A 72089-nucleotide genomic window follows, 5' to 3' on the forward strand; every position below is an offset into this window, starting at 1 on the left:
TCAATGTCCTAGTGCTCCAATGTTTGGGTTTCAAACATTGCCTAGGAATCTTGGTCTAAGAGCTATTTTCAGTCAGATACATAGCCTTTAAAAAAAGTCTTTGGAACCTTTTTTGTAGTCTATGGTTTTATATAACTTAGTTTTTTTTAAATAAGTTATAAATCCTGGAACTAGGGATGCTAGGGGTGCAGCACCCCCTGGCTTGAAGTGGTTTCCATAATATACAGGGCCAGCACAGCGGCTGCATGATCTAGATTATTCTTGGGCATGATATTTTTGGAGATTGTTCTAATTCATCATGAAAGAAATTTTCAGATTATGTGTTGTAACTTGATCTGTCACCACTAACATAAATGAGCTGATGCTAAACTATAGGGGTTAGAGATGAACATTTAAAAGTTTGTCAAGGAGGAAAGTAGTATTATAGACAAAGTATGTGCATAAATTCACAAATGAAGGGGGGAGGGATGAAATTAATGATGGCTCAAAAGTAGCTGAGATACCAACATTTTAACAAAAATCTTAAAAAGTCACAATATAGAGTGTAATTAAGGGATGGATGTTAGCAGCATGGATCTATAATAAATTGTGGGTTACAAATTGTTCAGATTGGTTTGGGTTTATGTGCACTGAAGGGTTTAAACAAATAGTTATGATAAATACAAAGGATTAAGTTGGAAGAATTTTGAGAGTGTAAACATCACTTCAATGAAATTCACAGATGATACTCAATTTTGTGAGACTCTGCCACCCTCAGAAATATTAAAGAGTAAGTAAACAGGGGCTAAGATTGCTTACCAGTGGGAAGAGAAGATACAGCCCAGCAGAACACAGCTATAAAATGGCTGCTTAAGGGAAGCAGCGCAGAATGATACAAGCAACATGTAAAGGAGCAGCAGCTCCTCAAAAGGTATTCTAGGAAAAAAGGTCCTAGAAAAGTGCAACCCTCCTGGGGAGATTTGGCAAGGTCAAGACATTCCCAGAGGAATCAGCATTTGTGTGTAAACAGCCTATATGGCCCTACCTGGTAACCTGACCCAAAACCCATTACAGGCAAAGGAAAGACTCACAAACAAGTGGGACTAGATGGTAAAATAAATTGTCACACTGAGATACTGTTATTCCCCCCCCCCCAAAATTGGAAAAAAATAGAAAAGTTTTAAGCTTAATTTAAACAATATTTGTGGTGTGACAACATATGTTTGTTTTTTCACAGCAGGGGAAATGCTCAGGTGGTCAGTCATTCTTCAGCACTGCTCTTGCAGCCTGAAACTCCTACAGCTGGGCTATCTGTGGGGATAATTATCCCCTGAATGTGTCTGGGGCAGCAGCAGCAGACCCCCTCCCCTTCCGAGCAGCCCTGTATCTACTGGTGTCACAGGGGGCTTGCTCCTGTCTTTGTAAAATGTCACCATTTGAAAGTGAATGGCAGATCATGATGAAATCTGCAGCAGGCATCTTCTGACCTAAGCCCCAGAGCTTCTACCCCCACCCCCTGAGCCTGTTTGTTTAAGGAAAAATGAATTTGAAAAGAAAAAAAAATGCTGCAGAAGCTCCCAGACCTGCTATTGGCTCTGCCAGATACACCTCTGCATTCCTATTGGCTGAGCAAAAAAAAAAAAAAAGTCAGCCCAGGGAGGTGAGGGAGGAGAAGAGTGAGCCACATTGCTTCCAGCTGGGAGGGGAGGAGGTAGAGGAGCAAGCAGTGATGCTGCCAGCTAGCTGTACTTAACTGGTGGCTGCTGCAGCCCTCCCCTAAGTGGTGCCCTTGCAGCTAGCGTCCCCCCCCCCCCAGTGCTCCTGGGCTGCACTCTATTTTTAGCACAGTAACTCAATCAGACTTAGCACAGGTAGCTGGAGCTAGAATTCACATCTCCCAGCTCATAGTGCAGACATACCCTACATCCTGCTGAAGTTTGACAGTTAATTAACTTTCCCCTCTGAATATCAGCAAAAATCATTTATATTCTCTTCCTCAGCTTCCCAATTTATAGTACAGCCACTGTAGTCTCACAGGATTAATTAGTTGAAGTGGGCAAAGTTAGAAGCATAATTATTGTGGAACTAGGTTTAGTACTGTTTTCTTTTAATTTATTTTAAAAAACACAGATGAACCAGATAAGAACATGCAATGGTCAGTCTAGTTCAGTATCCTGTCTGACAGTGGCCACAACCAGTTGCTTCAGATGAAGATAAGAAAGCCTACAGTGAGAGACTATGGAATAAACTGTTTATACAGGAAATTCCTTTTTAAGGTCATTCAGCTAGAGGTTGTCTTATACATTGAAGCACAAGAGCTTATATCCTTTCTTATTGTTTTCAAAAAAATCTTAATTGGTTTACAGAAAGCTTCCACTATATGCAGATGGATTCTACAGTTAAGAAGTTTGGGAAAATAAACTTAAAATTCACTATATCTGATAACTTGTTGCTTTATTTGGAGAATTAGCCCTTGAAAAAAATGCAGATGCTGGCAACTAAGCATGTATGCCATCACACGTATGCCTACCCATATAGATTGAGTAAGTCATGCTAGCTGGTATACATTACCCCAAAGATCTCTTTTTTAAAATACATCTCCAGGAATGTTTAGGGGATATCACAGTTAGAACATACCACCTTCCCAGAATACACCACCTCCCCAGTAATAAGAAAAGAAAAGCATAGCAGATTCCAAGTGGAAGAGACAAAGGTGCAGCTAGCCAATGCAAGTTCCAAAATTGTCATTTTAGCACCACAGCTGCTTGGCTCTTCTAAATTTAAATGGAAAACCCCAGAATGGCATGCAGGATGAAAAGTTCCTATAAGAGGGAAACCTGCACTGGAGAGAGTTAGTCGATACCAAGAATTCACCACATGCTCCTGGGGAAGGAGCTGGTTTAGTGTTGTGTCTATCATGATTGTATCACATTTGCATTTCCCTGAGAAGAAAACATTTCTCCAACTGTTTGTAAAACTGAACTGAAAAAAAGAAAGGATGTCACACAACTTTCCACAAAAACTCACATTAAATTTGAACACTTTCTGCTCTCTGAACTATCTTTAGAAAGATATAGAGGAGATGAATCTCCTAAGTTATTTATAGTTCAATTTCTTCCTTTCCTACAAACATACCCTTTAAACCAACAATGCCAGGAACATAAACCCAAACATGATCTTTCTTAATCCTAACATGATCTTTTTTTAATTTAAAGTGTCTGCTAAAGGAAGGGCTCAGGATTTCTGACTGAAGCTTCAACATGAGAAAACAGATATTGTGTTAGAAACATATGGTTAGCTTCACCCATGACTGAAATTCTTTGCTTTCATTGTTCTTTGTCAGAACCTTAACATTCTTTTCAAGTTGTGTGTGCATGTGTATGCAGATTTCTTTTTTTCCTTCCCTTTCTAACCAAAAGGATTCATTTTAACAGAAGAAAAGAAAGATCAAACTACAGCCTGTCCAAACATTATCCTACTTCTCAGTGTGGACTATATATAATTGAAAAATGGCATACAGGATGATTCTGAGGGTTATTAATAGATAAAGAGCTTTTCCCTACTGGCTCAAAAGCTAAACTTCTACTCCAGATTAGCAACCAAGAGTTGTTACCATTTAACAGATGTCAAATGGACTACATAAAGTTGGCACCAACTCATTTCCTGGTAGACTAGTGTCCATATCACCAGAGCTGGCAAGAACTGACATTTTAATACAAAACCCAAGGACTGAATAGATGTTAATTGAATTAATTACCCTGAAACTCCTAAATATGAGGCTTTTCCCCTCTCTTCCTTCCCAGAAGCACACCCTTGCATCACTGGAAGCCTCAGCTGCTTTATGGTTTTCCCGTTGGTATTCCCGTTCGTGAGGCTCAGCCATTGTCTTCACTGTCTAGTAACCTAGCAGGCACAGCTGTCAGTTCCCCTTTCCAGACTCAATACATCAAGCTTGCTGGAGTTTTCCTCTCAGCCTAGGAAAAAAAGATTTAAATCCTTCCTGGTCCAGTGAGACATAGGGGATACACACCATATTACAGGAAGCAAACTGGTTAAGTAACTAGGGCCTGAAAGTGGGTGGAGGGGGAAGCATTTTCAATTAGGCCAATTCTTAACTGAAGCCTAAATCTAATTGAAAAGGAAAGAAAAATACTTGCCATACTCTCAAGGAAATCAGAGTTCATTGCAGTTACCAGGGGGTGGGGCACAGCATTAGTTTATTAAAACTAAAGAGTCCTTAAGTTCAACTTCTATAGAATCTATTGTAACCTGACCTCTAGACATATTTAAAGAAGGAAATGCTTAACTATGTTCTGGAATCTTTCTGTGCTTGAACCTCTTGAGAGAGAGGTTATTTAAAAAAAAAGTGAAGTGGGGATTTAAATTGAAATCTGATGGGGGCCTCTAGCTTGGTTCTAAGGGCCTGAGTATGCTGACATATTCTGACCAAATTGCTGGGGTAAAACTTGTTATCTGGTGTGACAGAAAGTGATTGGTATAGATCCAAGTCTACATAGCATTCAAACTAACAGGCAAAATACTTGATATATTTATCTGACCACTTGAGCCACAACAGCTTTCATTCACTAGCCACATTATTTCCAAATAACTTGGCCTATTTGACTAAAATAGTTGGTGAGATTAAAGTAGTAAATCTTTGGTCTTGAAAGATCTAGGTGAAGCTGACAAATGCTCTTTGCATATGGAGCTACATATTGTCCTTTCTAACACAGAAAACTGAGTTTGCAATACTTCACGAATCAGGAAATAAAAACACCTGGTTACAATTTACTGCCATTTTCTTTGGCTAGGCTAAACTGCTAGTCTTGTGATCTTTTATTACTCTTGAATTCCCTCATTAACTCTTTCAAATATAATTTTTATTGCATTTTTTGAAACCATGACAATATACGATGTCTAATATTATCACTGATTTATAAGAGCAATGTTTATTATGGGGGACCAGACACCCTAGTTTTCCCATAACAATATCCTAACCAAAAACAATATTTCAAGTAAATCAGGTCAAGGCTGTGGATTGTCCAGGGTTGTTTCTTACTGGGAGATTATGTACAATGGGATTGTGTTTTTTGAATACCAGGGGCAAAAGAGTGAGGGCCTACAGGAAACCTTGAGAAGCAGAGCATAAGTTAAAGCAGACCTGAAGCTACTAAAATTTACATTGGGCATTAGGCAGACCCCTGGCTACTACAGAATATTGGGAAATGTAAAGGTGGCTTAACACCACCTTGCCCATGCACCACCCCCTCTCGTTCCTGCCCCAGTTTCAGAATTGGACCAATGGCATACTGGACGGACAGTCAGTCTAACCTAGTTCAGTATCAGCTGCTTTCAGGTGAAAGAGCAAGAGAACCTAAAATGGACAAACATGGAATTGTAATATCTTATGGATGAGCAGACTGCTTTCATGATAAGCCTTTGCTGAGATGGAAGCTACGTACAGAAGTAAGGTAACAGAACTTCCTACTGTTTTCTAGCTGTAGCATCTGACTACCCTGTTTCTATCCCAGCATGCACCACCCCCCAGGAAACAAATGACTACATAAAAAGAGTACAGGAAATGTGACATCTCTACACTTTCTCTATAGCACAGGAATGACCAGCCCATAGGAGTACTTTCTTTCTAACTTCATCATTTAGCAATTGGCTTATGCTCTGAAGCCTAAAGGTTCATAATCTTGTCTGTTCTAATGTAACTGTAGATCCTCTCATTATTTATATACCATATATACACTTGTTCATAAGCCGAATTTTTTTGGTAAAAAAGCGAAGCATCAAAGAGTTGAGGTTGGCTTATCAATGGGTCTACACCAAAATTTGACGATTTTAAGTTCTATTGAATTGAATAACTAGTACATTGTCATTGTAGACCAGGGAACGGCAAACTTTGGCTCCCAGCCCATCAGGGTAAGCCTCTAGTGGGCTGGGACATTTTGTTTACCTGGAGCGATCACAGGCACGGAGCCCCTCAGCTCTGAGTGGCAGCAGTTTGCCGTTCTCAGCCAAGGGGTGCTGTGGGAAGCATGTGGGCCGAGGGATTTGCTGGCTGCCACTTCCTGCAGCTCTCATTGGCTGGGAACGGCAAACCGCTGCCACTCAGAGCTGAGGGGCTCCGTGTCTTCGAACGCTCCAGATAAACAAAACATCCCATCCCGCCAGTGGCTTACCCTGATGGGCCGGGAGACAAAGTTTGCTAACCCCTGAAATACAAGGTTGGCTTATGAAAGGGTCATCCAGTTTTTGCCATTTTTACCTATCCATCTTGCGGGAGGGGGAGGGGGAGTCGGCTTATAAATGAACAGGCTAATGAACGAGTATATACGGTAAATATCACATCCTTTTATTAATCTTATTAAGCTCTCAGCCTCAATATAAATCCAATGAGTTCCACAGGTTAAATATGTGTTGTATAAAAACTATTTCCATTTTTTTCCCTTCATATATCACTGAATATGCCTTCCTTCTTGCATTATGAGAGAGTAAATATGGAAGCAACTGTTTATCTTTCCTACACAATTCATTATTCTGTATAACTGTTATGTTCCGTGTCATTTAGTTCCTGTGTACACTAAACAGTTCCAACCTTTTCAATTTTTCCATTATTTTTATCATCCATCTCTGGACTCCTATTTCTCCTATATTCTTTTAGAGACAGGAATATTAGAACTGAATACAGTAGTCCAGGTGAAAGCAAACCATTGATTATAGAATGGCATAAGAGTATTTTCAGCATTTTCTACCTGATTTTTCATATGTACATAGAGCTGTCCACAATATATCCTTGTTCTTTTCCCTGAAATATTATAGATAACTTAGAATCCAGCAGTGTGGAGGCTAATTCAAATTATTCTCCTCAATGTGCACAATCTTGCATTTCTCAGCAATGACACTGAATTACATCTGCCTTTATGCTATTTGTTCACCTAACTTTTTCCCTCTGCAGTTCCTCACAATTAGTTCTGACTCTTATCATGTAAATACATTTGGGTAATTGACAAGTGTTGTCAAATGCCTGCTCTCCTTGTTTTCCAGGTCATAAATAAATCTATTAAACAACCTCAGTCCGAGTACAGAATCTTGTGGCACTGCACTGTTAACATTTTGCCATATTGAAATTTGACTATTTATTCCTCCCCTTTGTCTTTTCTTCCTTAGTTTCTAATCTTAGACATTACTTTGCCTATCACCCCATGACCCTGATTTATTAACAGACTTCTATGAGGATTTTATAACACCTCCCTCCACCCCCAAAAAGACTAAATAAATTGCACCAACCAGTTTACCATTATCAACTCTTTCGTTTAACTCCTGAAAAGATTCTAATAGATTACAGAAACTGTGATGGTTTGTCCCTATCATATCATGTTCACATTGGTGTTTTAGATCTATAATATTAGTATATAAGTATAGCTAGTATATTATTGCACCAACAGGGTGCAGTGCACATTATAGCATTTTAATTTCTTTAAATGTCTAAGTTTATATCAAATAATATTTTTCCTCAAGAGTAACAGAAAAATAATGCACCTTGCAATGAAGTTAGTCTGAATACAAGCCACTGACATATTCCTTACAGTTATATGTTCCCTTACATATGACATGCACTGAAGCCAGCCAGTAATGCACTTATTTGCTATGGGGGACTCTGAAGTTCAAAGTTAGCTTTGGATGTTTCTCCACAATGGAAGTTCTCTCCCACTTCTATCTAGATCTTATAATTACCAGTGTATCATTTCAAAACCTATAAGCTCCTTATTAAGGAGATGGAGAGTTCTCCTACCAATAATGATCCTCTGAGTGAGTTATCTACCACATGATGAATGGAAAAAAAGTGGCCTTATCTTACAGAAATAATTGGAAGTACATATAATGCTGTTTGGCCACTTATGGTAAAGTTGCATTCCATAAATATTTTGCTGCATATGCTCTATTCCCTTTGTTTCCCATTTTGTTCCTGAGGCCCAACTTACCTATTTTTTTAAATGGACGTTGCTTCAGAGAGTCCCTAAATAATGCTTAATAAATTATTTTCAATAAGCCTAATTTGTTTTTGTCAATGGGAAACCGATTTGATATTGTGAAACTATTTAATGCTCACTTGATTTTCACCTGCAGAATGGTTTCTGGTGTAACCCTTCTGCCAGGTGGAGCCAGCAGCAACCAGGGCTGGATTCAATATCTAGAGGTTCCTTTTCAACAAAACAACACAGAACCGGCTCAAGTCCCCACCCAGTAAGTTGGGAAAATTACACACCACCCCTGGGTGCTTCTGAGAGGCAATGCGTCCCCTCTCACCAGCAGAGTCTAAGTGTAGAAAAGAAACTTTTAATGAAAGAAGGGAAGTCACCCAACATAAATTATGGAAAATGCCACAAGCAGGATTCATAAACATAAAACCGTGAGCAGGACACCCATACCAGAGTGCCTGGGGCAGAGTCTTCTACCTCATGTTCCTGAGTTCCACAACCAAAAGTTCCTTTACTGTGCCCCCCTCTGCTCCCTCACCACACCCCATTCACAGTGGTTTTCCTTGGTCAGTAAGGATCCAAGGTTCAGAGGTGCATCTGTGTGAGTTCACCTCCCACCTGGGGAAGAAGGCACCTTGTTTGCTCTGCCATCTGAGCACTTGCTCTGGCTGGTCGTCCCACCAGCCACTGTTCCTTGCTGCCTGGCTGTCCTGCCAGCTGCTGTTGTTCACCGCCTGGCCTCTCCACCAACCGACTGCTTGCCAGTTTTGCCACCTGCCTCTCTGCTGTGACCTCTGTATATCAGTCCCTTTTTGATTTTTAGCTCTCAGCAGGCTGGGCAGAAACACTGCCCCACCACATGTGAAATCAGCTCTTATTGAGTACTTGAAATAACAAAGGGGTCCTAATAAAGCCCATTTAGCTCTGTCTTTGAACAGTGGGGAGGAACAGGTTAAACCAGCCCACGGACTCTTAGGGAGATTCCACACCTCCGGGCTGAGGCATGGACTTCTCTTCTCTTCTCCTCCCCCTTACTTTCACAGGGGTGTGGCATTCGAGCCCCTGGCTTAACAAGGTCCTTTCAGCTGAGCGTGACCCCCTCCTTTGGCACAGGTTAAGCACAGTTCTGCTCCCCTTTTACAATAAAGACAACAACACTGATAAAATTTCATTACCTCTGCATTCAGTAATTTGTAACCCAACACCAGCCAAAGTTGATCAATTTGAGCAACACAGCTCTATCTACTGGATATCTTGGCAGAGCAGGAGCAACCTATATTTACATGAACACACCTAAAGTCTCTCCCCATCCCCAACCAGCTGTTAGAGGAGAGTTTATTCAGACCCTACTTACACTGGTTTGGTAGCAAAGGTTACAGTTCAAAGGCATAGTTCCCCTCTAAGAAGCTCAGCAAAAGCATCTGTGCTTGAATAATGTCAGCCACCCAAGCAGACTTTTTTCTCTCTGTGGTTTCTCTCAAGATACTGTTGTCAAAATTACAGTGTATCCCTGTCTCTTATCATCACCCACAAATGTAAGATCCTTTATGTTAAAGCGGTCACTCAGTCACTATGCTTATCACATGCCCTGAGGGGGCTCAAAAACATCTCAGTGCAGGGCCTGATTCTCTGTTGCCTTGCACCTGGTATAGATGTTTGCACAAGTGCAAAGTGGAAACAAAACATGTTTAACAACTATGGTGGGAATGCCCTAAGCTAACAGCATTTTGGATGAAAATAATAAACAGTATAGTAAAGGTTATTGTCTTGGGGAAGGAACCATTGATATCACAACTCCTAATCTCACCCCTCCTGAATCCCTGTCTCAGTTTCCTCCCACTCCAGTCTCTTTGCCCAGCTAGTCCCAGTTCCCCTCTTCCCAGCTCATGATTTGATTTGTCTTTCCCCTAACCTGGCTTCCAGCCTCTTCCTCTCCCATCTACGTTTCCCATCCCCATTGGGTCCTAGTCTCAATCTCAGTGTCCCTTCAAGATCTTTATCCCAGTCTCAACTTTTTGCCTGTACCCCAACTTCTCATCAAATGTATCCCCCTTCTTCCTACTCTCCCCTTGCCTCACTAGTCCTCAGACCTAGTCTCCTTTCCCAGTTAGTCTAGGCTCTCCCTCCTCAGCTCCTCATCCAATCTCAATCTCCCTCCCCCCTCACCAATTGTCTCCCAATCTACCCCATTTCCCTTAACTTTCAGTCCCACTTTCCCCCACCTCCATCTCCTTGTCCCAATCTACTCTCCCATAGATCCATATGTTTCTCTACCCTTTTTCTCAGAAAGGGCTGAACTCTTTTGACTGAAAATTTGCAAGCAAGCAAGCGAAATTGTTATATCCTTGGGGGGAGCCGGTTTAGGAAGAAATCAGTTGTGGCCAGAGAGCTGACAGCTAACAAAACCACCATTTTATTTACAGAGAGAGAGAGCTCACTCAGCCGGCTGAAGCTGGCTGAGCTAACCCATAATAATCTAACTCAGTTGCCATAGCAACAAAAACCATGACAACCAAATACACAACATATTCCTCCCCCCCTAATAAGAACATCCCCTAAATAAAACACACACTAGACTAGAGAAGGAGGGTAGACTGCCTCCATTCCCGGCTAAACCCTGGGGATTATTTTGCCCCATAACCGTGGGTTCGCCCTAGCTAAAGATCCAGCCGATGAGGAGGCCTTCTGTCTCTAGGTGGATTACGGCGAACTTCTGGTGTTATTGCACCCGAAAGCACTAGGGTCCGCAGCACGAATGGGTGAGGAGGTGGTATCAGCTCGTGCTGGGCAAAGGGGTATCTCAGCCGCTGGCAGTAATGGAGGAGAACAGTCAGGAACAGGTGACTCGTGATTCGGTGCCTCACCAGAAGAGGTGAAGTCAGACCCCTCAACTGCAGATGGGTCCTGAGGACTGGCATGACCTGGCAACAGCTGATCTACATGTCGCCGCCAGGTAAGATTCTCTGCAGTCCGGACTGTGTAGGAAACAGGTCCTGTTTGAGTGATGACTGTGGCCGGGACCCATTTAGCTCTGGAAGTATAATTCCGAGCCAAAACTGGCTGTCCCGGGCTAAAGGTTCGGTCTTTTGCTCTGGGTGCCCGTCTGATGACTTGATATTTCTGCTGATGTTGCACAATTTGTCGGGGTTCAGAAGGTTTCAGCAGATCAAAGCAAGTGTGCAGCTGTCGTCCCATCATTAGAAAGGCTGGAGATGCGTGGGTCGTAGCATGAGGTGTGTTTCTGTAGGAAAGTAAAAAGGTATCCAGATGCTTTTGAATGGAGTGTTGTCCCCTTGCTGATTTCAAAGCGTTTTTCATTGTCTGCACAAATCTTTCAGCTAATCCGTTGGTGGACGGATGATATGGTGCTGACGTGATGTGGTGTATCCCATTTGCCTTCATAAAATTTTGAAACTCCTGAGAAATGAACTGCGGTCCGTTGTCGCTCACAAGTTGTTCTGGCAGACCAAAACGACTAAAGAGTCCTCGTAGTTTTTGGATAGTACTCTCTGCAGAAGTGGACTGCATTATAGAGACTTCTGGCCCTATAGAATGGGCATCTATTGCCACCAAGAACATGCTTCCTTCAAGGGGGCCAGCAAAGTCAACGTGAATACGTTGCCATGGGTATTCAGGCCAGTCCCATGGGTGTAGGGGTGCCCACTGGGGTGCATTCCTCACACCCTGACATGACATACAAGCTTTTGCCTTCTCTTCAATAGTGCTGTCCAATCTAGGCCACCAAAAATAGCTTCGTGCAATTTCCTTCTGTTACTGGAGCAGCACCGGAATCTCACCCTCGTCGCCACTTGTTATATCCTTGGGGGGAGCCGGTTTAGGAAGAAATCCGTTGAGGCCAGAGAGCTGACAGCTAACAAAACCACCATTTTATTTACAGAGAGAGAGAGCTCACTCAGCCGGCTGAAGCTGGCTGAGCTAACCCATAATAATCTAACTCAGTTGCCATAACAACAAAAACCATGACAACCAAATACACAACAGAAATATTCAGCCTATGGCAGACCACCCAGCATGGAAAGTTTCAGCTCAAACAGTTAAAGATTGGCAGAGTTATATGCAACTGAAAACAGAGCCTTACCATGGGAAGAGTCAGGCACCATTTATAATAGGCAGTGATACTAGCCCCAACTATAACCACTTATGAGAACACTTACTGGACCGGATCCTCAGTTTATATAAATCAGTGTAGCAACATTGACTTCATTAGCTGAGAATCTGACCCGTTAAATCTAAATAAAATTATTCTTTGAGATCTTTATTTGAAATATATCCTGTAAAATTTATTCTTGTACTTTCTGAAAGTGCCAGTAGGCTTACTAAAGATAATACTCATAGCAATTCTCTTAAAGCAAGTCTCACAAAAGGCATCATAATCCACATCATTATTGTAGCACTCAGTCCTGCCATGGTGTAGCCATTAAAATCTAAAATAGTGAAATATAATTTTATATACTACAGCCTGCACATGGAGAATGTTTGAAAAACAGACTAAAGAAATTCTCCAGAATGAGCTTCTTAGATCTATGTATGGTTATTTTTATGAAAATTAGACCCGTAAGGCCAAGAGTACAAAAGCTGAACTGAAAATATTCAGTTTTTAAATCTGAGCAAGAGAGTACAATAGACTTTCTCTTGCTGAGGGCATACAGTCTTTTATGACTGAAAAAACAACCAAAACAAAAAGAAGATTTTTAAAAAAATCACACATTTTGATCTAGTAACTTTTGTACAAAAGATGCTCAAAGGATTAAATGTATGGACACAGTCCTATAAGTATTCATACCCAAATGGAGTGCTCACTTGCTAGCTTCAATAGTCCCAATGAAGTCATTGGGCTCAGGAGCTGAACCAATAAAACCACAAGTGAATGAGTTGAGGCCCCAAACTCTTAAGCAGACCAATCATCCATTACTAATGTAGTAATTACATATTATTCACATTGCTAAGGTAATAGCTAGATGCTGTAAGGGAGCTGAGGGGACAGCAGTTAGTTAGGGGTCAGGAATGGCAGTTTCCTACTAAATATCACAATTTAATATGTTCTAAGAACTTTTTCCTGTCATTGTTTATATTTTCCTTTCTTCAGTTCTATCTCATTGTTCAGTTATACTCCCTAAGCAATTCCCATTCCTCTATATTGTTTACACCTTTCAAATAATTGTAAACAGATTATGACACACCTATATTGGTAGCTCCTAGAGGCCCTATCCCCATTCTGCTAAGCACTGTACAAACAAAGTGATGGTCCCTGCCTTGAACTGCTTGCAGTCAAAGTATAAGACAGGATATCTAACCAAGATTTACCTGTTGTATACAATTATATTTATCATTTCCTGTTTTAACATAAATGACTATTTTTGAGGGGAAAGCCAGAGTTTTCATGACACTCGACTATCTCTGAAAATTCTAAACAGAATGCAAAACTTGTTTTCACGCTTCAACTATCCATTTAGTGTTGTTAGCAAAGAACTGGTTGCTTGTGAGCATCCCTCCTCTAATTGGATTGAGGACGAGGCCATCACATGTCAGCGTTTCTTGACATAGCTTGTCTTCTGGAATGATATAGAAAAATTCTGGAGAGAATAGTTCCACATCAGCTCTACACTGCTTAGGATCAGAGCTTTACATTGAAATAAAATGCATAGGAGCAGTTATAGAGCATGCAATTACTCTTTTCCACTGAGTAAATCCCTATGAAGGTGACCTTATATAAACTGGATGTTTTTTTTATTGTCCTCCTTTACATTACAATCTCCATCTGAGATGGCTATACATCATTCAAATCCTTCACTCTTAAGTGTGTCTTGAACAAGAATGGCTTTGTACATGTGTAGGACATCCTCGCGCATGGATGGGACTGATGCTCACACTACAGATATCAAGACCACTGCATGTGTCTTTTGGGTGGAGGTATCATAAGCTCCAGAAGCTGCTTCTCTGGATCATCACTATTGAGTCTCTAGATTATCATGATTTTCTTCTTTCTCAGCACACCTGTTTTTGTCATGAGGTATCACCTTGTCACAGTACTGAAGGCATGAGAACAATCAGCAGAATGTTAAGATTACTGCCAAAATTATTCAAAACATATTTTACATGATTTCACTTCAGATATGATAACACTTCTTTGGTGTTTGGTTTCTCTGAGCATTTGTGCAATCATCTGATAAAACATGAAGAGTGAATTTTAAGTCTGTGCTCAAATACTCCTGTTTTCCACAAATATTCACAGCAACAATCTTGTTGGAATGATGCTCATCCAGTCAGAGAACAGAAAAAATGCCATACGAGTTATGTAACTGTCCCCTAAACCCATCACCAACTCTCAATTCTTTCTGGTCATGCTGGCATCTGTCCAGGTGTTTGCCCTTTTGTAACACATCTCATTGCACATGCATTCCTTTACCCATGTCTCATTGGCTGAGATGAGTTGGGGTGTCTAGGTCCAGAATTCTTTACACTTTAGGTCTCTCTTTGAAGTCACCTGGCTGCTTTTCAGTTCTAAGATAGGACTACATAAAACTTCTACATTCACAGCTAGTCTTACAATAAAAGAAGCATAATTAAAAAGTAGAGAAAAATATTTAAAACAAAATAAATGGTTGTTTCAACACACTTGGTTAAAGCTAAAGTGGGTAAAATACAGAAAAGAAAACTTGTGTTTTCTTAAATGCAAATTCTCTCTTTCACACTAGTCCCAGTTCTGAGCAACTGAAGTTGTCAAGGGAGTTAGGCCTTGTCTACACAAAAGGTGTACCACTTCAACTATACAACCCCACTAATGTGGATGCAGTTATTATGGTATAAAGATGCTTATACACTAGTGCTTTCCTAAACAGGAAAGGAAATAAGCTATACCAGTATAAGCATATTTATGCTGGTACACCTACATCTACACTAGGGGTTGTACCAGTATAACTGCATCTGTAAAATATTGCATCCTGAACCAAAATAGTTATAGTAGTACAAAAACTGTGTGTAAACTAGAGCTGAGTGAAATTAGGAATCTCCATCCCAGGGGAAATTCTGATACTTCAACATTTTTTATCCTAAATTAGGATGAAAAGTTGAAGTATCAAAATTTTTCATGGATTAAAATTGTCACCAGGCAGGGCTTCTCCACAGCTTCCAAATGCTCACTGACACACCAAGTCTCCTTTAAGGAGGTTTATTCTCTTAAAACAGGCAGGTAAACAAAGAGAAGAGAGTCTTTAAACTCACCCCTTTTCTCCTAGGCTTCATGGCCACCCCTCCCTTGGGTCTTTGGCACTCTTGCTCCTGGCAACTTCCCAGTTCTAATCAGCTCTGCTCTCTTCCTAGAGCAGTAGACCCAGGACTGCTTCCCTGAGCACCTGGTCTCTTGCTCCAGGGAACCATCGGAGGAGTTAGCTTCACTGCACCCTAGGGTGACCAGGCAGCAAGTGTGAAAAATCGGGACAGGGGGTGGGGGGTAATAGGAGCCTATATAAGAAAAAGACCCAAAAATCGGGACTGTCCCTATAAAATCGGGACATCTGGTCACCCTACTGCACCCTGGCTTCTCTTCCTCAGGCACAGCCTGTCCCAATCACTTCCTTCCATTTCCCATTTCCTATCCTCTGGCAGTCCGTTATAGGCCCAGGAATAGCCCAGCCCCCTTCAATTGGCTAGATCAGGCTAACTTACTCTGACTTAGGGGCCCATAACTTGCTTTGACTGGGTCCAGTTCTACTTACAAGGACCAGCTCCCCTAAAGGTTGCCAATTTTCTAATCACACAAAACTGAACACCGTTGCCCTGCCCCCTTAGAAAGTTCAGCCTTACTCTAGAACCAGATTTTTCCCTTTAGGTGTATACATAAGCAGATGTTTAGAGGAATAAGTGTAAACAGTATCCATAAAGTTGGAAGTATCAGAGCATTTAATCTTCGTTGCCTAAGCTACCGGAATTGCAGCAGTGATTTTTTACATTTAAGTTCACAAGCAGTGTGATGTTACCTTGGCTTTTACAATGTGAGTGTGAAAGCATAAACTTAACATATAGAGTCAGTTTAGAATATCATTTTACTGGCTCATTTGTTCAATACTTCCAATACTTTCCTCTAGAGATTACAATATACTTTACAAAAACGATGCTCATAGGGTAAGATGAATGAAAAGATAGAAGGAGAAGTGACACCATGATGTGCAGCATACAGTAGAGCATTATCTATTCAGTGCTAATTAAATAGGGCTAATAAGACACTCTCCTCAATGACTAAGTCTGAAGAGGAACACTGTCAGAAAACAGGATTCTCTATCATATCCTGTGCACTTTGGGAGGCTTCCCTTTCATAATTACTTTCTTGACTAAAATTCAGAGTACAATGTATTCTTTTAAGCCTTTTGGTGTGAGCCTTTCAGTCTCTTTTGCAAACATTAAGCTTCCTTTTTCTGATATGTGAAGATAACTCAGCTTGAGATATTGCAAATAGAGCAGATGTTGAAACTTTAACAGTAATAGAAGTCACATATATGGTTATCATGAGGAAAAGAAATAATTGAGACCAAATTATCTTCTCAGTTATAGCAGTGCAGCCCATAAGACCCACTGTCTTTGAAGAGCATGAGTATACACAAATGGTGAGCACATAAATTTCAAGCATGCATTTTTAGAACACTATTTGAAAATTTGGCCACAATTACACTGCTTGGGAAGGAAAGACAATGGCAATTATTATGAAGATAGAATTTTCTTTAACATATTAAATTGATGGGTTTTTTATGTATTTTAACAGTTGGAACATTTTCTGCCCATCTAAGAACAGGCTCCTCCTTCCCCTCCAGGAAGGTCCTAGCTGGTAAACCCTCTTGGCGAATTAAGCAGCATACAGGTCCACCAAGGTATCTTCACCACATGTGTTTATTGTTTGTCTCCTTCTTAAGCTTCAGGTACAACACAATCATATAACAGCAGTTATAACAACCACTTTTCTGCTCCCTGCATCAGCATTTTACTCCTGAAGAAATTCTGCTTAAAAAAAAATGCTGTGCATATTTTAAAATTCTGCATATTTTATTTGTCAATAAATAAATGTGGAGACTCCAGCATGGCAGTAGGGAGCACAGGCCACTGGCTGCACGGAGGTGGGAGATTACCCTTCAGCCTACCCCCCAGGACACGGACTTGTCAGTGAGGCTGCACGTGACCCTGACACAGCACAAGGGCCAGGCCTGCCCCAGAAACAACCCAGGGCCCTGCCCCTCCATGCCAGGCACATCAGGATAGGAAGTTAGAGGGACAGAGTCTTGCATGCATGCCCAGCCCTGGCCCCTGATTCAGGTGTTGTGCAAGCAGACTCAGCCCAGCAGAATCCAAGTGTGGAGGGGCTTAGTGTGTTGGGGGGGGGGATCCAGGCATGGGGTGAGAGGGTTCTGTGTGAGGCAACATGAGTGCGGGTGGCTCAGTGTGCGGCTTGGGGGGCATCTGGATGCACAGGGGTTCATTGGAGGGTTGTGAGTATAGGGGAAATGGGACTCTGCAGTGGGGTCCAGGTGAAAGTGTTTGGGACTTGGTGCTGGGGTAGCCTCTCGCACTGAGGTTGCCTTTCCGGGGGAAGGAACTCCAGTTTCTAGGAAAAGGCAGGTGTTAGTAATGGGAGATTCGATTATTAGAAATGTAGATAGCTGGGTCTGTGATGACCGGGAGAACCGTATGGTGACTTGCCTGCCTGGTGCGAAGGTTGCGAATCTCTCGAGGCATCTAGACAGACTTATGTGTAGTGCTGGGGAGGAGCCGGTGGTCATGGTACATGTAGGTACCAATGACATAGGGAAGGGTAGGAGAGATGTCCTGGAAGCCAGATTTAGGCTGCTAGGGAAGAGACTGAAATCCAGGACCTCTATGGTGGCATTCTCAGAAATGCTCCCAGTTCCACGCACAGGGCCAGGTAGGCAGGCAGAGCTTCAGAGTCTCAATGCGTGGATGAGACGATGGTGTAGAGAGGAGGGGTTCACGTTCATTAGGAACTGGGGAAACTTCTGGGATGGGAGGAGCCTATACAGGAGAGATGGGCTCCACCTAAACCAAAGTGGAACCAGACTGCTGGCACTAAACATTAAAAAGGTTGTAGAGCAGTTTTTAAACTAGGAGATGGGGGAAAGCCGACTGCTGCAGAGGAGCGTGTGGATCGGACACAGACTTTTCTTAGGGGAGAGTCTGATGATAGAGAATCTCCAGGTTATAGTCAGGAGCAGAGGATTGAAGAGTATAATGTAAGGGCCGGATCAGATGATAAACAGTCACATAAAGAAGTTGGCACATCAGAAAAAGGCAGGCTAATAAACAGGGATAAGTTTTTAAAGTGCTTGTACACAAATGCCAGAAGTCTAAATAATAAGATGGGTGAACTAGAGTGCCTTGTGATAAAGGAGGATATTGATATAATAGGCATCACAGAAACCTGGTGGACTGAGAGCAATCAATGGGACACAATCATTCCGGGGTACAAAATATATCGGAAGGACAGAACAGGTTGTGCAGGGGGAGGAGTGGCACTATATGTGAAAGAAAGTGTAGATTCAAATGAAGTAAAAATCTTAAGCGAATCCACATGTTCCATAGAATCTCTATGGATAGAAATTTCATGCTCTAGTAAAAATATAACATTAGGGATTTATTATCGACCACCTGACCAGGACAGTAATAGTGATGATGAAATGCTAAGGGAAATTAGAGAGGCTATCAAAATTAAGAACCCAATAATAGTGGGGGATTTCAATTATCCCCATATTGACTGGGAACATTTCACTTCAGGAGGAAATGCAGAGAAAAAATTTCTCGATACTTTAAATGACTGCTTCATGGAGCAGCTGGTACGGGAACCCAAAAGGGGAGAGGCAACTCTAGATTTAATCCTGAGTGGAGCGCAGGAGCTGGTCCAAGAGGTAACTATAGCAGGACCGCTTGGAAATAGTGACCATAATACAATAGCATTCAACATCCCTGTGGTGGGAAGAACACCTCAACTGCCCAACACTGTGGCATTTAATTTCAAAAGGGGGAACTATACAAAAATGAGGGGGTTAGTTAGACAAAAGTTAAAAGGTACAGTGACTAAAGTGAAATCCCTGCAAGTTGCATGGGCCCTTTTTAAAGACACCATAATAGAGGCCCAACTTCAATGTATATCCCAAATTAAGAAAAACAGTAAAAGAACTAAAAAAGAGCCACCATAGCTTAACAACCATGTAAAAGAAGCAGTGAGAGACAAAAAGACTTCCTTTAAAAATTGGAAGTCAAATCCTAGTGAGGCAAATAGAAAGGAGCACAAACACTGCCAACTTAAGTGCAAGAGTGTAATAAGAAAAGCCAAAGAGGAGTTTGAAGAATGGCTAGCCAAAAACTGCAAAGGTAATAACAAAATGTTTTTTAAGTACATCAGAAGCAGGAAGCCTGCTAAACAACCAGTGGGGCCCCTTGACGATCAAAATACAAAAGGAGCGCTTAAAGACGATAAAGTCATTGCGGAGAAACTAAATGGATTCTTTGCTTCAGTCTTCACGGCTGAGGATGTTAGGGAGATTCCCAAACCTGAGCTGGCTTTTGTAGGTGACAAATCTGAGGAACTGTCACAGATTGAAGTGTCACTAGAGGAGGTTTGGGAATTAATTGATAAACTCAACATTAACAAGTCACCGGGACCAGATGGCATTCACCCAAGAGTTCTGAAAGAACTCAAATGTGAAGTTGCAGAACTATTAACTAAGGTTTGTAACCTGTCCTTTAAATCGGCTTCAGTACCCAATGACTGGAAGTTAGCTAATGTAATGCCAATATTTAAAAAGGGCTCTAGGGGTGATCCCGGCAATTACAGACCGGTAAGTCTAACGTCAGTACCGGGCAAATTAGTCGAAACAATAGTTAAGAATAAAATTGTCAGACACATAGAAAAACATAAACTGTTGAGCAATAGTCAACATGGTTTCTGTAAAGGGAAATCGTGTCTTACTAATCTATTCGAGTTCTTTGAAGGGGTCAACAAACATGTGGACAAGGGGGATCCAGTGGACGTAGTGTACTTAGATTTCCAGAAAGCCTTTGACAAGGTCCCTCACCAAAGGCTGTTACGTAAATTAAGCTGTCATGGGATAAAAGGGAAGGTCCTTTCATGGATTGAGAACTGGTTAAAGGACAGGGAACAAAGGGTAGGAATTAATGGTAAATTCTCAGAATGGAGAGGGGTAACTAGTGGTGTTCCCCAAGGGTCAGTCCTAGGACCAATCCTATTCAATTTATTCATAAATGATCTGGAGAAAGGGGTAAACAGGGAGGTGGCAAAGTTTGCAGATGATACTAAACTACTCAAGATAGTTAAGACCAAAGCAGATTGTGAAGAACTTCAAAAAGATCTCACAAAACTAAGTGATTGGGCAACAAAATGGCAAATGAAATTTAATGTGGATAAATGTAAAGTAATGCACATTGGAAAAAATAACCCCAACTATACATACAACATGATGGGGGCTAATTTAGCTACAGCGAGTCAGGAAAAAGATCTTGGAGTCATCATGGATAGTTCTCTGAAGATGTCCATGCAGTGTGCCGAGGCGGTCAAAAAAGCAAACAGGATGTTAGGAATCATTAAAAAGGGGATAGAGAATAAGACTGAGAATATATTATTGCCCTTATATAAATCCATGGTACGCCCACATCTCGAATACTGTGTACAGATGTTGTCTCCTCACCTCAAAAAAGACATTCTAGCACTAGAAAAGGTTCAGAAAAGGGCAACTAAAATGATTAGGGGGTTAGAGAGGGTCCCATACGAGGAAAGATTAAAGAGGCTAGGACTCTTCAGCTTGGAAAAGAGAAGACTAAGGGGGGATATGATAGAGGTATATAAAATCATGAGTGATGTTGAGAAAGTGGATAAGGAAAAGTTATTTACTCATTCCCATAATACAAGAACTAAGGGTCACCCAATGAAATTAATAAGCAGCAGGTTTAAAACAAATAAAAGGAAGTTCTTCTTCACGCAGCGCACAGTCAACTTGTGGAACTCCTTACCTGAGGAGGTTGTGAAGGCTAGGACTATAACAATGTTTAATAGGGGACTGGATAAATTCATGGTGGCTAAGTCCATAAATGGCTATTAGCCAGGATGGGTAAGAATGGTGTCCCTAGCCTCTGTTCGTCAGAGGATGGAGATGGATGGCAGGAGAGAGATCACTTGATCATTGCCTGTTAGGTTCACTCCCTCTGAGACACCTGGCATTGGCCACTGTCAGTAGACAGATACTGGGCTAGATGGACCTTTGGTCTGACCCGGTACAGCCGTTCTTATGTTCTTATGGACTTATCAGGGGGGTCTCGGTGTAGGGATCTGGGTCTCAGTTGGGAGTGATCTGGATGCAAGGGTGGGGGACCAGATGAGCAGGAGGGTCTCAGCAGGGAGGTCTGGGTACAGGGGAACCTGATGCCGGTGGTGAGGCCCTGCAGGGTAGGGTTCAGCTGTGTATGGGGGGGTCCGGGTGCACAGGGGTTGGGCGGTTGGGGGAGCAGCTCCCCATGCATTGAGACCTCTGCCCATGGCTGAGGAGCAATGGGGGCAGGAAGCAGTGTTGTGGGGTGGGGTGGAGTTTCCTGCAGTTGGGGGAGGTTTCTGGAGGTAGGTCTGATTCGGCCCTGGCCACTCCTTGCAGGGTCAGAGGAGCTGAGCCTGCACAGGGTAGAAGCCACCAGCCGGGGCATTCCCAGCAGTGATTTACTGCTGTGCCTATTGCTCTGGGTGCCCGAAACGACATGCCCATCCTACTGGGAAGGGGCACATGACTGCTCTTGCAGCTTCTCTTTGCTTCCCCATCAGAAAGTCATTTTCTGGGGGCTGGGGGCAGGGCAAAGAAATCTCCAGGGGACATGAATTCGGCACATGAAGTAGTGGTGTAGAATTCCCCAAGGAGTAGCCTTTTATACTGCTAGCTTTCATCTCAGAGTTATCCAGCTGGTGAGCTAATGACCTTATTAACGCATCAGGCTCTCTACAGGTGCAAGTGATCCCTTCTACCCTTCCAAACCCCAACTACCTATGTCCCTCCTACTCTAACTACACCCAGTGCCCTGGGTGTTCTAAGTGACCAGGGTGCTGGCTTCCATAGGGCTCAACTTATAGCTGCTAACTGCACCCTGGCACAGAAAACAACTCTTAAATTGCATAAAACATAGGGACACCTGAGCACCAGCAAATTTGACCCATTTGTCTGATTATAATTCATTTATTGGCAAAGGCCACCATTTTCAAACCTGAATATAGTGACCCTGGGAGCCCATCAATGCCCACTGGCAGAGGGCCCACCATTTTGTAAATCATATCAGCCCTGACACACTCATTATCCCCAACACACTGTTGTCATAATATGTATCTAAAAGGTGTCATGTAAAGTATGATACGTAAACTGATGACACGCTGTCCTGAAAATCATTATGTGACGCATGTATGAGCTGAGTAAAGAGAGTTGCAGACTTTTGCTGGAAAGATGTTCTTAAAATGGGTTTGGGAGGCAGTACGTACACCCAGCCTGGTCTAGATAAAGGAATGTGTATTTACCTGTCTGACCATTTTGATTACTGGCAGAGGACAATGGAAGCTCATTTACATATACAACAATAAACATATAAACAGGGCTATTAAGCTAACAAGCAGCAGCTTAGTGAGCACAGAATCTTCACCCCAGGGGACAGAATCTTCACTCCACGAAGCCTTGAGGTGGAGACAGTGGACTTTGGGTAATATAAGGGGAGCAAAAAGGCATTTTAATTATCCATCACTTAAAGGGAACAAAGGAAACAGCACCTTTTTATTCTCTGCGGAACTTGGGAATTGGGGTGCACTGATTGTTACCCGTAAGGCAAGGTTTAGACTGGCAGAGTCTTGAAGAGTTTGTTAGGAAGGCAGACAAGGTGGTGTGTCAGGAAGCTGACACACTGCTCAGCAGCAGCAAAGCTCTTGCTCTTGCTAAGCCAGAGGGCAACACAGCAGTTCACAGGTCTGGGCATTCTGAGCAGGATGTCACAAGTACCTATAATTAGCTTCCTACAATTTCAGCATTTTCCCAAATTCCACGGGGGAAGCTGTGGTTGTCCACAGGGCCAGCTCCAGGTACCAGTGCAGCAAGCAGGTGCCTGGGGCGGCACGTCTGGCTCTTCGGCGGCAGGTCCCTCAGTTCCTCTCGGAGGGAAGGACCAGCTGCCAAATTGCCACCAAAGAATGAAGCGGCAGTGGTAGAGCTGCTGCCGATCGCAGCTTTTATTTTTATTTTTATTTTTTTTGCCATTTGGGACAGCAAAAACACTGGAGCCGGCCCTGGTTGTCCAGTTCCTCTGAAAAATCAGGCCACTTCTCTTTAGGTGCCTAAATATAGATTTAAGAGCTTAACTTTAGGCATCAGATTTGAAATTTTGAGACAAAGTGTCCACATGCCAAGCTAGTCTAAGTACTTTTGGAAAGGTTCATGAAATTAGTCTACTTAAAAATGTCAGTAGACTGTAAAGCAATTGATATAATATGTTCCTGAAAAGTGAATGGCCAGCTCAAGAAATGGGATTTTTCAAAAAAATTCATGAGCTCCAAATAAAAGTGTAATTGAATTTGTTTACTCAATTGGTTGTAAAAATATTTGCATTGTACATGGGTATGTTAATATTAGCCATATATCCTGAAGGTGAAGTTTGGGCCATACAGTATACCAAATTATTAGTTAAAAGAGTAGAAACTCACCAGCTACAGCTTAACAAAGAAAAACAAAACAAAAAATCCTCTGCATTTATTGAATCTGTCTTTGAGATTTCACTTTTGGGACAAGTCTTATGTTAATGAACTTCACATCTTTCCAGCTGCAACATAGCTGGGGCCCATTTGCATAAACTAAAACCACTTTATGAATGCCAGAATTGGGTAACACATTCATTCATTTTCATGCTCTTTTGACACTTTGCAGAAATCTTCAAGTAAGGGATAATAGCCCGAAATTACCAGCCAACAACGTCCTTTAAAAGCAAGTTTGTTTGCATACTTTGGCTTTATGATGGTGATTTTTAAAAGAAGGTTTACAGAACAAAAGCAACATGAGCTACTGTGCAGAAAGATATACCAGATTGCAGATATGTTTTCTTCAGCAATATATTTAATTCTCACTCAAGAGGTATTGCTGATGGATATGTCATAGATCAGCACTTCTTGGATATTTGAGTGGACAGAGAAGTTTAGAAGTATTGAAACTGGAACATTGTGATGATTTTGATGCCAAATCAAGTGTTATATTTAGAGGTGTGCAAGGGATGGCTACATAGGGTTCTGGAAAGGTTTGATATTTAATTAAGGGCTTTGATAGTTAACCCCCTGTGCTGTTCTACCTTTCTGGGATGAATGTAGGAAACCTTATAACATAAATATTGACCATTTATTTAATGTAGGAATTCTGTTTGTGAGCAATGACCACAAGCCAAAAAATATCAAAGCAGTGGATTTTGGCACTCAAAAGGTAGGAAGTATGTCTGATGCATGACTGACAGGTCAAGATTCAATGGGGGGAAACGTACTTTGAAGAAGCACAAAGAATATTGTATTTCTAGATATTGATGTACACTAAATGCTTCTGATTTTATGTGAAAACAGGAAAATAAAACAGAATGATCCAATCTGTAACCTTATGATGAAGCTGCATAAATGACAAATGGTACTGCTGATGTAGAACAGAGGTTCTCAACCAGGGATCCGGGGCCCCCTAGGAACCTCACCACTCCTATGAATGAACAGCATATACAGGCCCCACTGTAGTGACACATACACCTGCTCTGAAATTTTTCATCATTTTTTTTACCAACCATGAAATGGCCTATTTTTCAAACAAAACTTTTGCAAAAATTTTTCATTTTGTTCAAATTTTCCAGTTTCTCAATGGAAAACCAACCCCCCCCCCAATTTTATTTATTTTATATATGTGTGTGTTTGAAATGTTTTGTCCACCAATGATCAGATTTTAAATAATTTTATTTACTTCAAGAAAAATACTGATTTTTAAATGTCCAGGATTCAATACCACAGTGACCTTGAATCCAACCCCAGAAGTGAGGTCACAGTATATCCCAGGACTCTAATTATTACCCCTATTTTATACATGTGGAAACTGGGAAAGAAAGAGATTGAATAATTTACCCAAGGGACACACAGCAAGTAGGTGATAGATCTGGGATTAGAATTTAAGTGTTCCTGGCTCCTAGTCCCATACTTATTCCTCTAGACCACACTGTCTCTCTCAGTGGGCTACTAGTATCAGGAGACTGACATTAATATCTTGGCCTTACTACTCTTCCTGTTCAACTTTTTATTTTCTTAGCATGTAATAGGTAGTTTCTAAGTATAAACCCTGGTAGAATTCCAGCAATTGAACTCACAGAGGACAGCATGTTTTCCTTTTTATTAATGCTCCTTTCATAATTCATATAACTGCAAATCCAAATGCAGATGATCCTGTGTGACTCTTGCTTCAATAATACAAGCTATCTTCAGTTGCAGTTTGGTTAATGCAAGTGTGGTTTAAAAATAAACTGATTTTAAAGAGAAACGATAGAGAAAATGTTTTATGGCACAAGTTCAAACCAGAGTGCTCTACACTCTGAACCTTCTGCACATTTTTTTAGATGCTTCAAAATGGAGCAGGCTTTTTAATTTAAATCCAGGGATTTAGCAACACTTTCTTCTGAATTTTAATGTATGTTTCAAATAATTGTTTTCCATGACCAGTATTAAATGGTGAGATTTATAAACAAGAGTTTGTGTAGTGGCTCCTCCTCTTGCTTTGTTAGGGGGCTAGAGTTATGCTATTGCACCACTAGGGAAATGAGATGCTGTTTATAATTCAGTCTGGGATTTTATTATTATTTTTGTTTCAGTGGCGCCTTTGTTATGCTTTCAGCCATGATCCTTATATAATATGCTATGACTGGCTCAATTATTTTTCTTCCAATCTATATCCCCAAATATAAAATACATTAATAAAATAATTAGTTTACGTAAACATACTCTTACTTTCTTTCAGGAAAGAGAGCACACCAATGAAATGCAGGTGTTGAATAAAAATCCCACCACTGTATGCATGAGCAATCTGTTTTCTGATGCTGGGACCTGGGTCACAATCCACAGAGTGAATATCTCCGGCATTTCTTCTCTAGGTAAACAATCAGTATTCGCTTCATTATTTTATTAGTTTTAGGCCACCTTGTGACTTTAGGCACAACTTTGAGCAAGGGGTGCTGCATAAATTGCTCCATGGTGGAGACATGCCTTTCCAGATTTCTCCTTGCTCTGGAGAGGTAGTAATTTAGGGTGTTTTACACCAGCAGTAAAATTACTAACTTGCCCTTCTTCTCTCCTCCCCCCATCCCCCACACTGGCTCAGCAAATTTGGTCAATGTGTAGTAGGGCTCCATGGCTTCATCTATTCCCTACCCAACTGCTCCATGGAGAAGTAAACTAGAGAGGCGCTTTATTAATTCCTATCTCTAAACCTCAGGTGTGGCTAGCCTATGTATGGGCAAGGTGGCGGGGGGTAGGGGTGGTGAGGGGAGATGTTCTTACTCATTCTTATCCCTTGCCCAGGTTTTCATTCTGTGTCAAATCTAACCTTTCGTGTTTAGCTTTGCAGGGATGCCAACAGGACAACTATGAGGTAAAATACATAGTGACTTCCCCATTTTAACTGCAATTTTGGCCAGACTGCCAGGGGTACAGACAGGGAGAGTTTCCAAAGATCATAGGCCTTAAAGGGTCTTTGACTGCATGTGATACTTTTTTGCACCTGGTAATATATGCTGACCATGGTCCTACATGAAGTATTATAATAGCACCAAACCTCTCCTCCACTGCTTCCTGGGATTACCTGTATCCCTAGTTGTAAATGAGTGAGTCATTCACAACTGGATACCCTACTTTGATAACTTCACAGATATATAAGTTATAGATAGCACACACCAGCAGTACAGTTTTGCCTTGTTTTACCAAGTCCCCTGGCAATATAGAGCAACAGCAGTAGGTTCTTGAGAAACACCTGAACCATCAAAGAACATTATTTTCCACATTTATGTTCCACTCAACATCATAAATCAATAAAAACAGTTAATACACAACTTTCCTGTCCCCTAAATATAAGAGACTGAAGCACTTTACATCGTAAAGCAACTAAGTTGCTCCATGCATTAAAGTAAATCCTCTACCACTCGGTTCAAAGTGGCCTTACACTGTTAGTTAAATGGGTTTCATTGGCCCTAGTGAAATCGTTCACCTTCCTAAAAACATTTTGCAGCAGTTCCGCACAGCTGGCGATCTTAACATCTTCCTTCTCCTTCCGCTTCTTTCCTCCCTGTCTTCATCACTACAAGCACAGGAACAAAAGCATGTATGTAATACATCTCCAGAGAGAGAGAGAGAGAGAGAGAGAGCAGGGCAGGATGAAAACAGCCACAGGCTTCTCCATAGTGGTTGTGCACCTTCAGAATGTGCCAGGAAGAAGTACACATTCAAAGAATATAAATGTACTCTACATTAGAGCCGTGTCGGCTTTTGAAGCTTCCTGAGATCTGAAGTGCTATTTTAATTAGAAACCCTGCAGGTAGAGTTCCCTCCCCAACACACAGATTTCTTGCATTATCTGTGAGTTTTCCTGCAAGATGATTTATTGTGCATACAATTTTGCTTTATGTCTAATGTAAATTACTCTAGCTAAATGCCAGCTACCCTCCAAAACTCAGTCCTTTGGATCCAATAAGCCCCACAGTCCAAATGTCTCACTGTTTGTCAAGGAGTCAGGTTTTACGAAAGCACAGATTTAGATTTGTGAAAATACAGAGTAATTAATATTGGCTCATGGTTTTGTAAGAAGAAATTCACATTTGACAGAGGACACTAAGAGTTTGCCATATTTTAATATTAATTTTTATCAATTGTTGGATAACGTAGTGAAATGTACATTTACTATTTGCCCCAATAAAGCTTGACATATCCATCGATCTCTATTCATGTTAACTGCTAGTACAATACAAGCTTGTGGTGGAACTAGAGCACCAAATAAATAAAAATTCCAAGAAGTTATTCAAACAATAAAATGAAACAAAAAAATCGATTAAAGAAGCAGTACTGAATCAATGCAATTATAAATGTACACATCAATCACACTCCACATAACAGTGAAGAATAGAATTTTCTTAATCACAAAAGATGGCTACAGAAAACAGGATTAAGCCATCCAGCAATCCTGCTCTTGAGACAATTAGTGCTGAAAAGTCTGTGGTATTCCTGCTGGTCATCCTGCTGTGATGGAAAGCAGTGACAGAAACGGAATTTGTGGGCGTCTCAGCAAAAATTGATAATTCCTCTCCAGGATGACTAGTTCTGAAATTACCTCTTCAAATAAAAAATCTAAGAATAAAAGGAATATGTACAACACAATACCGTACAGGCAGTAAGGCTGCTGGCATTCAGGACTGCACCAATATCTCATACGACATATGCCTAAAATACAAATCAAAACATATAGGGTTAGATCCTCAGCTGATGTCAACTGGCTTAGGTCTATTAATGTCAGCGGAACTATATCAGTTGACACCAGCTGAGGATCTGGCCCTTATTCTCTTCTTAGAAGTTAGGATCTATGGGGGAAAAGTGTATGCAAGCACCTGAAGCATGACAGTCAATGTTACTTTCTACATGAGGTGTTGTATTTGCTTAAGGCCCTAGTAGTTGCCAAGTCTCCGAAATATGAGGCCCCAAAGTACCCGTCAAGGGTTTGGAAAAGAAAAGCTTTTGCCAGAGGCATACAGTGTTTCATGTCTGGAGTACAGTGTCCAGTTTGGAGACATTTCAATATAGGGCAGCAAAAATAAAAGGAAAAAAAGAACAAAATTAGGGTTTAGTCTTTTAGAAGGCTATTAAGGAGGAATTGCACTGATCTAAATGACAGCAGAATCTGACCTAATGTTTAGAACTGGATCTTTGAGAAAAATGTCCATAGATATAACCATCATATCTCTTCTCTTAGAATTGGGGCTCTGGCTGTTGCAGCCTCTGCTACAAAGCTCTTGTGGGGAAAGCAGAAGAAATAGCTTGCTGTGTTGCAGCAGTCAATCCTGGATAAGTTTTAACAGTCAATTCAGGTCCTAGGCAACTTTAATAATCTTTGTTTATCTTGCCCTCCAACCAGAAGGGAGTGATGGGAGGAATATACAGACACAGAAACACATAAAAAGCTGAACATAATTGTATTGCAATAAGACTAAGTCACCTACAGTAACTTCTCCTGGTTCATCCTTTACGTCCCTGGCTCTGCTTGACTCTCCTTGATGTCTAGAGCACTTCCAAGCTCTGATTTGCATACTCCAAAGTGGGACTGCTCTGATCATCCAACAGTTTACCCAATAAAGGAGAAAAGTCTGCCAAGTCAGGTTAAAAGCTCAGCCATCTTTCCATTCCTATACTAGCTCATTTGTCTCACTTCCTCCTGCCCCTGCCCCCAGCAGATTTCTCATCCCCACTCACCATCTTGTGTCCCAGTGCGGTTCAGCTGATTGGCCAGATAGCAGCCAGAATGAGTATCTTCCCACAATGGTCTAGCCTCGAACTATATCACCATTTTAATTATCCTTCTAGGATATGAATATTCCAAACCTCTGTGTATACAAACACCAGTACTGAAAAGATGGTTCCATTCTTCCTCAGCAGCTACTGTTACCTTCCAGCAGCTGGTTAAGTAAGGACACAATTACAGAGGAAAGACTAAGGTGACATAGCTTGCTCCAGACTTTCCGCATTTTTAAAATGTCAAGGTGATTTGTACCTGCCAATAACTCAAACCAAAAAGAACAGAATGATTTGATGAAAGCGTGGGCATGAAAGCAAATGGATAAAATGGGGCAGGCACAAATGAAATAAAATACCGAAATATGTTGAATTTAGTTGACCTCAACTGTAAAGAAACTAGATGGATTTTGTGTGCTAAACATTACAGTACGTATTAGTGTGTTACTGGAAAGGTCCAGTGGTTTATTTGTCATGAAACAAGTTTCTATACTGATCTTTCTGTCCTCCAGCATTTTTGGGCATTCTGTAATGTTATTCTTTATTGCAACTTTAATTTAAACATTGCTTCCTTAATTAAAATGTCAAAACATATTTTTGCAGCACCTAAAATAGTCCTTATATCCCCCTCCCCTCCCTGGATGTAGACCTTATTTGGAAAGTTAGCAGGTGTTCTTCAGCTGCACAGCATATTTCATTTTGTTTTATTTCTAAACTATATTTTTGGGTTGACAAAAACAAATAAGCAATCTAGTCTCTTAAATTTTTGCTTAGCTTTTCCTTCATATTATCATTGCTCTTTCATCACTGAATATGCCATCTAAAGTACAGTTTAGACAGTCATGACCCATTCACTACAGGAGACATGATTAGACAAATTTGATTGCCAATTCTGTTTACTAAGGGCTTGATCCAAAGCCACTGAAGTCAATAGAAAGACTCCTATTTGACATCAATGGTTTGTACAGTGCTACTGTAATTCAAACAATGAAGACATCATTACTTCTATTATTATTTCGTATGACGACTGTGTTGATGTTTGTACATTTGCTACTTTAGAGTATTTTATCCAACTAAACAATTCACTTTTTCAGATGGCATACATATATCAACACTGGCTTGCCATGGTTTTTCATTGAAAATGGCAATTACATATCTCCTAAACTTATGGTTTTGATGGACTATTAAAGTTTATCCACCGAGCAGGCTGATGACAACTATTTTCTTTGCTTTAATTGTTCTGAAAATAAAAGCTTTAAGTAAGTAGATAGAAAGACAAGTCAGTTGTAAGACATTCTTTGCAGGGTGGTGTTGGGATGATATAAAATTCTTGCCAATTGCCCAGCTTAAGTTTCCTACTGGAAATTGTGAAGCTTGCTATGTTCCAGTGACAATGTTTATACTACATACATAAATTACATGGTAAATTTCACATAGTGCTACTGAATTTAACTTTAGAAGCAGTATTATCTACCAGAGTATTTAGAATGAGAAAGGATATGTTGTGTATAACTGCTACTGCAATAGCCACTCTATAAATAAATAAATTAATGTTCTAGGAAAATAATATCTCTTGCAGTTTCCTTGGTAGGGGTAACTGAATATAGACAAATTAAGGTTCTGAAAAAAATAAATACATGTAGATGCAAATATGCCCATTCCTTTGCAGTTGCTGATAATCTCTTGGGAGTAGAAACCAGCATGATTCCACTGCACTGGGAAAGGCAGGATTTCAGGAAGCCATGCAAGCAATGTTCACCTCCTACGAATACCAGAACTCAGCTCCATGTCTGATTGCTATACAGCAGATCATAGGAGACAGCTGGAGGTAGAGACTGGGTGCTGTGCAGGATGGGACTGGAATCCTTCTATTGTTCTTCAGTATGACCTCTTCTGGGATATGCACCTCCTTCCTGGTGTCACTGAGTTTTATTCTCAAAAAATAGTGCCCACTGATTTCTCCTGAGCATCACTTCACAGCACTGAACATTTAAGACCATGTGGTTCCAATCACCTCTTTTACTGGACTGGCTGGGAATTGAGGGCACTCAGCATCTACCAGGAACAGGTCCTTAGAAAGGATGGCTTCTGGGAGAAATTGTTCTGTATACATGTTGAAAAGTTGACTCTGTGTTCTTACTTCTTAACATATTAATCAATTAATGAAAAAGCATGTAAATATTACAATTTTCTGCTGAATTTTTTTGCAAAAATGTAAGGATATGATATTGATATTCCTGAATAATAAATCTTAGTTATCAATGAACACAAGATTGTCCAGTTGCTTTAAGAATAAGTGGATCATGTTATTACTGATTTTTAATCTTGCTGACTTCAAGTGGAAGGAAGGTTGAGGTTTTCCATTATCCAAACTTTATCCTTAAGCTTTCTTCCACAGAAGAACTTGTAGAGTTAGAAGAGTGAAAGCTTTAAATATTCATTAGTAAAAGGAATTTGTTAACTTTGCTTAAGAAACAAAAAGGTCAAAATGTATCCTGTGTGTAACTCCACTGAAGCCAACAGATTTACATCTAGAATGAATGTATCTTTTTAAATACAATTTACCCAAAGTCTTTAAAGACATTTGTCATAAACAGTTAGTTAAGGGTTAAGGTTTTTGTCTACCTGTAAAGGGTTAACAAGCAGTACCTGTGGACACCTGACCAGAGGACCAATGAGGGACAAGATTATTTTCAAATCCGTGTGGAGGGAAGTTTTTTTTTTTCTGTTCTTTGTTTTTTGGAGAGTCTCTCTTGGGAATTAAGAGAGTCCAGACAACTTAATCAAGTCCTCCCAGGTTTCTGCAATAAATTCTTCTATTCAAGCTAGTGAGTATTAGCAAGGAACTAGTATTCTTATACTTTTATTTCTGTATTTGCAATTCTGTGTTTTGCTATAGAATTTCTTTAAGTCTGTACTGTATTGCTTTTACTGAGAAAGAAGGGAGGGGGAATTCTCTCCAGAGATTGATAAGTTTAGACCCTGTATATTGTTCCATCTTGGGGACAGAGACAGTGACTTTCTTTTTTATTCTTAATAAATTCTTTTCTATTAAGGACTTGGTTGGTCTTTCCTTGGGTGGATTCTCAGGGAAAGAGGAGGAGGGAGGTATCCCTCTGTAGTTAGATCCCGGTGTCTCTCCTAGGAAAAGGGAGGGGGGAGGAAGCAGGGGGGAATGGTTTATTTCTCCTGGGTGTAAGAACTCCGTGGATTTGGGGCTCTTGGGATCCCCAAGGATTTTGGGGAAGGACTGTGTCCCAATCCACGTACCTGATTGGGTGGTGGCAGCTTTTACTAGATCTAAATTAGGATTTTAGTTTAGAGGGAAACCAAGGCAGGTCCCCACATTGGAACCCAACAGCTCCAAGTGGGGGTGAGACCTATGACAACATTATTGAACAAGTATATGTGTATTAATCTTGCATTTTCTTCAAATAAATGAATTGAGTCTAAAACAATTTCCATGACATCTGTATTAATCATCCAGCTAGCAACCTGATGTTCAGCTAAGATTGTCTGATGTGTAAAGTCAGGTGAGAATGGAACATTATTAGGAATGAGAGAATTAAGCCTTCCTGACTGCAGATGATGGGAGTGTAGTGAGACTTTAAACTTTGTGCCTGCCTAGGATTATTTGGGGAAACAGCCATTATAAAAGACCACATTGCATTTGGGATTTTATGATTGTTAAACAATTTTGTTATTTCTGCTACTTCTACAGAGGGAAAGGACACAAACATGGAGATCTCAGCTCTGTCACAGCTGCTCTTCTATTTTACTTGCAAACCAGTAATGCAGGACTACAGTACTCTAGCAGAGATCAGCACAAGTGCAAAACTTGCTGGGCCATAAGTAGAACAAAATTCTGATCCCATGAATTGGAACTTGCAATACTGGCAAAGGGTATCTGACAACTGGGAACAGGAAGGGGGACTGCTGAGGGAGTAACAAGACCATTTGTTTTCTTCAGATTACTCACCTATGAGTGGAGAGACAAAATTACTAGGAGAACTTACAAACATAGTCACGAGAACGAATGGGCCAAATTCGGCTCCTACATTCATCCCGAGCAACCCATTGATGTCAAATGGGAAACTATCTGAATTTAAATTGCTATATTGGAGAGAAACTTACATTCAGATGGTTTTTGAATAGTACTTAAATGGCAGAAGCTTAGTTATTTACATCTAGAATACAAGGGGAAACTCCAGGTTGTTCTACTTCCCTCATTTTCCATGACATGATGAAACAATAATCCAAAAATATACAAGACGGACAGTTTTATATGCATTTTTTGGCACATTGGTTTAAAATCACATCATACAAAATGTTACATGAAAGAATCTGACAAATTATGGTCTTCCACTTTGAAAAAAAATAATTTTGTTAACTAAAGTACTGTACAATGGATAGCATTACACAATAGCTATGCTGCACTATGAAAATTTCACCTACCCTGGTATTTATGATATTCTTTATTCTCAGAATGGGAAACATCAAAGAATATTTAGCAGTCAAAAAGCTGCAAATGTCTGGCTTTTTAATGGTGCCCACTCTGCATTTTCAGAGTCAACTGTGGTACTCCATAGTTTAAGCTAATTTGTATGCTTACTTTTGTGTCCCTATCAGATGCTTTACAGTAGGTATATCAGCATAGAAACTACAAGACTACAATGCCTGGAAGAAAATTCTGCAAAATAGGGTAGCTTCAGTTTTCAGTAGTTTTTTTTGGTTTTGATTCACATGGAACCATATCTGCTGGGATTTTATTTTGAGTTTTAAGTGGGAACACAGTCCAACTCATTCAAATCCACTTCTTTCACCTAGTTTCTTTGTGAAATCGCAGATCACCCCAGGTTTGCTCAGGCCCACTTTCACTTGAAAAGATTTTCCAAAATTTAGTGAACCTGTGTAAGCTGTCAAGTATGTAATGAAGCCAGGCAAGTTTCCAGTGGCTTGGGGATTCTCTCATTATGACATCATTCTGAGCCTGGAGGAGCTGGGAAGACTAGACAAGGGGCAACTTGCTGTTCTTTTGGATTTTTTGAACCTTCTAGATTTTTTTTTCAAGTTTTCAATGGTGCAAACTTTGACAGTTTGCAAAATATCCCCCTCCCACCCCTTAATCTGAAGGATTGTTTTTTCAAAGGAAATTTTCATCGTCATCATCTTCTATGGACCTCTGTAGCATCTTTTATCCAATATAGATCTCAAAACACTTTATAAGCATTACTCTAAGTGTCATTAGAAAACTAAGTGCAGATTTTCCATTGCAATGCTCTACATGTAGTCGTTTACACAAGGGTAAATTGGATGCAAGGTAAAAACCCACTAAGATTAAGTTTATTCAAAATTTAACTAAAGCAGTGTTGCATAGTTGTGAATGGTTATGTAAGTCCCATGATATTCTCATTCCTGGTTATCTCATTCCTCTGTCTTTGATACACTCTAGCTCCTTCTGTAAGCAGGGATATCTTGCTCTTTTCAATCTCTGTTTCACTCTGATATCAACAGATATAATCCAAGTCCCTTCCATGTTAAACCTGCTGTATGACATGATGGAACACTTCTGGAGTAGAAGATTTTTCGAACATCAGGCATTTGCACCTGTACAAGCACTTAGGGAACACAAATATAGGAATTGCCTTGGATGGGGGTGATGGGTCAATCTGGTGAAAATGCCATTTTAAATTAAATCTACTAAAAACAATTATTGCATTCACATTTGGAAGGAAGTCTTAAAATGTAGGAATCAGGTGTCACTCCCAGATTATTGCTTCATTAGCCTAATGTACAAATGCTCATAATGTACAACTGCTCTCTGACCCTTCTAGGACTAGCTAGTATTTTAATCTCTTCATTGGTTCCAGGGAAACTCTCTCCTCAAGTCAGTCCATTTGTTTTCTACAGTTTCTTTATCCTGCAAGGAATCCTGCATATGCTCTGTGTTACTAGTTTTATACTGGAACCCACATGGATTTCAAAAGGAACGTCTTGTAGTGTTGCTAATCCCTCAAATAACTCATAGAGGAATTTAAATTATAGCTCTTGAGTTTCCTACTTTAATTTTCAACTTTCCCTACTTTGAAGAACTCTCTTTTGCACTGCTGTTTCCTGTCCCAGAAAAGCTATTATTTTCCTTTGCAGTACAAGGAAATGTGCCTCACATGGAATATCTTTGTTTCCAAAGCCTGTTATTTGTTTGAAATTCCCCTAGCATAGGCTTTTTATATACAACTGCCAGGTGTTGTCAGCAATGACAAGGGCAAGGTTTAAGTAGATAGGGGTCTCTCTGAAAATAATGAAGCACCATTGGATTGAGCCCCTACCCAGAATTTCTGGGACCTCCATTAGGGAAATGTTACTTTACCACATCACTTTCCCCTTCCCCATTTGCTAAACCCCGCTCTCACTTCAGTGTCAGTGGGTAGCACAGTCTCCGAGTCCTGAGGTGCAATCAGGCAGGCTTGTGTCCAGTTCTTGGGAAGTGGTATGTGGTTCTGTCCTGATGCTCCACTACCTAATCCAGCTATACTGATTTCAGTTTTATTTAGGAGATTTAGTATGAGGACCCTCACTAGACCACCCTCAGCATCTTTAGAAAAAGCCTTCTTTGCTTTGCATCCCATCAAAGAGTCCTCCAAATGCCATAGGCTCCTCAGTGGAGGGGAAACAGTAGCATACAGGACCTTTGAGCAAAGTCTTTACCACAAAGTGCTTCCATTTTCCCCGCCCCCTTTCAGTTTAATTGCACTATCAAACCAATTCTGAGTTTGTAAAACAGTTATGGGTGACTCCCAAAATGTCACTGAGGGAATTCTGGGTACAAACGTATGCAAATGAAGCCTCCTCGGTGGCAATACTTTCTCCTGTTCACCAAAAGATGGAGGCAGAGGGCTCCTTCCCTTCTAGAGCGTCTATCCATCTGGAGTTCTGGAAAAACAGTTTAGGTAGATGAAGCAACTCTTTGGCCATTCTTTCCCCCTATTTACCAACAGATGAAAGCCAAGAGCTCCTTCTGCTCTAGAGCTTCGGGTTGTAAGGCTTACATGTGTACACATTTCTTCTGTGCGAGATCTCAGCTGCAATTTTTGGCACCTTTATGGTATCCTGTGATTGCTTGTCTGTATTACAGCCTCACTGATCTATAAGACACAATGTTCTTGAAACATTTTATACCAGAGCATCCCTCTAATATGAATGGGTTTTTTGTCATTTGACTCCACTATCACATCATATCAATTTACTTTTCTTCTTCCTCTCCCAATTCTCTGGCTCTGAATTTTCTTTTGCTTTTCACCAGTTTTTCTGCAAACCATTGCAAACTGCCCTGTCTTTCCAATGGCATTACAAAATTGCCTTTGTGCAATTTTGACTTGCATGCCTTTTAAGCCGTATTTGTAACAATTCTGTCATCGTGGGATAGACAGATCACACTGAACCTTATTATACCCTTGAGCTTTTGACTGCTGACCCACATTCCTTTTTAAAGCATTCATTGAGATCACCTTCTTTTCGATTCATGAGACTTGGTGCTCATAAAACTCTAGCCCTTGCAATCTGGAAAAAGTGAAGTTGTTCTGCTAGTAATCATTGTCTTAACTGGGTTGAGCTACAGTTACCCATTATTTGATTTGCAATTATATCTTCTGTAAGTGTCCCATAATCACATTTTTAACCTTTTAATTTTGTCTCAAAGGCATCTAGGGACTTTTCCTCTCCGTAAATTGCCTCTCTAAAGGGTATACTTTTTAAATGCAACCTTCCTTTATGTCAGAATTGCACTCCTCCCCAAGTCTCTTCCACTGTTTGAAAAAAAAATAAAAATCTGCACTTCTGAACCAAACACAATAAGAGGGCCAGTTCTCTTCAGGTTTCTACTCTCCAGTAGCTGTAACACAAAAAAAAGAAGCTCTGTCTCAATTTTACCAGTGCTTGGCTGATACTAGTTTGAGCTCTAGAAACAAAGGGCCCAGTGCAAGGTAAACCCAGGAGTTTGGCTACCTTTACTACCAATGCAGGATTTATAGCTCAGAAATGACTGCACATACATGCATACAAAATTGTGCCTAGCCTCTGCTTTAGTCTAAGCTTGGTGTAGCCAGGATCAGGTTGCAAAAGAGCAGTAAAGCACTTAAGTCTTCAGTATCTAGTACTCTACAGGAGTCCTGTGGCTCTTCCAGCAGCACCAGAACAACCCTGTTGTATGCAGAACTTGCCCTGCAAGAAGTATGGCAATGCAATCATGCAATTTAGGAGGAACTCTACTGTAGCTCCACAACAGGGGTGGAATTAAGAGCAGAATTTGACCCAGAGTCTTCTTGTGAAGAGTCTATAAATCATGCAAAAGCCTAAACTTTTCCGGGAGGGGGGGTATTTTGTTTGTTTGTTTTGGCATACAAATGTCAAAGATTGTGGATCACCATGCAAACATCCAAACAGCTACCAGCCTCCATATATAGTTAGGTAGAGCAGACACAAACTTAGTCAGCAATAGGTACCACTGTCAATAGCATGCTAGCCAGTTTTGCATAAGTTGCTTTCAAAAGAGGACCGTCCATTAAAAGGGCTATTTGTTTCCATTTTGGAGGCAGCTATATAAGCATTCTTTTAATAGTATTTACTTATTAATGAAAAGATACAGTCATCTCAAAATGGACTTTTATATATATATAAAAATGTTGCTGGGCAAAGCTAATTTTCAAACACAGAAGGCCAAGGGCCAAAACACCTTAGATCCTGAACTTGGAAAATTTGTGTTACCTTATTATTAGCTGCCATAAAATTAGCAACCTGTATTTTCCAGTCTGGCTTCCGAGAAATAGAAATGCTGCCTGTTTCAAGTCAGCCGCAAATATATATATATGCCAATGAAAGTTAGTGGGGATGTTGTTGATCTCCACAATAGCATTGGGATTTACTAAGTTCTTTATATCATGATCCAAAATGCCCAGATCCAGTGATGGAAGATTTAAAATTTTGATCTGGGTTTTCTTATTTTTAAATTCAAGGTTTTGAGCTTTAAAAAAGAAAGAAAGAAAGAATTGGAACATGGTGGGGAAACAGAATCTGGCTAGCACTAAAAAAGGTGTCCTAAGTGCCAATTGAAACAGGGAAAGTTTTTTAAACTTATGTGAAAAACATTTCCTTCCTCATTAAAATTTTTAAATTTGTACCAAAGCAAAACACTACTTCTAGAATGGGTTAAAAATTAAATTAGTATCTGTTATTACAGATTGCAACTTTGTTCCCCAAGACAGTTTTCAGATTAGCTGCAATCAAAGGCCCTACACATTCCAAAGACAATATTTTCACTTGTACATTTCTTTAGCAGTTTGCAAAAATGTCTAGACTTATATTTCAAATATACTACTTACGTTCCAGCTACATGAACAAGCAGAATTTTTTGCTTGTACCAAATATTTTCCAGCAAATTAGGCATGTAGGAATGTACAGTGTTCCACACTGACAATAAATATCCCATTCATAACTTCCTAATATAGTAATCACACTAATAGTGTATTGCAATCCTTGCTTAATATCAAATTATACACACAGACAGAGATAAACACTTCAAATCATTAAAAACAGGCAGAAGAAAAAGCCCCCAGAAGGAATGTGTACTTTTTACACCAACATTAATGTATGTACACAGGACAATAGAATAGACACCATTAGAAGGCGAAGCCTCATTCACCACTCTAAATACCTGCAGTATTCCGCTATACTTAATTAGGGAACTACTGCAGTCACTACAGAGTGATGAACATAGGTATAGCACAAATGGAACAATGACCTCATAACCACCAGGATGAGATTCAAGCGCCTAAACCATACTTGTAGCTTATTAAGATAGGCCCCTGAAAAGAGAGACAAGGTACTCCTGATACATTGCGTTCTCCACAACCTAGCTTTACCCTACAACCGAGGAGAAGGATGCGGGAGAAGTGGGATGAAGAGGAACAGGCAGGAATAATTAGACCAAGGGGAGTTAAGACAATGGTCATCTGACCTGTGCCCTAGGACTGTCAGGGAGTAGCTTTCCAGATGGGCCGTATAGAATGTTCTTTGCAGAAAGTGCAGCAGTAATGGGAAGGTGCAAACCCATGGACACAGCAAGTACTGTCCATGTCTATTAGAGAAGCGAAACACTGATCTAAAGCTGATCATCCTGAGTGTCTGTGAAAAGTGAATGGCTTTGGGTTGGTAGGTCAGGATAGCTCTACCCTGATTGGTAATATCATTATGTTAGAGCTGGGTGAATAACTGATGTTTTTGGGGCACTGGCAAATGCAATTAAAAAAAAAGTCTGTTCATATCAAACCAAATCCAAAAATTGTGAAAAAAAATAGTGAATGCCAAAAATCCATTGCAGGTCAAATAAAATGGTTCATTTGACTGAAAATGGATTTTTCCAGGTAGAAGTGGAGGAGAACGACTCCCTCTTGTAACCTTTAGCTTATGGCACACAGTTGGGATGTGGGAGCCTTGGGTTTAGATACTTCCCTCTACCTAATGTGGAGAAGGGATTTGAACTTGAGTTTCCCACGTTGTAGGAGAGTGAGTGCCATGTGGTATTTGGAATAGGTCTCAATTGCTTCTGTTGATGCTGTTCTACTTTGTTGAATTAAATAGTAATTGGAGCAGGGACTTGAATTAGGTGAGCACCCTAACTACCAAGCTATAAAGTTACCCAATGCCTTTCATCATTATTATGAATTGCCACTGTCAGAAGTTCTCATGACCACAAGCCACTAGAAAGCATGTCCTTACCTACAACTGCATTCATGTATTCCTACTGACTCCTTTGTTTCCTGTGTTCTTTCTAAACCTTTCATTTTACAGGTCCTTGTCTTCTACTTGCAGCCTCCCTCCTTCTCTCTATCATTAAGGCATCATATGAGTGCTACCTTCTCACATAATAAATTATAGAATATCAAGGATGGAAGGGACCTCAGGAGGTCATCTAGTCCAACCCCCGCTCAAAGCAGGACTAATCACCAGACAGATTTTTGCCTCAGAACCTCAAGGATTGAATTTACAACCCTGGGTTTAGGAGACCAATGCTCAAACCACTGAGCTAGCCCTCATACAAACACTAGAACACTCCTCAACTCTTTATTCAAACCACCTCTCTTTCTTCCTTCAGATCCTTCCTTAAATGAGTAGCAATTCTTCTAGTCAATCTCGTAACCCTCTACTCCTCACTAAGAGTCTTCACACTGTGCTGTGTATGAAATGTAGTCCTATGTCTTGTCTGTGTTTGCCTTGTCTCTCTGTTTAGTCCCTGCTCAGGCAAAACTCCCACTGTTATCAGAATTTTCCCTCAGTAAAGTTAGAATAAGCACTGCAGGCCTTGGTGTAATAATAACAAATAAGTGATTATTTAAAGTGAACCATTTGATGGTTTGTTAAAAGACAAAATCCAAAAATCAGTCCTGCAAAGCTCATAAATGGACAGTTTTTACAGTATTCATTTAAGGTGGAACATGGTAATGGTAGGAAATTATTCTCTACATACAGAACTGTGTGTATTGCTACAATAGGTCAAAATAATATATTCCTCAAATGGAATTTAAAACCCTTGGGAACATGTCAGGTAGCACGGGTTTCACTGTATAAGGGAAATATCAGTTTTCACAAGTAGGGTGAACATGGAATTTTTATTGTGTACCAATATGGAGAGGGAATATATATATCCTAGTAGAAAAATTGTTAACACCACAATAGTGCCCCCACCCACTATTTCTTTCCAAAGCTTATTAATTAGTTTTGACTTGCTATTTATTTTCTGACATTTATGTGGTTATTGGTGGCTGAAGCACCTTTGCAGCACTCAACAGAAGGAACACACCAAACACATTTTCTGAGTGCGGTTCTAAAAAATTCAAGACTTGTGCAGATTTTTAAAGTATTAGTTACTCTATAATTTCTTCCTTCCTTCCCCCACCCCCATTCCAACCCTTTGTCTAGAATGTATCCATGCCAGACCTAATTTTCAGTAAAGAAAGCATAGAATTCACCATAGGAATAACTGCACAAGAATAGACTATATATTGCATTTAATTGGCCAAATATTTAGTGAGAAGCTGAGGATTACTTGCAAAAATATTGGTCAGTTACTCAAGTAATTATTGTGCAGAAAATTATTCAGTTTGCACATGCAGTGAGAGTTCACGTATATTTTCTTCATACAAAGCTTTACCTCTGCATTTACGAAGTGTGGTCCTATAATAACCAGTAATACAGTTAAAGAACTCATATTTGTAAAGTGCTAAGATTTTTTAAGAAATGTGCTGAGCATGCTCATTTCCCACTGACACATTCAATGCCTGGCAGGATTGGTCTCTGAGCAATAGGGATTAATCAGGGCTAAGTCCCACCAGTAATGTTTCAGATAGGTGGTGTAGTAAGAGGCAGTTTTTTGGTGAGGATGGGACTGGTCCAACCCCTGCAAGTTAATAAATTTATATAGTTTAATGCCAGAAGGAATCATTAGAGCATCTAATCTACATTTTACCCACTCACAGAAGGATCTGGGATCAATATAGGGGTCTGACTAAAAGCATAATCTTCCAGAAAGGCATCCAGTTTTGATCTGAGGACATAAAGAAATGGGGAATCCATCACTTCCTTTGGTAGTTTGTTCCAATGGTTAGTCACCCTCAGCATTACAAATCAGCCCTTATTTCTAATTTGAATTTATCTGGGTTCAGCTCCCTGCTGTTGATTCTCATTAGGCCTTTCTCCACAAGATTAGAGAGATCTTTAGTACCTGGCATTTCTTCCCCAATCAGACACAAAACAAAGTCACCTCTCAATTTTTTTTAATTTATTTATGTATTTATTTATTTATTTTTTGTGATCAGCCTAACAGATTGAGCTCTTTCAGTCTCTCACAGGGAGGTATTTTCTCCAGCCCTCAAATAACTCTGGCTCTTTTCTGCACCCTCTTCAGTTTTTCAACATCCTTTCTAAAATGTGGACATCAGAACCATATACGGTATTCCAGTAAAGGTCTCACCTCCAATGCTGCATACAGGGTAAAAATCCCCTCCCTATGACTACTTGTAGATCCCCCGTTTATACATCCAAGCATCACATTAGCCCTTTTTGCCACAGCATCACAGTGGAAGCCCATCTTAAGTTGCTTGTCCACTATCATCCCTACATTTTTTTCAGTCGCTGCTTCCCAGGTACCTAAAAATGGGGGACTATGTCCTGCATTCCTTGCTCCTAGACGTGTAACTTTGCATTTGGCTGTATTAAAACACATTTAGTTTGGATGGTTCCAGCTTAGTCAAGTGATCCAGGTATATCCAGAGCCAGGGTATGATAGCTCTGTCCTTATCATTATTTACCACTCCACCAATCTTTGTTTCATTTGCAATTTTTTTTTATCAGCAGTGATCTTACATTTACTTCAAAATCATTGATGAAAATGTTGAATGAAAATGATGAAAATGTTTAATAGAACTGAAGGCATGCGAGTGCCCGTCGAGTGAAATCAGTGAGAGGAGTATGAAGCAGATGGGACTGGTTCGGATATACTGGCCTCCATACTGCTAATGAGAGGGGACACATCAGTGTGAATTAATTTATTAAGAATATTCTGATTATTTTCTTCAACATTTATGTTTACTTTTGAAATACCATTTTTTAAAGAATGAAACATCCTTGTTATAGTGGATTGTTCTACCACCTCACTGTTTCAGATTTCCTGGTGTTTTCATAATACATTGGTAAGTAGCAGGTCATACTTAGCAAAACTGGAGTAATTCTGAACTCTGGGGATGCTTGAAGGCCAAAGAATGGGTGAAAAATGTATAACTAGGACCTTACCAGACTTCCAAATTGCTTTCAATGAAATAACACAATGAACCTGAAACAGGCTTTTTATTTTAATACTACTCTACTCTACAAAGTTATCAGAGACTACAAAGAAAATATACTTTTATGTGTGGGATTAACGATCATTTTAAAACTGAATGGCAAAGGGCAGAATTATTTTTGGTTTGTTTCAAGTGACTAGTCTGGTATTAGTGTTTAGAAAAAATGTAATTGGACCAGAAAGTTTTTGGTAATCCATGAGAGCTTTTACTTTTAGTTCTGGAAGGTCAAATGCTACTTTTTCTTACAAGAAAACCCACATTATTCTGATAAGTAAGGTTTGATATTTTATAACCAGGGAGGACTAGAAATACAGTTAGTAGCACTTAGAAGCCAAGAAGCCCAGATATCAATTGATATAACACATTCACAGAGCCCCTATGATTTGAGAGCCATTAGAGTCCCCCACCACCTTGATATGGGGGGGGGGGGAACTCGAATGTTTGGCACACTGAAGCCCTCAAATCCTCCTCCTGCACCCTTCCCCAACCTCTCCAGAAATGAGGGGATTAAAACAGTCGGTAGCCCCTTGGTCCCACAGTATTTTCTGGCACTGGTCCAAGGCTGAATGTAGCGAGTCTTTGACAAGTGTAATGTTCACCTCTAATAGAAGTTTAACCTAAACTCAGCATTTTCTATCACGAAGCGGTCTAGTTCACAGGGATTTCTGTGAATGTTTTATTCTGGACTCATGAAACTGTGAGTGTGTCAGAGGAATTACAAAGCATATTCCATGTTACACAACATTGTGGAGGGGGGGAAGGGTTATTAGAATAAAAAAGTTCATGACTCCCTAGTCAACTGTAAATTAGGACCTTTCAAACTGAAATGTTTTTCTGGAGGACCCCAAAATTCAAACTATTTCCCCTTATGAGAAGGGGACTGCTATTGTACTAGCCAGCAATCATCTGAAATGCAATTCTATTTTTTTCTTTGATGTATGTGCATGAAAGTAGAATATCATGAGATAAAATGGTTCCTTATATTGCTGTTATTTGCCTCTAATATAGCTAGTTAGTTATGTAAGAACACATTAGAAAGCAAATTTATCAATTGTATAGTTTCTTTCATGTTCCACTTTCTTGATGTAAATCATCCAGAGCTAGGTTATGTTATTATCAGTCAGGTATTTTCAATATGAACCCAAAAAACAAAACAAACAAAAAGGTTAAAATATTCAAAGGGAACAAGAAAGCAGGGGAGGGTGTGTGGAGAGGAGATAGCAAATAGTAAAGCTAATGCAATTCTGCAGCTAGAGGTAAATTTATGGTCCAGCTTGGTGTAGATTAGGTTAGGAACAAGGCAGCTTTATTTTCAATACTGCCTACATTAATCCAGCATGGGTGGCCTCCTGGAGAGTTAAAAACATGTTTTTGTACAGGCGCATGTGTCCTATCCTTATAGTCAGGTACACTAAGCTAGCTTGTATAATGTTTTTCCAAAAATATGACACATTATAGACATTTGTTTCTGTAAAACAGCTTCAATATTACAAAATTTTCATGCATTTTCAATGTTTAACTGTTGAACAAATCTGCTTTTTGAATTTTTATTGTGAGGTTTGGTGATGAAAGTGTTAATATTCAAAACCTTTATGAATATGGATTAAAGGGGCTTTATTTGCCTCCTCTACCAAAGTAAATCATTATAACTATACTGAATTCAGTGGAGTTACACAGCTGAAAATTAGTACAAGTCAAAGGAGAATCACATCCAAATTTCATGAATGTTCACAAACTCCTTCCCCCCCCAATTTTTGTACAAGCCACTTTTACAAGCAAGGTACTTAGAAAAATTGTATGGTTCCCTCCCCTTTGGTTGTGCAAAATAAAAGGGAATGGGGGTATCTGAGGTTATACGTTTTACTCACAGTATAGCTCACAGAAGAGCAGAAATTAAAGTAGTAGGGGAAAGTCAAGGCAATGATGATTTATGAGGGTGTGTCACAGTTCCCACAGAGGCTGAAATCCCCATCACCCTCTAGAAACACCATTAGGTTCATGAGAGTCAGAAAAAGGTTACCACAGACCAGCCACTGAGGGAAATTGAATGCATTATTCATTGTGAGCCTGATCCAAAGCCCAGTGAAGTCAATGGAAGTCTTTCCTTTGCCTTCAGTGGGTTTTGTATCTAGCCCTAACTTACGTAGCTGGGACCAGTTGATAAAGAAGAAAACAGAATAGGTTAGCAGCAGTTGGAGCTCTGTGCATGTATAGAAATTGGATATGAGCTAGACTCATTATGTCATCTAATCCATACCTGTAATAGGGTAGGCTTCTTACTACATCTTCTAGTGCTTTGTTCTAGCCTCGTTTAAAATGTCAAAAACAATAGGGCTTCCACTACTTCCTTTGAGAGACTGTTCCACAGTGTAATACATCTTACTGATAGGAACTGATTCCTTCTTAATTTCATCAAATTACTTATTTCTCCTTGTGCCACCATAAACAATTTCTCTCCATCCTAGGAGTGAAATTCCAGCCCCATGGAAATGATGGGAGTTTTGTCTTTTACTTCAATAGGGCCAGCCTTTCATCCTTGGTTTTATATGCTTGAGATACTTTTAAGTTACTATCAGTTATCATTCAGCTAGGTGCTACCTGTTTATCTATTTTAATCAATTGCTGAAGATCGGATACAAGAGCTATGAGAATTGAACTGTTAAATCAGAGCAACTGATGGGAAAGGCAGAAACATCCATGCAATTTCCTGTCCTGTTGTCACATGTGATTAAACAAGTGAGCAAGAAAGGATCACTCTGCAGGTAAAGGCAAAAGAAGGCGCTGGCCCTTCATTATAAGCTATCTCTCTCACACACACACCTCAGAGAATGAAATTCAACCCTATGCTAAGGTACTGTACAATGCCTGGGCACCACTTATGTACCTCTTAAGCCCTGACAATAGGGCAAAGAAAGATGGTTTAAAAAGAAAAACATTTAAAAGTGGAATGGAAGAGAAGAGAAAGAGAAACTAAGTCCCAAATTTTTCTCTTCATGGCCCTAATCCTGCTCCATTAAAGTTAATGGGAGCTTCTCCAATGGTTTCAGTAAGCAGAGAATCAAGCCTCAGAACAGGAACAAAGGAAGAGGAAGCAAGTTACAGAAAGGGAAGGCAGGTTTTTTTCCCCCCTTTTAAGTCCCCAAAGCTCATAATTTCTCCCTCACTGTCTTTCTCCTTCCCCTGCTCCTATCCTCAAAGAGAAACATTTGGTTCTAAACATTTATAAAAAAAGCAGAAAAAGTGAGGTCACTTTTTTTTTTTAAGGTTTCACTTGTGACACCTGCATTTCCTGCGTGCCTACTCCTTATTGGGGCACATTGAGTACGATTTATACTAAGACCATGTAATATTGTAAGTTGAATTTAGTGTTGGACCTTCACTACCACCACTACCATTAACCCAATGCACACACTTTAATTTACTATGTGAACATTTACAAAACCACCATAAAATTGTTTACCTAGGTGAAATCCTCTTCTGTGCCGAGGCCCTACTCTTGAGGGCCTAAGTGGTTCATAAGCCTTCTTCTGATTCTCACCATTAGTCCTTAACACTTTTCTCAGTCTGTTCTTTTTCTAGGCTTTCAAACAAGGAGTTCTACCATCATGAAACATGGATTACATGAGGTAACACAAAGTAGATGGGGATTGCCTTAAAATCTGCTGATCAAACTCTTTCCTAGATGATGATGATGACCTAGAAGAGCAGAACATCTATGTCAGAAGAACTTCTTGGGTATATCTTAAAAATAGGCTGCTTTGGAATTGAAATTCAGTAAAACTCAGATCCATGATCATGTTTTCAAATCTTTTTCTACGACTAAAGGCTAATGAGAACATTTATATAAACAGCTGGATAAACTCAGAAATCACTGAAGACCTACTGTATTCAGCTTTTGTTTTTTCTTTATTACGTGACTAAGTCATTCTAAGAGCTTCAGGTAAAATGAGTATATCTGATCTATTTCCTTGGAGTACTTCCCAGTTGCTAGAGCCAAGCAAATCTGGAAATTTAAAATTTGGCAGAAAAAAAGGTAAATATGCCATCATTCAATATTATGATGCAAACAGATAAAATTACACAAAACTTGGTAGACTAGCCTGCCAATTTACAACCACTGCCAACCACAATAAGTAAAAACTAACTGTATGCCAATATGCCAAGGTATACAGATGAAGATATTACAAGGTTTCTATTCAATATTTTTATATGAGTCATCTCTACCCTTGTCCCTATATAAACAACTCATTTTTTCAGATCATGAAGAACTTTAAATTCAGGCAATTGAATTGGTCAGGCAGTCGTTGGTTTGGGAATGCAATATTTTGTGTTCTGTTTTTAGACCTGTTTATGTTGTGTGACACTTTTACTGACAGTTATTTTTTCTCTACCCACTTTTTAATTAAGTTGAGTGAAACTGATTGAAAAGTTTCCATTTCCTGGACATTACTGTGCTAATAAGCGATGGTCACATAAACACCACCCTAGACCAGAAACCTACTGACCGCAATCCTTACCTACATGCCTCCAGCTTCCATCCAGGACACACCACATGATCCATTGTCTACAGCCAAACTCTAAGATACAACCGCATTTGCTCCAATCCCTCAGACAGAGACAAACACCTACAAGATATCTAGCAAGCATTCTTAAAACTACAATACCCACCTGCTGAAGTGAAAAAACAGATTGACAGCACCAGAAGAGTACCCAGAAGTCACCTTCTACAGGACAGGCCCAACAAAGAAAATAACAGAACGTCACTAGCCGTCACCTTCAGCCCTCCACTAAAACCTCTCCAGCGCATCACCAAAGATCTACAACCTATCCTGAAAGATGAACCCTCAGTCTCACAGATCTTGGGAGACAGACCAGTCCTCGCTTACAGACAGCCCCCCAACCTGAGGCAAATACTCACCGACAACCACACAACAAAAACACTAACCCAGGAACCTATCCTTGCAACAAAGCCTGATGCCAACTCTGTACACATATTTATTCAAATGACACCATCATAGGACCTAATCACATTAGCCATGCCATCAGGGGCTCGTTCACCTGCACATCTACCAATGTGATATAGGCCATCATGTGCCAGCAATGCCCCTCTGCCATGTACATTGGCCAAACCGGACAGTCTCTACGCAAAAGAATAGATGGATACAAATCTGACATCAGGAATCATAACATTCAAAAACCAGTAGGAGAACACTTCAACCTCTCTGGTCACTCAGTAACAGACTTAAAGGTGGCAATTTTGCAACAGAGAAGCTTCAAAATAGACTCCAACGAGAAACTGCTGAGCTTGAATTGATATGCAAACTAGATACCATTAACTTGGGTTTGAATAGAGACTGGGAGTGGCTGGGTCATTACACATATTGAATCTATTGCCCCATGTTAAGTATCCTCACACCTTCTTATCAACTGTCTAAAATGGGCATCTTGATTATCACTACAAAAGTTTTTTTTTCTCCTGATGATAATACCTCATCTTAATTAATTAGCCTCTTACAGTTGGTATGACTACTTCCACCTTTTCATGTTCTCTGTATATATATTTCTTACTATATGTTCCATTCTATGCATCTGATGAAGTGGGCTATAGCACACGAAAGCTTATGCTCAAATAAATTTGTTAGTCTCTAAGATACCACAAGTACTCCTGATCTTTTTGATTGAAAAATGACATTGTGAAGTTACATATTTGTTATCTCCCTATATTACAATCACTATTTATTTGTACTGTGGTATGGCCTAGTGGGATCTAAAGGTCCCAACCAAGTTCAGGGCTCCTCTGTGCAAACAGAGTGAGAAACACTAGACAAGACAGCCAAAGGCTGGGAGAGTAAACAGAGGTAGCAACTATCTGAAGATCATGTACCAGATTAGAGGTAGACTCTAGAATGAGACCCCAAGCCCAATCTACTACTCTCTACCTCCCAGGTGGGTGCCCTAACCAGTGGGCTACAGAGTCATTCTTACTCATTCTCTGGCCAAATGACTGCTCCATTGTGGGGCGGGGTGGGGAGAAGGGAGGAGAGAGAGAGAAAACATGAGTGACTCATTTGGAGTCGAGGACATAGCATCCTGCAGGAGGGGCTTTACCCTTTTCAAGAATGGCCCAGAATCTGTTGGTGCTACATTAGCAGCCTGAGACCCCAATCAAGGCCTCCCAATATGCTAGATACTGTACAAACTTGTAAAGGGACAGTCCCTGGCCATAACATTAGCAGTGACCATTATTTAACAAGAAAACAAACCACAAAAGAAGTAGTTAAGGACTTAAATTCTCAGGCTACTCTCATCTTCCAGAATAGCCAGCTCTGTATATGGTTTTAAATCTACCCTTAACAACAAGTTGAATTTCAATTTAACTATGTTCTAGAACACTGAAGCCTTTGGACATTCTTACCTCACAGACCCAACCCAGTGGTCCTCCTGCAGAACTTCTTTGACTATCTTTTCCAGCCTTTTAAAAGATATTCTAGCTTTATCAGTGACCAACATTAACAACGATAGAAAAGAATGAAATTATTTAATCTTCAAGTTCTTACAGTACACCCAAGAGGGAATTGCAGCTGTTTCTATATCATGAAGTCCCTCTGAATATTGACAGCAGTGAAAACTACTTGTTTCATCATGCCCCCAACATGAGACTTTAGTCATAGTCTGAAATACTGAATCTTCCCTGGACATAATGGAAGTCAATAGGCAGATTTCCACTGATTTAATGGAAGCTGGATCAGGTCCCACAAAAAGATTCCAGCCAAGAAGTGTGTATTTCAAGAATTACAATGAAATGCATTTCAGACTAACAGATTTCCATCATGGTCTATAAGAGTTCTTTTCAACTGAGACATACAAGTATGTTTTTATATGCAGTTAAGATGTAGAGTAAAACACATGTAAGCTTGAATTTTAATTATTCACAATTAATGTTAATTGGTTAAAGCTAAGAATGCAGTAACATTAACAACATAGTGGATGAAGCCAAACAATGAAGATGGAGATGGTTGGGGCATTTGTTGAGAATGGGTGCTGATAAACACCCTCATATTGCCCTATGATGGACACCACAAGGAAGAGGGAGGAGAGGTAGACCATTGGGGACGTGGTGAAGGACCATTGAAGAGGAAATGAAAGGCATGGGAATGAAGTGGGATGAAATTTGCTGCCTCGCTCAAGAACGAAATGAATGGAGGAGAATGGTTGACGCCTTATGCTCCACTGGGAGTGAATAAGAGGAAGAAGAAGAAGAAGAATGCAGTAAACCAAACCTAGTTTTCAGGTTCAAGCCTCTAGTCTGGTTACAGACAATTTATTTTACTGGATGACACTTTAAATGATAGAACCAAATTTTAAGAGAAAATTGATGAATTAAGCAAACAGGCATACAATTACCATTGACCCCAGTACTACAATGATATTCACATATATAGATGGAATGGGGTTTCAATGGGTGATCAGTCCACTGCCAACAGATTGAAGTCTAGTTTTGTTACCCTGTAACCTAACAATACCCTTTTGGTGGTAATTCAAGCTCTCCTGCTATAAAAGGAGTAGCCTTGATAAACTGTCTCTTATAGTACTCATTAACATTAAACCTACCTATTATTATAGTCACAATTCAACCACCTTCTTTACATTACACCTTATATAAATGTACACCCACAGCAGTGGTCTTCCTATGCTATCAAAAAGAGCATTTTACCAAAATATTCCAAATACATTAATTTAAAATTCTGCTAAAAATCAGTTATAATCAAAACATAGCCTGGGTCATGACTTAGCTAAATTCAATTTTCCCATCTTACTGCCTCCAACTTATCTTTAACTTTTGCTCACACTAACTCATTCAATTTCCCCCACTCCTCTGCACTTACATAACTGAGGATAAAGCCCAGTTTCTACTTGCACTTGAACATAATTCTACATAACATAACTAAACAACCCTCCTATAGGCTACACACATCACCAAGTTAAATTATTGTGTGTGTGTGTTTTATGAAAGCATTCACCCAGTGCCAGCCTTAGGGCAAAGTGGTCTGGGCACCTGCCCAGGGGCAGCATAGTCAGGGGGAGCCGTGGTGCAGCAGAAGCAAGAGGCTCAAGCTCCCCCTTGCTGCCTGCAGTGTGCAGCCCGGAGCAGCAGGAGCATCCACTTCCCTGTTGGGTGAGGAGGCCCTCTGCTTGCCACTCCACATGGTTTCCCAGCCCGGCTCCAAGTCCCACCTCTGCACTCTGTGAGCCGGCAAGCTCTTCCCCCACCCCCTCCCCGGGACAGTCCCAGCCTGGTCATTCCTCCTTCCATGTGCAGTCTGAATGAAATGCGTTGCTGCCCAATGGAAGACAAGTGGGGGATCTCGGTTGGCCAATGGGAGCTGGCAGTTGCCAGCCTCTTCTGGGTTGGGAGGGGAAAGAAACTAAAACTGAAGGACACAGAGACCAGTAAGTCTGGGGGGGGGTCCTGACCCCAAGTGCTAGCTCCTGGAGGGGTGTCCCTGTGCCCTCAGCTCCCAGGTTCCCAGTTCCCAAGGCCCCCATTCTCCTCAGTTATCAGGGTGTCCTCCACATCTTCAAGGTTCCCCCCCCACACACACACCACACTCTGACCCTCCAGTTCCCCATGCGCCTCAGCTCTCAGTGGCTCCCTTTCTGTTGCTTATCCCAAAGGGAGGTGTCAGTGCAGGGAGTTTGGGATATGAGTTTCAGGAGTGAACTTTCCACCATCACCACCTGCCCTAGATACCTTCAGTGCACTGGAGCATTTATATTTTAACCTCCCTCAATAACCCACCTTACACTGTGACACTTGAATATTGGGGATGCTCTGTATTGGGGTGGGGAGAGATCGGCCCTTCTGGAGCCCCCATGTCACCTCCTGCCCACCCTGCATCCCACACCAGTGGGGCTCTCTATACTCCTTAGGTTCCCTCCCTCTTTTGGGGGCTCTCAGGTCACTATGCTGCTCTGCCATCATAACCCTCTGGTGCCCTCCTGTCACTATGCCTTGGGTTGATGACCCTCTGGGGCTCTGGCAGAGAAGCTGGATGCTGTGTTGAGTGGGAGAGTTTGGGAGGTGCAGGAGAGGTATGACTGTGCCCCAGTGCCTGCTCACCCTCTCAAAGTGCAGAAGACCACCTACTACATTGTCTTGGCTGTCCTCCTCAACGACCAGATGAGGGGTCCCTGTAGCACTGGCTGGGGGAGTCAAAGTGACTGTTGTGGGGTTTCCTATGATGCCCATCACCATGGCATCCAGATGTGAGTCACTGCAGGGCAGAGCCAGCCCTACAGGTGGGTGATATGGTCAGGGGAGTGCCATGATTAAGAGGCAAGAAGTAGGGTAAGCCTGGAGTGCAAGGTCACAGAAGGGAGGTTGGGGAAATGGGGGGAGAGGCAGCAGATGCTGGGACAATGGGGGTGGGGTGGGAAGCCTGGGAGGCAGCTAGTGACAGGGGAACCATAATACAAGGTTGCCCAGGGTGCTATATTCCCTATGGCCAGCCCTGCACCATTCAGAAAGGAAAGTGTAGGAATTAGAAGAAGGATGATATATTTTTATTTTAGTTTGAATCAAAGTGGTGACAGTCATTTTACTAGATCACTTTTCTATGTGTCTTTTCTTCAGGATAAAAAGTAATGAAATCTAGCTTAATGTTCCTTTCTAGGATAAAGAATTAAGTTGACATTACAAATTATGAAGCAAATTACCAGTACAAAGATATATAAGCCAACATCTCTTCTGTCCAGGGGGAGGAAGAGACAACTTTAGCAGCAAAGTTTAGCACATTTCTACACTTGAAAACCCTTTTGATTAGGAGCAGCATAAAAGTAACCCAAGAATATGAAATAAATCTTGACCCCAGTGCCAATGTCATCCTCCCAGAGCATTTGACATGTCTTGCATATTCCTTGGCCTCTCCACCCCAGACACTGGCAGCAAAAAAGACTCAGTAACCATTGTTTGTCCCCATGCCATGCCTATAGACACTTACCCATTCAAGGGGTTTGGGAGGAGCCATTAACTTGCCATTCTTTTTAACTGTAAAATGCAGTGATTTGTTGTAGTTCTATTTTACAGTGTTTGTGTGTGTGTGGGGGGGGGCGGAATCAATGATAAAGCATGACACATCTGCAACCCACTCAGTGTTGTGAACAGTTCATATCTAGAAGTCGATGAGTCTTTTGAGGTGTGGCTGGTTCTTCCAGCTCAAGGAGTCAAGGTTCATGCATTGAGATCTAGAAGTTCAAGATTCAATCTCCACTGCTGTACTCCTGGGAGTTCTGCGCCACTGCACAATGCAGACTTTTGCAGAAATTAATGTTGGGTGTGCAGAATTTCCTTTCCTCCTTCCCCCCTCGCCCCAGAAATGGGCTGCAGATATGTTGGCCACCACCCAATGGAGCCCAGCTTGCAAATAGAAGACAAGGCTGGGGTGGGGAAGGAGGGAGGGAACTGGAGGGTTCTCAGCAGCTGCAGTTCCCCGCACGCCTTGAAGGAAGGAGACAGCAATGTGCAGGAAACTCCATGGAAGCCCGGGACCCAGCATCAGGTTGTTTCTCCCTCTGGATCCCTGGGCTCTAGGAGGGCTCTGAGTGTGTCTGGGCCGGGGTAGACCTGCAGTTGGACTCTCGGGGGTAGAGGTTGTGGATGTCTGGACCGGGAAGGTTCTACAGCTGGGCTCTGGGTGTGTGGCTGATGACTGGGTTCAGGGTTGTCAGAGGAGGCAGAGAAGCAGGTACTGGGTTGTCATAGGGGTTTCTTTAACTTTCTACTTCTGGGGACATTGTATGTGTGTCTGAATTGTTACAGAAAAACTTGCTGACAGGTATTTTGAAATAAATTACCAAAATAATTGCAACTGGCATGATTATATAGTGTTATTTTGACAAATAAAATTTGCAGAGTTTTAAAATACTATGTGCAAAATTTTTAATTTTGGGGCATAGAATTCCCCCAGCAGTAACTGCTGATAACCCACCTAGGAGTGAGGCAATACAGAAAGTATATGTTCACCAGTGACATCCCATCTCTGTCCTACCCCTTGAATTTTTACAGAACCCCAATTTAACATGATTTGCATAGGAATGGCAGTGTCTATCTATGCAAGAGAGGGCATGACAAACAATGTATTTCACTTCCTTGTCTCATGTCACAAAATTAGTCACCATAGCCTCCTGTCACACTGTGCAGCAGAGGGGAGGCAAAGGCCCATATCACTCAGGCCTAGCTTACACCAAAAACTTAGGTCAACTTAGCTACATAGCTCAGGGTATGAGAGATGTAGTTAAGCTCCCCTAAGAGATGTAATTAAGTTGTAGACACTGCTAGACCTAGCTAATGCCTCTCAGAAGAGCTGGATTTACTGCAGCAACACAGCAAGAATGGAAGCTTCTTACGCCTTCTCTCACTGTAGTGAATGTCTATACTACAATAGCACTGTGCCACTGTAGCATTTCTAGGGCAGACATACTGTTACAGGGCTGACTCACCACCGTGGCACCTCCTTCTGGTTGTGCTGGGAATTAGCTCTGTGGGACCACCAGGGTGCCTTTTACTAGCGGTGTCTCACTTTCTGTTACTTCCACTTCCTCCACCATCTCCAGACCACAACATCCTCTTCAGGACATGGCCCTCTGGCTGTGCCCCAGCCCACTGTCTCCCCCATTTCAGGGGACAGGCAGTCCTCAGTCCCTCCACTTGCCTCAGCAGCCAACTACCGTCTCGAGTCTTGCCCCTGGCTTCAAGGGCAAACTGCAGTCTGGATTTAGACCACTCTCCTCATGGGCAAATAGGGGTTAAAAGGGGAGGGGGAACCAAGGCCCTCCCTCTACTCTGGGTCCCAGCTCAGGACCCTATAATTGGCACCACTTACTACCCTGCCTCCCATTCCTGCTGCCTACTTTCCCTGGGCCACTTCCCCTGTAGCCATACCACCTTCCCCACCCTTGCTTCAGGGCCTCAGTCTGGCCATGGTCAGCCAAAAGCTCCCCTATTGCTCACTGCCATACCCAGCACTGCAGTATCGCCAGTGCTCCTTGGCAGCCAGTCCTTCCCCCTTGCCCTCCAGGGAGGGACTGCCCCTTACTCTCTTGAGCAGCCCTTTATATATGGGTTGCTCCAGCAAGCCTTCTCCTGATTGGCTCTCCCAATAAACCCTTTCCTGATTGGCTGGATTCTGTGCAGCCTCTCTAAGGCTGCCTTAACCCTTCTTCTGCCTGTGTGGGGCAGCCGTCCCACCACACAGACCCTTAATGTAGTCATTTCCCAATGTCTTTTTGGGCCGAGGGTCACATCTGGGTGGGGAAATTGTATGCAGGGCCGGGACAGGGGGTTGGGGAGTATGAGGGAGTGTGAGGTGTGGGAGGGGATGTGGTGTGCAGGAAGGGGCTCAGGGCAAGGGATTGGGGCAGAGGAAGGGTACATGAGGGGGGTCAGGGAAGGGGTGCTGGAGGGGTGTGGACTGCAGGAGGGGGCTCAGGGCAGGGGTGCACAGGGGTCTAGGGTGCAGCAGGGAGCTCAAGGCAGGGGGTTGGGATGCAAGAGGGGGCTCAGGGCAGGGAGTTGAGGTGCACGAGGGGTGTGAGGTGCAGGCAGGGGGCTTAGGGCAGGGAGTTGGGGGTGCGATGCAGGAGGGGTTCGGGCTCTGGGGTGGCAGCGGCGCGCACCGGGGCCAGGGCAGGCTCCCTGCCTGCCTGCCCTGGCCCTGGCCCTGGCCCTGTGCTGCTCTGCTCCAGGAAGCATTGTGGCCCCTGGGGGAGGGAGGGGGCAGAGGGCTCCACAAGCGCTGCTCTTGCCGCACCTCCAGGTACCTCCTCTGAAGCTCCCATTGGCCGTTCCCGGCCAATGGGAGCTGCTGGGGGCAGTGCCTGGAGGCAAGGGTAATACACGGAGCTCTCTGCCCCCACCCCCCCTGCCCAGTGGCCACAGGGATGTGGTGCCAGCCGCTTCTGCAGAGCAGCGTGGGGCCCGCAGCGCCACAGGGGGAATACCGCGGGCCAGATCCAAAGCCCACAGGCAGTAGTTTGCCCACCCCTGCACTAGACAATAGTAGAAGAAACCCAAAAGAAGTTGAGTTCTAAGTTGCTGCAGAATGAGACATGACTTAACAATGCAATACAAGTATTTTAAAAGAGTGAATGACTCCTGCTTTTGTGCTCAACTCTTTTATTGTTCATTCATCCTTCCATCCCATTTGTTTCCTTCACCTAGTGTATGCTGTCCGGCATTTACATTCATTGTCCGATCTGTGAGGCAGGGACTGGTTTTTATTACTTGCCTGTACAGTGCCTTCCACAATGTGGCCCTACTCATTGACCATAATATTAATAAATAATACAGGCTTGCAGTATGAAAAAGAATAAGTAGCATTGTACCTTCAGCTAGATACATTTTATACAGGTCAACAGATGCCTGTTGTTCTTGTCTCTTGTAAGTAAATATAACTAAGGTCAGTTATGTTAGGCAAATGGCTACATCATCTTTATCAAAGAATGTTAATGTACCACCAGGAATGTATAGGAAAATTGTACTTAATTAAGTTTTCCAGGGATTCTGAGCCACCCATCTACCCAGCACTGTGTTCTCTGGCAAAAGAGGTATTATTTCTGGCATGGAATTGCTACATGACATCACTCTCAAGTTAATATATTTTTCTGACCAAAACATCTGAACATACTGAACATCTGAATTCAGTACTTGGGTAGAAGAGCTGTATTAGTGGACAATAGAATCAGAGATAATTTCAGAGGTGGATAAGAAAGGTCCTAGAAAGAAAGATTTTCTGCTTCTTAATATACATTCAAAGGTAGTAGAGGAGCAGGGTTTGTCACACAAGGATGAAGGTGAGTCCAAATATAATGTAGCATTTCCTTCTGAAAACAGAGATGATTTAAGAGTCACAGGGAAATAGATGACATACCACCTCCAGATATCAGAGGGGTAGCCGTGTTAGTCTGGTTCTGTAAAAGCAGCAAAGAATCCTGTGGCACCTTATAGACTAACAGTTAGTTAGTCTATAAGGTGCCACAGGATTCTTTGCTGCTTTTACACCTCCAGATAGAATCTCAGTAGTTTTAAAAGTTATGAAAGATTAGGCCTGCTCTGTATCTGGAGGTGAGAATGCCAATGAAAACACAAGGAATTGCAGAAAATGGTTTTAGTGACTCTGGGGGTATGTACATACTGCAAACACCTGCGGCTGGCCCTCAGGCTCATAGGGCTTAGGCCAAAGGGCTGTTTAACTGCAGTGTAGATTTCTGGGCTAGACCTGGAACCTGGGTTCTAGGACCCTGAGAGATGGGAGGCTACCAGAGCTCAAGCTGCCGCCCAAACCTGGAAGTCTACCCTGCAGTTAAACAGCCTCGCAGCCCAAGTCAACTGGCATGGGCCAGCCACAGGTTTTTATTTGCCACCTAGGGTACGCCTACACTGCAGTCAACTTCCTTATTGACTTGGAGAGCAGTGTCCTTGTATTGGAAGTGCTGGCTTTCAGCTAAGACATATAGCTGAGGTCATTTCCTCTTGTGATCCTCTAAGCTGAAGTGGTGCTTATTGCAAGGAAAAGAGGTTAGCCTGGGAGCCTGAGTACATATTTGAGTTGCTAGCCCACAGTGAAGCCCCTGCTGCCACGTCTACACTACTATTGTTACCCATGCTACAGTCACACTTGTACTTTGCACTATAGACATACCTGAAGTTGTTTAGCTTCAGATCTGGGCCAGGCACAACAGAAGCCCATGTTCTGTTATGCAGTTGAAACTGGTGATTGAAGAGCACCGCAGGCCCAGAGCAATGGCTGAACACAGTATACGCTAGCAGCCCAACAGACTCCTTCCACCTACCGCAGATACCACTGCCATGGCTCAGGTCAAGGTGCATTGGTCATAAGCTGAAGTTTATGGTCATATGATCCACAACTGTACAAAATAGTTCATTATAAAATGTGCATAAAAGATCACACACAGAGTTTAAGAAAAATTGCAGGTGTGGTGTGTGTATATTACACATTTTGTTTGCTGTATATAAGGCACTTTGCCTGTTTGTCTGCTCTGTGTAGAAGTAAGATGCATTTGAGAGGTAGAGCTGATCCAGGAGGTTATAGAGGCAACTTACACTATGCCTTCTTCCCCGACTGCTCTGTGGAGACTTAACTTTTGTCTTTGTGGTCAGAATCTTTGTCAGAATCTAACATAAATCAGACTGAAGCTATAGGATTGTTTATGGGAAAGTACCATCTCCTCAGGCATAAGAAAAGGGAAACTGGAATTAAACACAGTAGTACTTACCAGCTCCAGGCAGCAAACACTTGCAAAATGGCTCTGGGGTCTGCATGTGTTTGGCTCTGCCAAATTTAAAAGTGCCAGCTCCAGAAAGCAATGCCGAGTTAAAAAAAAAATCTGTAACTCTGCACTGCGGGAGAGTAAATAGGGACCAGGAAGTCAACAAAGAATATGCTCCTGCCTGGGGTGCACTGTACACACCACCACTGTATCATCTTGATTTTTGTATATGAAAAATATAGCATTTACAGTTAGGATACAGTACTTTTCCACAGTCTTTAGCTGTCTTAGGACTTCCTCTAGCTCCATCACTGTTGGATATAAGTACTGACTTATACTGTTGTGTAGTGCTACTGTGCCCAGTTAAACAGCTCTGGGGTTTCACCTGACTGGCAGCTGCTCCCTAGTGATGGGTGAAGTGGTACCCGAATACAGATTTGGCAAAGACCGTTGGGTTACATTATATAAGTGTAAAATATCATATTCTTCTAAAGCAGGAAAAGTGGTAACAGAGTAACCCCGAGGCATGAATAAGTTTTTGTTTTTATTTGCAGTGGAAAAGTAACTGAAGCTGAAAATAAAATATGGTTCCTGGATAGTCAGCCTACTGTATGCAGAGAATGGGGAACCTGAATGAAGTCCATTCACAGTAGCTAAAGTTGGCCACAGGAGCAGCTGACATTGGAACCTTACTAGAGAGACTATGTTGTTGTGAGTTTATTGACTGCTTCCCAAACAGCCGAAATAAACAGAGCACTGGGTTTTAATTTTAGGGTATATTTGCACCCTATTAAACTAGAGACCCCAAATGACATCTGTCGAAAGTAACTCCTGGCACCATCTCTTTTTAAAAAAAAAAACTGGTTGATAAAGGATGATTCAGCACGAAAGAGGCACACAGTGCAGTATGTGTTATCCTCTGAGTCATCAGCAGCAAGCAGTACTTTCAGATGCTAGTATAGTAGTTTTACCTACTCTAAATCACATTTAAGAATAATTACTTTTAAAAACAACAGATGCTCTTCATTTCCTGATAGCAGCCTGGATAACTATTGAATGGGAAATGGGTTTTACTTCTCAGGCAATCAGACTCTTGTAATGTGTATTATTTTGATTGGCTTTCTATAAATAAATAAGACAAATGGATTGCGGCCATCCAACACTCATACTAATAAAACCATTATAGGACACAACACTACCATGTATATAATACACTGAAACCTGTTTGGAGCAAGAGATGGAGTAAAATAGTTTGCTTAATAGATATAACCTTCTAATAAAGTGGGGCCTTCTAATAAAGACGTACTCAGTTGTGAGCTATATCAGATAGTCTCCTCAGAAGTTAGGTTCCCTGAGCACATAATTTGCCATGAGTAATTTACTAAAAGCATTTGTCTATTAATAGCATGTCCACAAGTTGATTGACATTTCCTTGGCTTTGTCACTATTCAGATATCGTTTATAATGATTTGCCGACTATTGCCCCTTATGGATTGATGATGAGTAGTTCAATGTGTATTCAGTTCCTGATAGTCTAAAGCAGGGGTGGCCAACCTGTGGCTCCGGAGCCACATGCGGCTCTTCAGAAGTTAATATGCAGCTTCTTGTATAGGCATTGACTCTGGGGCTGGAGCTACAGGCACCAACTTTCCAATGTGCCGGGAGTGCTCACTGCTTAACCCTTGGCTCTGCCACAGGCCTTGCCCCCACTCCACCCCTTCCTGCCCCCTCCCCTAAGCCTGTTGTGCCCTTGCTCCTTCCCCCCCTCCAAGCCTCCTGCATGCCACAAAACAGCTGATTGGGAGGTATGGGGAGGGAGGAGGAGGTTTTGATTGGCGGGGCTGCCAGTGGGCAGGAGGCGCTGGGAGCGGGGTGGGGGAGCTGATGGGGTGCCGCTGACATATTACTGTGGCTCTTTGGCAATGTACATTGGTAAATTCTGGCTCCTTCTCAGGCTCAGGTTGGCCACCCCTCGTCTAAAGTAAAGCTATGTTGGTTCATTATGATTATTCATATTTGTCACATGGTATTTTCTCTCACTGAATATAGTCATTATAATCAGGACAAGGGTTTGAAGAGGTCAGCGGAGTTTGAGTGTCCCAGGAGGAGATAGTTTAGGTAGCAGTAATATATACTTACAGTTGCTGCCCCGGAGAACAATATATTAAAGATCCATATGGAATGGAGCTGGGCTGTTTCCATCCTGCACACAGAGAGGAAAATTTCACCCATGGGTAAAGTGTTAGTTCAATGTCCATGCAGACTCAAAATAGAGCTTCAGTACATGCATTATTTACGCCTCACCTTTTACTGGTCCTTTGCATATTGACAAACTTCCTCTTGAAGGGGGCAGGAGTCCGGAGGAATAATGATATAAGATTATTAACATTATCTTAATGCATATGCACAAGGGAGCAGAGTTAAGGTTATAAAAGCAACTTTCTCATTTCCTGTCTTTTGAGTGTGTCACTTTGCAACTTTAACATTCTTTTAATATATGTTGAATTTAATTGAATATGTGTCATTGGAATGCTGGCACACAGTAAAAATATACTTAGAGCACATCTTGGATCATCATTTTATTTTCAGACAGATTACTTCTTTCTCTAAAGAGACAGGATGTTCAGAATACTGGGAGAGTAACCAAAATTGTTGGAATTTTTTTGGCAGCTGAAGCCACAAGCTGTACCTGTCATTAACCTTTCAGAAACCCAAACTGTAATGATAGAACAATGTGCAAGGGAGACCACACATTTGAACTTCCTATCCTCAGGCACTTCTAAAATATTAGCAATACAGTAGATTTGGGTTAAATACTTGAAAAAAAACTTCCTATTTTCTCCTATTCAAGTTCCCAGCATGAGCATTCAAAATGTAGGCTTTGGCACCTTTGCCCCCATATAGTCTAAACTTCTTTGGTATTGCACATCCTTAACTCTATCTTAACTGCTGCTCCACTCCCACTCTCTCTTACCCACAAAATGATTAGCACAGAAAAGGCTTCTTAAATGGGTCTTCCCTGACCTGAACAAAGAAGATATCTCAAAACACATGTGTGGCACCATCTTCTTTTTCCCCACAGCCTGTAGAGAACCCTCTCTGGGTTTGGAACATCATATATAGGAAGAAGACGGGAGAGGTAATACTACAGGCAGGGCTGGGATACACACACATCATTGCTGGGGGAGGCAAAATAAATTCAGCCTGAGATACCTATGTTTAAGGAGGATCTGGTGGCATTTCCAGCCAGGGTGAGATCGTGTAGCATGACTCCAGTAGACAGAGTGGGATGGGTGTGAAAGGCCCCACCATGCTGATGAAGGGACAGAGGGTATCTGAATGGATGGCCTAGTTCTTCTGAAGATCTTCTGGAATACACTGGGTAGGGGAGCAGACCCAATGGTCATTTATGGGAGTCAGAAAACGTCATTACCCTACAGAATAGTTCATTCAAACTCCTTGATCTTCATGAAGTTTTTTCTCCCTGCAGAGCTCCCCCTTGAGAGATTTCCTGAAGGAGGGTGGTGACTAGATCCTATGTTTCTGCCTGGGAAGGCCATCTTTTATCCAAAGAACTTTAAGTGGTTCACGTAGTGCTGATGTGGACAGCGTGAAACTTGCGTCGCTCGGGGTGGGGGGATTTTCACACCCCTGGGCAACGCAAGTTATAGCGACTTAGGCTATAGTGTAGATCTGTCCTATGCTTCACAACAGCCCTGTGAGTACATTATTAGACCTCATCAGATTATTACTTTTTTTTTTATTTCAAGGAAAATGTTTGCTAAAGTTTTGAATCGCTTTAAAAAAAGGGAAAAAATTCAACAACATTTTTGTGAAGTTTTCCCTCTTCATTTTCTCACCAGCTCTAATAAATACATTCAGTTAAAGCTAGGTAAACTATAGCACAGAGATGTTAAATGATTTGCCTCCAGTCATGTCAGATTTGAGGGCAGAACCGAACACAATAGTCAGACTCTCAGTCTCCAGCTCTAAATGTGTGTCTCTCACCTCATACTTCTTCCTGGAGCTCCTACTGTTTTCTGCTTTCCAGAATCCCAGATTTCCCTGCCACCCTCAGGTTTGCTCTGCACTTGCTTTTTCTTGTCCTATGAAAGGAGCACGTTCTACAGCTATAAAAAAAATCTACAAATAAAAAAATTAAACTACTAAGTCTTTCTGGCCTCTTATTCTCTTATCTCCATAAAGTACAAGGCTAATGTTGTGGTCTCATTTTTGTGCAAAACAAGTATTTCCCCTCCCTTCTCTATGGAAAGGCATGATGTTCTTTCATCAGAAGAACAGTCAAACCATCTTCTCAAATGCCTTCTTTTAAAAAGTCTTTGAATGGCATGACCTATATGCCAATAAAGAATACTTGCCAACAAGACTTGTATCTGTGTATTTGTTATTTATTTTACAATTTATAAAATGCACCTATCATCTTTAAATGCATAATTAGCAATAAAAACGCATACATTAGCCCAAATTAATCTGGCACAAAGTCACTGAAAAGTCTATTAAAAATTGACTGCAGGTCCTATTTATATTCAGTGTGCATGTAAGGACAATAATTTTGGGCTCAGACCATTGAGGTAGCAAATACCCGCTTCAAAGGTCCTTTCTGGAGAACACCCTGCCTCAGTCTCTGCATGTAGAATCTTGGGTCTGTTAGCAAGAATGTTCGAAGTAATCTTAAATGCCAGTTTGGAGCAATTATTAAGATATCCATTATGGATTTATAAATCAAAATTAACATCCTGGAAAGAAAATGAAATCCTGTGTAGCCCAAGGATTAATATGCTCCATGCCAGAAACATTCCTAAGTAGATAGGCATTCTGCACTAGCTGAAGTCTAAGTATTCTTCAGTGGAAAACCCTAGTAGAATCAGGGGCGGCTCTAGCCATTTCGCCGCCCCAAGCACGGCGGCACGCCGTGGGGGGGCACTCTGCCAGTCGCCGTTCCTGCGGCTCCGGTGGACTTCCCACAGATGTGCCTGCGGAGGGTCCACTGGTCCCGCGGCTCTGGTGGACCTCCCGCAGGTGTGCCTGCGGATGCTCCACCAGAGCCGCAGGACCAGCAGACCCTCCGCAGGGACTCCTGCAGGAGGTCCACCGGAGCCACCTGCCGCCCTCCCGGTGACCGGCAGAGCGCCCCCTGAGGCATGCTGCCCCAAGCACGCGCTTGGCGTGCTGGGGCCTGGAGCTGCCCCTGAGTAGAATGCACTGTGGTGATCCCATCCAAGAGACAAATGACAGTACTCTTTTCTAGAAGGAATGGTCATGCTCATTTGCCAACAGGTGATACACTCTTGACTAGGGTTAGTATCTGGAAAAGCAAGGATTAGGATTCCTTTGGACTCCTTGATTCTGAATCCTGTTAACAAAAATGTCATGCATATCAGAGCCACTAAAGGATATCACCTCCACCATCTCTCCTAGCTCTTTCACCATTTAAGCTAATATTATCTGAACTGAGTTTCAACCATCTAGCTCTAATCCAAACTCCTGCCTTGGGCAAACACTGGGAAAACCAAGGACACCTCCTGGGCTATACTAAAAAATCATTTAATTCCTGATGAAATTGCACCCTAAACCAGATCACTATCTCCCTAGTGGTTTCCCATACATTGAGAATGGAGAGATGACAATCAAATGCTGTGGTATCACACATGAGAAAATCCTTGGGGCACAGGGGTCCAACACCTTCTTCTGGGATATTCTTCAGAGGAAGAATGGGGACTACTCTGCCTCTACCCCATCAGGGCCTGCAAATGTAAAGTTACCTCATGGTCAACAGTACCAAAGGCTAGTGGTATATAGAAAAAAGTTCAATATGCTCATCTGACAATTGTCCATCATCTGAAGAAGCTCACCAGCCAAGACAACTCAAGTTCACAGTCATTCTGAAATAAATCAAGGAAATCTGAGGACTCCAGATGCTGATTTACCATAAACTTCTTAAACCTCTTTCCCCCATAAGCGGAGGTTATAGACAGGGCAATAAATGGTAAGTTTATCATCAAGCAATATTCTCCGAGTATGAGCTTATTAAGAGATACTGACCCTCATCCTCCTAAAAGGAGGCACATTTTTTAACAGTCACCAGGCCAGCGTCCTCACCCTAGATTTTGCCAGCCATGAAGGACATGGGTTCAGCACATATGCTTCTTCTTGAAATTCAAGCAGCACTTACATAAATTTGTTGTGCAAAACTGGCTAAAACTTTACCACGGATTACTTTACATTTGGCATTGTCATCCTCTGACATGGAACTGCTACTATAGAGACAACCAATCTGTCTGAATTAATACAGTCTGGTGATTGGAGAAGGAAGACTTCTCACAGCAAGAAACAACTCCATTTCTTCAGTGAGGACAGCTGAGATTCACCATCTTGTCTACCAACCAGAACAGTCCCATGGTTTAAAGACTTTGCAGAAACTATGGGGAAGGACAAGAAAAGGTTCTTTGCCTCCAACCCAGTTATGGGATAGTACTTCAAATCATAAATCTTTATAAATGCTTTCTATCATGACTGGACAAACTTAAGAGTATAATTGCTGTCATCAGTACTCTGGCCACCTCTATGCTTCCTTCATTTGTCACAGGCCATCTTCACATACCTTGGTCAACCAATGGTGCAAAAGGTAGGAGCTACTGTATTAATAGCCTTGGAAAAAGATTATTGTGATGCCCCACCAGACCATCAATAAAGTGGTCTTCAGGCTGTGGAACATTCTGCCTCATAACAAACTCTTATTTCTCAGCTTTCCTTCCGCCCCCTCTAATTTTGTGTCTTTTCATCTACTTCCAAAAGAAACCATAATTGGATCAGGAGTTATCTATTCCAACATTAAAAACTATACACATAATTTTACTTTCAATTAAGAAGCAGAGTCCAGCACATAAATTTTACTATCTTGGCATCTATTCAATGATATATTTTTAAAATTTCAAAGTTTGTGAAAGAAATACAATGACTTACTTAGCAGTATTAAGAAAAATAGTGGAAGAGTGCTTTTGTAGGATGCTTGCAGCCCTGCCTGAAGCCTATAATATCTCACTAAAGAGTCCTAGAAGTCTCTGCAGAATTGTATTGTAAGACAAGAAACACATTTTTATAGCCATATTGCTTAAAATACAGTGAACTAATAATTGTAGAAAAAGGGTGATAGGGTGGAGTAATGGCATGGATTTTATTATACAAACTTAATATCCCAAGTAAATGCCCAGTCCTGCAAATCCTGCTCAGGCAAAGCTGTTGTTGACTGAATGGAGTTTTTTCTTTGTAAGGATTATATTATTGGGCTCTCATATTGACACAAAACAAATATATTGTTCTTAGTTTGGAGTTTTGTTTTTTTTTAATTCACTACAGGTAAACAGATCAGGGGCCATACAATACAATATTCACATGTAGTTAGTAAAAGCATGAACTCTCTTACAACTGAAAAGCATGAGCTTTACTAGAACAACATTTTCTGTGGATAGGAAATCTTTTACTTTTGAAAAATAAATATTTCTTTAAATCACACAGATGTTTTGACCACAGTTTTTTTGAACAGCACATCTGTTCCTATGTCCCACAGTGACGCATTATGTGGTGATATGTCCCATCTGTTTATGGGATGTCGGCCATGTTACAACAGCTAGACATCATATTTAACACAATAGGGAATTCTTAGAGGTATATTTGTCTCTCAGTATAGACAGAACTGGATGCGATAGCTAGGTTTGTATGCATGCAACAAGAAAGGAATGGATATTCATTTTTTTAAAAGGGTTGTTTTGCCTGGTTAGGAGTTCAGCATGCAGTCCTGTAGTAGCTACTTCGTTTCTTTAATTATAGTACAGCAAGTGGAAAACACCTAGTTATAGGTGGGCATTTGTCTCTTTATAGTTATTGAAGCTAGCTTTCCATTATATGTCTGATTCGGATACCCACACTCATCTAGCTTTGATGAGAATACAGCAGTCTGCTTGAGGTTTTCCATATGTGATCTGAGGCTGGAATTATTTACTTATTGGTATTCTATTGAAGATATTGCAATTTTAAAAAATGAGACATTTGTGTTTTCTTGGAAATTTTCCTAATTTTTTGCCTCAAAAATGATAGTGGCCTAAAAAGTCACAGTATTTTGTATCCTGTCAGCTTCTGAGAAGACTAGTGCCATTAGAAGATTTATGAGAATTTGCTGTGTTACTAGTTTAAGGCTAGGAATCAGCACATTCAAAATTATGATTACAATTACTAAAAAAAATAATTATTTGAAAATATAGAAATGAACAGTTAAGCTCAGCCAAACAAATTTAACTCTGCCTCCACCCCAGCCAAAATTAACAAATAACCCTACACCTGAACACCATACAAGATCTCTCATCCATTCATCTTCTACTTGAAAGAACAAATCACAAATCAAATGCACATTACAGTGCAATTCATACAAATCTAAAGAAACAGGCAAAGAGGTTCTCACTTTTCCAGCTGAGGTGCATGGCCATAAACTGAGAATTTAAATCTTCATAACTTTTTATGACTGCAGCTGTCCATGCTGTAGCTGTAGATGAAGTCCTCTTAAATCATGTATAGCCTCCTGAATGTGCTGGATACACCTTGCTGTGGTAGCTGAAATGGAATGCAATGAACTTTCAATAGCTGCAGCTACATGTTCCAGTCTTCACTATGTACATAAATTAGCATCCTGTTAGATACAGTTGATAGAAAACTTAAAGTCCTTAGGTGAAAAGACTATAGTCAGGAGAAAAAAGCCTTGGCATATCAAGTGTAATATGCAAAGCTACTGACACACTGTGAGGGTAAGCATTGGCAACCATTTTATTCCATATAGACATGTCTTTACTATGAACATAATCCAGCCCTTGTAGAGTTCATAAGTGAATTTTGAAAAGATACATAATTTAAGAAATTAAATTTGCCAAGGTTAAATCCTTGTCAAAATGTTTCTAGTTTACATTCCAAGTGTGCTACAGCAAATATGCAAGATTGTAAGACCTCCTTAAAGTGTCTTAATCCCACACCTCAGGTCTCATTTTCTTTTGCTTTGTGTACTGGTGTAAGTCACTAAAAAGTGAGTACAAAATGCTAGCATTCTCTTTTAGTGGTATTTTACATCTACCTTGCACCGGTGTAAGTGACTATACAAGGGTAATGATTGATGGAAGCAGATAATAGTTGGTTTGGGTGACCCTAAATTTGTATTTCTATATTTCCACAGGCTTTTTTAAGCATAATCTTGTTTTTTAAACGACATTGAGCTATTATAGCATTTCCCCTAGAGTTACTGCTGTGGGAAGTATTTTCAACCTTAACTCAAACTTGACTAAGTCTTTGGTTTTATAATTTGCCAGTAAATCAGCAAGTAATTCTATACTTGGAGTTACTCAACTTTGTCACAAAGAGTTTGGAAAATCTCTAAAGTGAGTCTTCTACTTCCTCATTTCCTAACTCCACAAGCTGCCTTTTAAATATTCTATTTTTCAAATTTTAAATAAGGTTGGCTCTTGTGATTAGGAAATTGGTATAGAAAAGATCTATTCCCACCCAGCCATAGAAGGATCTTCATTGTACCACAGAAACCTGAAAATTACGTTTCAGATGGTAGCTGTGTTAGTCTGTATCAGCAAAAACTACAAGGAGTCCTTGTGGCACCTTAGAGACTAACAAATTTATTTGGGCATAAGCTTTTGTGGGCTAGAACCCACTTCATAAGCTGCATGGAGTGGAAAATACAGGAGCAGATATAAATACATAAAAAGATGGGAGTTGCCTTACCAAGTGTGAGGTCAGTCTAACGAGACAATTCAATTAACACCAGGATACCAAGGGAGGAAAAAAAACATACGTAGTGGTAATGAGAGTCGCCCATTTCAAACAGTTGACAAGAAGAAGGTTTGAGTAACAGTAGGGGGAAATTAGTATTGGGGAAATTAGGTTTAGGTTTTGTAATGACCCAACTGCTCCCAGTCTTTATTCAGGCCTAATCTGATGGTGTCCAGTTTGCAAATTAATTCCAGTTCTGCAGTTTCACGTTGGAGTCTGTTTTTGAAATTTTTTTGTTGAAGAATTACCACTTTTAGGTTTGTTATTGAGTGACCAGGGAGGTTGAAGTGTTCTCCTACTGGTTTTTGAATGTTATGATTCCTGATGTGAGATTTGAGTCCATTTATTCTTTTGCATAGAGACTGTGCGGTTTGGCCAATGTACATGGCAGAGGGGCATTGCTAATTTCCCCAATTCTAATACAGTCGAACCCATTTATCTCGACCTCGGTTAACTTGCCAACCCTATTAAGTCGACGTTTTAGTAGTGGAACCGCCAAACTCCCTCTTTGTCTTACCGGTTTCTCATCGGTTATGTCGATTCTTTAATCTCGCCGAACCCTAATATCTGGAGCACAGAAGAGCTTTTGCCACTAACCGAGGTCGAGATAAATGGGTTTGACTGTAACTCCGGCGGCGGCCCTGCCCGGCTCCTGCCGCATGCCTCCCCGGCCACGCGACTCCTGCCCTAGCCCCGGCTCCCCAGCCCCGCGGTTCCCCGTGTACCCGCCCGCCCGGCCCCGCTTCCCCGGTCCCCGCTTCGCCGCCCGCCCGTCCGCCTGGCCCCGCTTAGCCGGTCCCCGCTTCGCCACCCGCCCGTCCGCCCGGCCCCGCTTCGCCGGTCCCCGCTTCGCCGCCCGCCCGCCCGGCCCCGCATACCCGGCCCCGCATACCCGGCCCCGCTTCGCCGGTCCCCGCTTCGCCGCCCGCCCGCCCGGCCCCGCATACCCGGCCCCGCATACCCGGCCCCGCTTCGCCGGTCCCCGCTTCGCCGCCCGCCCGCCCGGCCCCGCATACCCGGCCCCGCATACCCGGCCCCGCTTCGCCGGTCCCCGCTTCGCCGCCCGCCCGTCCGCCCGGCCCCGCTTCGCCGGTCCCCGCTTCGCCGCCCGCCCGCCCGGCCCCGCATACCCAGTCCCCACCCGCCCGCCCGCCCGGCCCCGCATACCCGGTCCCCGCTTCGCCGCCCGCCCATCCGCCCGGCCCCGCTTCGCCGGTCCCCGCTTCGCCGCCCGCCCGCCCGGCCCCGCATACCCGGTCCCCGTTTCGCCGCCCGCCCGTCCGTCCGGCCCCGCTTCGCCGGTCCCCGCTTCGCCGCCCGCCTGTCCGCCCGGCCCCGCTTACCCGGTCCCCGCTTCGCCTGCCGCCGCGCCCGCCCGGCCCCGCTTACCCGGTCCCCGCCCGCCCGCCCGGCCCCGCATACCCGGTCCCCGCTTCGTCGCCCGCCCGTCCGCCCGGCCCCGCTTAGCCGGTCCCCGCTTCGCCGCCCGCCCGCCAGGCCCCGCATACCCGGTCCGCGTTTCGCCGCCCGGCCGTCCGTCCGGCCCCGCTTCGCCGGTCCCCGCTTCGCCGCCTGCCCGTCCGCCCGGCACCGCTTCGCCGGTCCCCGCTTCGCCTGCCGCCCGCCCGCCCGCCCCGCTTACCCGGTCCCCGCTTCGCCTGCCGCCCGGCCCCGCTTACCCGGTCCCGCTTCGCCTGCCGCCCGGCCCGCTTACCGGGTCCCGCTTCTTTGGCTGCCCGGCTCCGGGTCCCCGTCCCGCTTCGCCGGATCCAGCCACGTGCAGGCACTGCGGTAAGGGGGCAGGGAGGGGGTGTTGGAGAGAGGGCAGGGGAGTTCAGGGGTGGGGGGGTGGATAGGAGTTTATCTCGATCATCGGTTATCTGGACTATTTTTGGCAAACCCCTAGGCCGGCGACATAACAGGGTTCAACTGTACTTCTTTTTGCAAATTTAGTGTTCACTTCAGGATTTTAGGACCTGGCATTTTTTTCAAGAACCTGGGATCTGGGTATTTCCCTTTTAAACCAAATAATCCTGAAAGGCTTTGTTTAAATATATGTCTGCATTTACTTCTTCTCTGTGAGTTACGTTAAATTAAACCAGCTGAATTAGCAGTGGCCTGTGTGAACAGTCACTGAACTTTAAACCAATTGTGTTTTAAAGAAAAATATCTACCCCTTATCAGAACTAGTCTATTTTAAAATATTGTTATTTAGAAGACAAACCAGAATTATTTTCTTAGGGACTAACAAATATTGCACAGTAAACAGAAACACAGCCATAATCAAAACAATAGTAGACTATTAAATAATGAAACAAATTCTCTCAAGACTGCCTTAGGCATAATTCATAAGAATGGCCATACTGGGTCAGACCAAAGGTCCATCCAGCCCAGTATCCTGTCTACCGACAGTGGCCAATGCCAGGTGCCCCCAAAGGAGTGAACCTAACAGGTAGTGATCAAGTGATCTCTCTCCTGCCATCCATCTCCACCCTATGACAAACAGAGGCTAGGGACACCATTCCTATCCCATCCTGGCTAATAGCCATTAATGGACTTAACCTCCATGAATTTATCTAGTTCTCTTTTAAACCCTGTTATAGTTCTAGGCTTCACAGCCTCCTCAGGCAAGGAGTTCCACAGGTTGACTGTGCGCTGTGTGAAGAACTTCCTTTTATTTGTTTTCAACCTGCTGCCCATTAATTTCGTTTGGTGGCCCTTAGTTCTTATATAATGGGAAAAAGTAAATATATTCAGAATATATGTACTCAGTTTATTGGTTATTTTGATGGGGAAAAGAAATTTACCAATCTCAGTAATGTTACCATAGTATATTTAAGAAGTGGGCTAAAACCAGAATCTTAAGTCTAAATATCGTTAAATTCAAGTCCATAGGTCTGAACCTGCCTCTACATCTTTAATGCTGGGTTGGATTTGAAAACCAGCAGTAATCTATTTTCAAGTTCCAGTGCAAACATGCCTGAATTTCGCTTCATCACCAATTCTGAAGAGATTTGAATTACAATGGCACAAGTCTTGCACAAAATGGTATCTGGAGATCTTCATCATTCAAAACAGCAGAAATCTCACAAGATTTGCACCCTTATCAACCAGAACATTGCAACAGCAGCTCGTGAGATTTTGGTATTGCTGAATCCAACTCTAATCCTAGCCTAACTCAAATCCAGATTGAGATCAGAACTACATCTTCATCCTAGATCTACTATATTGCAACTGATGGTAGTTACTTTAAAATTTGATGACCAAGCTGACAAAATATAACTCAAGTTATTGAGCAGCTTTATAACTTGAGTATGAAAAAGAAAAGCATAATGTCCAACTTGCTAACACGAACAAAATCCAAGAAGAAAAACTGTACTACTATATGTTATCAATATATCCTGGAAACAATGAATTGACAGTATGTATGTAGACACATTAATTACACCCTGCTACATTTGCTGTTACTGAATTACTTGAAACAAAGGTGATTTCTCA

General features: G+C 41.8%; 1 long non-coding RNA gene across 1 annotated transcript; it reads right to left on the bottom strand.

Moving 5' to 3' along the window:
- Positions 1-27254: 27254 nt before the first annotated feature.
- Positions 27255-49811, bottom strand: LOC123365428. The gene is made up of 3 exons (XR_006577576.1): positions 49727-49811; positions 46924-47159; positions 27255-27373 (listed from the first exon to the last, which is right to left on the bottom strand). It is a non-coding gene; the product is annotated as an uncharacterized LOC123365428 (long non-coding RNA).
- Positions 49812-72089: the final 22278 nt, after the last annotated feature.

This window comes from Mauremys mutica, chromosome 2, assembly GCF_020497125.1.
Source record: "Mauremys mutica isolate MM-2020 ecotype Southern chromosome 2, ASM2049712v1, whole genome shotgun sequence".
Taxonomy (NCBI): domain Eukaryota; kingdom Metazoa; phylum Chordata; order Testudines; family Geoemydidae; genus Mauremys; species Mauremys mutica.